The sequence below is a fragment of the Neovison vison genome, chromosome 3 (genome assembly GCF_020171115.1).
Source record: "Neovison vison isolate M4711 chromosome 3, ASM_NN_V1, whole genome shotgun sequence".
NCBI classification, from domain to species: Eukaryota; Metazoa; Chordata; class Mammalia; order Carnivora; family Mustelidae; genus Neogale; species Neogale vison.
This window is the reverse complement of record NC_058093.1, coordinates 111,163,673-111,235,469: the sequence shown is the minus strand read 5'-3', so window position 1 is coordinate 111,235,469 and position 71,797 is coordinate 111,163,673. Positions and strand designations below refer to the sequence as shown.

Genomic DNA, 71,797 nt, shown 5'->3' with positions numbered 1-71,797 from the left:
CACTTGGGTGACGTAGTTTGTTTAGACCAATCAACTGTGGCCAGTGGGTGAGTAGGGTTGAACAGGGAGGGTTCTATGTAAATTACAGAGGAGGGACTGGCGCTGGCAGGAGCCTATCCTTGAAGAAAGGAGAGGCACTGAGCAGTCAGGGTCTGGAATTCCTGATAGAAACAGGGCCTGCCTGTCATGACTTGGATGTTTGTGTCCTCCCCACATTCATATGTTAAATCCATAAGCCTCAGTGGGATGGTATCCGAAGATGGGGTCTTTGGGAGAAAATTAAGGTTAGCTGAGGTTGAAGAGGAAGGAGTTTCCCTCTTTTCTTCTTACATTTGATAGCTGGGTCTAGGAAATAAACTTGCAATAGGCAGATTAATAAGAGAAAAGGTATACAAATATATTAATTTTTACTATGTGCATGGGAGCATTACAGGAAAGAAAGTAAATACTCAAAAAAGTGGTGATACTTAAGAACTTATATAGCATCTTAATAGGGAGTGTGGGGGAGGCTGGAAGCCACCTACAGCAGAGTAAGTGATTTTGGAGAAGGATATGTCTAAGGAAGGGCCCTTAGAGGAAGAGATGGGAGGTGTGATAGTCTCTGACAAAGTCTCTCTTGTTGAGGTGTAGACTTCTAGTTTCTTCTCCTATGATAAGAGTCACAGTGCTTCCCTGGTTCATACTCCCCTCCCCACCATTCCAACCGAGTTCCTTTGGATGAGGATCTGTCCTTATATAGATAGAGTTAACAGAAAACATTTACTCTTTTTCAAATGCTTTTATCTCAAAATAATTAATACAGCAATGTGGCTTGTTTTGGGGTGACATGCCCTGAATTCCTTCAAGATTGGGAGGATGGGGCCCCTAGATGGAGTTAGTGCCCTTACAAGAAGAGATCAGAAATGGAGTTTCCATTTGTCTCTTTCCCCTCCTGCCTGATTTTCTATTTGAAATTTATAATGATTCTTAGAATCTGATAAGGTAAATCTCAATTTTTCTTCTTCAGGAATATCTTTGTTATTCATACTCCTTGCTCTTCTTTCTAAACATTAGAAATAGCAGTTCAAGACACACAAACACAACACAACACAATGAACACAAATCCTCACCACTTCTGTGTATTTTGATTGGAATGCATTGAAGATAGAAAGCTAGGATTTTTTGTTGTTGTTTGAAGAATAATTGACAGACAATATTGTATTAATTTCAGGTGCACAACTTCATACATGTTATATATATTATTGACTATTCCCTATTGTGTATATTACATCCCTGTGTTTTATGTATTTTATAACTGGAAGATTATACCTCTTAACCTCTTTCATCTATTTCATCCATAACCCACTCCTGTCTTCTCTGGCAACCACCAATTTGTTCTCTGCATCTATGAGTCTGTTTCTGTTTTGTTTGTTGTTTTGTTGTTTAGATTCCACTTTTAAGTGAACTCATGTAATGTTCAATGTAAGTGATACTAGTGGACTTTTACCTATTCCAAATCATAAGGAAACACTTTCAGCTTGTCACTGTTATATATGATGTCTTTCTTAGTCTGAATTATTTCACTTGGCAAAGTGCCCTCTAGGTCCATGCATGGTTGTCACAAATGGCAGGATTAATAATATTCCAGTGTGTGTGTGTGTGTGTGTGTGTGTGTATGCCACATCTTCTTTATTAATTCATCTATCTATGGACACTTAGGTTGCTTCCATATCTTGGTTATTGTAAATAAGGCTGTGATGAACATAGGGGTACATATCTCTTTTCAAATTAGTGTTTTCATTTCCTTTGGATAAATTCCTAGAAGTGGAGTTGCTGGACCATATAGTAGCTCTATTTTTAACTTCTAAAAGAACTTCCATACTGTTTTCTACACTGACTACACCAATTTACATTCCCAACAACAGTGCACGGGGTTCTTTTTCTCCACATTCTCACCAACACTTGTTATTTTTGCTTTTTAGATACTAGCCATTCTGACAGGTGTGAGGTGATACCTTACCATGGTTTTGATTTGCATTTCCCTGATGGTGAGTGATGCCGAGCATCTTCTCATGTGCCTGTTGACCATCTGGATGTTTTCTGTGAAAAAATGTCTATTCAGGTTCTCTGCCTATTTTTAAATAGGATTCTTTTTTTTAATATTGTTTTATAAATTATTTGTATACGTTGGATGTTAACCCCTTATTCAATATATCATTTACAAATATCTTTTCCCATTCAGTAGGTTGCCTTTTTGTTTTATTGGTGGTTTCCTTCACTGTGCAAAAGATTTTTAGTTTGATATAGTCCCATTTGTTTATATTTATCGTCCTTGCCAGAAGAGACAGAACCAAAACATAGAATAAAGAGCAATGTCAAAGAGCTTACTGCTTATGTTTTCTTCAAGAATTTTTATCATTTTGGGTTTTATATTTTAGTTTTTAATTCAATTTGAGTTTATTTTTGTATATGGCATAAGAAAGTGGTCCAGTTTCATTCTTTTGCGTGTAGCTGACCAGTTTTCCCAGCATCATTTATTGAAGAGACTGTCTTTCCCCCATTGTGTATTCTTACCTCTTATATCATAGATTAATTGAACATATAAGTGAGGGTTTGTTTCTGGGCTCTCTATTCTGTTCAACTGATCTGTGGGTCTATTTTGTACCAGCAGCATATTGTTTTGATTACAATAGTTTTCCTCTAGTATCTTTTAAAATCCAGGAGGGTGATATCTCCAACTTTGTTCTTTCTCAATATTGCTTTGGCTATTTGAGACAGTCTCTTCAATAAATGATGCTGGGAAAACTGGTCAGCTACACACAAAAGAATGAAACTGGACCACTTTCTTATACCATATACAAAAATAAACTCAAATTGAATTAAAAACTAAAATATAAAACCCAAAATGATAAAACTTCTTGAAGAAAACATAAGCAGTTCCAAACAAATTTTAAGATTATTTGTTCTAGTTATGTGAAAAGTGCCATTGTTATTTTGGTAGACATTGCACTGAATCTATAAATTGCTTTAAGTAGTAAGGACATTTTGACATTAGTTCTTTTGGTCCATGAGCACAATATATATAACTGTGATTCTTTAATGTCTTTTAATGACGTTTCTAATTTATTCCTCTGAACTTTATACTCTTGAGATAATTTTGAATGATATTTACGAAAGTGATATTTAAAAACATTTGTTGGTAGTGCATAGAAATGCAATTAAAAAAACTGAGTATTTAGTAATCTTGCTTAACTCTCTTACTAATGCAATAACTTGGGTTTTGTATATGTACAGTAAAATTATCTCCAAGTAATGACTGTTTTGGTTCTTTTTGGCCAATCTTTATAACATTTATTTCCTTGTCTTTCTGTGCCACCTGGGAGCTCCAGTGTGGTGTTCAATGTAAGTGATGCTAGTGGGACCTTTACCTATTCCTAATGTTAAGAAAACACTTTAAAAATTATTTAAATCCCATTTAATTAACATATACTGTACTATTAGTTTCAGAGTGAATAGAATTCAGTGATTCATCAGATGCGTACAACACTCAGTGCTCATTACATCAAGTGCCCTCCTCAATGCCCATCACCCAGTTACTCCATTCTTCCACCCACCTCCCCTCCAGCAACCCTCAGTGTGTTCCCTATCATTAAGAGTCTCTTATGGTTTGCCTCTCTCTGTTTTCCTCTTATTTTATTTTTACTTCTTTTCCTAGGTTCATCTGTTTTGTTTCTTAAATTCCAGCTTGTCACTGTTATGTATGATGTTTACATATCAGGTTGAGGAATTTCCTTCTATTTATAGCTGGCTGAAGGTTTTTATAATAAATATATGCTAAACATTATCAAATGATTTTTTGTGTGTGTCTAACAGATAAGTCCATGATGTTTTCCTTTTGATATGTTAATGGATTATTTCTATTCATTGATTTTTAAAGTTAAAGTAACCACACATTCCTATAATAAATTCCTATAATAAATCCAATGTTGTCGTGACATATAAGTTTTCTTATATATTGCTGGACTCAGGTTGTTAATACATTTTTAAGGATTTTTCACACCTATATTCATAAAAAAACAAATGGCTTATAATTTTATTTTTTTATACTGTTGTGGTTGGATTTTGGTGTTCAGTTTATGCTGGCCTCAAAATGAGTCCATTGCACTTTCTCTGGAAAAGTCTGAGTAAAATTAGAATTGTGTATCTTTTAGATATTTGGGATAGTGCTTCGTGAAACTTCCTGTATCAGGTGGTCTCTCTATGGGGCAGTTTTAACTATTGGTCAGATTTTTTTAAGGATCACAGGACTACTCAGAATATCTGTATTTTAATTTTCCTGAATTAGTTAGTTGTATTTTTCATGACTTGCACATTTTATCTAAGTTTTCAGTTTTACTGGTATAATGTTTCTCATAATGTTCTTGTACTGCCGTTTTAATATCTGGCAGATTTAGAGTCATGCTTTCTGTTTTATTCCTAAATTATTTATTTATGCCTTCTCTCATGTTTTTCTCGACTACTTGTGCCTAAAGTTTTTAAAATTGGTCTTTTCAAAGAAATGCCAATCTTTGGCATTCTTTTTCTCTTTATTGTATGTGCTTATTTTTTTTTATTAATTTTTTTTCAATAAGCAGAAAGTGTTTTTATTTATTCATTCTTTTTAAGTTTTTATTTTATTATTCCAGTTAGTTAACATACACTGTAACATTAGTCTCAGGTGTGTAATACAGTGATTCATCACTTATGTACAACACCTGGTGCTCATCATGACAAGTGTGCTCCCCAATCCCCAGCACCTATTTCACCCATCCCCCACCCACCTCCTCTCTGGTAATCATCAGATTGTTTTTTTGTAATTAACAGTCTGTTTCTTGGCTTGTCATTCTCCTTTTTTCCCCTATGCTAATTTATTTTGTTTCTTAGATTCTACATATGAGTGAAATCATATGGTATTTGCCTTTCTCTGACTGATCTATTTCACTTAGCATAATATTCTGTAGCTCCATTATTGCAAATGGCAAGATTCCGTTCTTTTTTATGACTGAATAATATTTTGTTGTATATTTATATAACACTTCTTTATCCGTTCATATATTGATGGACACTAGGGTGTTTCTGCAATCTGGCTATTGTAGATAATGTTGCTATAAATATACAGGTGCATGTATCCCTTTGGATTAGTATATATGTATCTTTTGAGTAAATACTTAGTAGTGCAATTCCTGGATCATAGGGTAGTTCCATTTTTAACTTTTTGAAGAAACTACATACTGTTTTCTAGAATGGCTGCATCATTTTGCATTCCCACAAACAGTGAAACAGAGTTCTCCTTTCTCCACATTGCGTTGTCGCCAATGTGTGTTATTTCTTGTGTTTTTGATTTTAGCCATTCTGACAGGTGTGAGGTGATATCTCATTATAGATTTGATTTGCATTTCCCTGATGATCAGTGATATTGAGCATCTTTTCATATATCTACTGGCCATCTGTATGTCTTCTTTGAAAAAAATGTCTATTCATATCTTCTGCCCATTTTTTAAGTGGACTATTTGTTTTTTGGGTGTTGAGTTTGATAAGTTCTTTATAAATTTTGGATACTATATATTATTACATAGTATATATAGTATTATATAGTATATACGACAGTATTATATTTCATAATATTATATTTTGGATACTAACTTTATATATTTTGGATAACTAGCCCTTTATTAGATATGTCATTTGCAAATATCTTCTCCCATTCTGTAGGTTGTCTTTTAGTTCTGTTGTTTCCTTCAGTGTGTGGAAGCTTTAAGTCCCAACAGTTTATTTTTGCTTGTGTTTCTCTGCCTTAGGAGACATATCTAGAAAGAAGTTGCAGTTGATGTCAAAGAAGTTAATGCTTGTGCTCTCTTCTAGAATTTTTATGGATTCAGGTCTTACCTTTAGGTTTGTAATCCATTTTCAACTTATTTTTGTGTATAGTGTAAGAAAGTGTTTCAATTTCATTCTTTTCCATGTTACTGTCCAGTTTCCCCAATGCAATTTGTTGAAAAGACTGCCTTTTTCTCATTGGATACGCTTACCTGCTTTGTCCAATATTAATTGACCATATAGTTGTGGGTTCATTTCATTTCTATTCTTTTCCTTTGATCTATGTGTCTGTTTTTGTGCCAGTACTATACTTTCTTATTTTACATTAATTTCTGGGTTTATTTTTAGTATACTCTTTTTTTTTTGCATTTTCTTTAGGTATGTTTCATTGTTCTTTTAAGTCATATGTTTATTTAATTAAATTAATATCTTTCTTGTTCTTAATATGAATCTTTAAGACTATAGATTTCTATCTATATATCAAATTAGTATTCCATTACATTTTGATGTGCAGTCTTTTATTATCTTCCAGTTTTAAATGTTTCATGATATTCATTGTGATTTCTTCTTTGACTTGTGCTATTCAGAAATATGTCATTGAATTTACATACAGTAATATCTTTGTTTTTACTTTCTTTTAAAATTTTTTTTATTATGTTCAGTTAGCCGAGATAAAATACACCATTAGTTTTTTTATGTAGTGTTCAATGATTCATTTGTTATTCATTTCTAACTTAATTACATGGTAGTCAGAGAATCTGGTTTGAAGATACCATGCTACCAGCCCTTTACAAGTATTTGAGACATTTATTTTTTTGTTTTGGTCTTAATATGTGGATAACTTTATAAATATTCTACATACACTTGAATAGAATGTGTATTTCTTAACTGTTGAATGCTATGAGTATTATTTGTCTATCTATCTATCATCTATCTATTATCTGTCTAGCTCTGTTATATCAAGATTTATGTGTTTTTCAAATCTTTTATGTCTTTGCTTTTTTGTTTTTATATTTTGCTTGATTAAGCTATTCCTAAGACAGTTGTGTCAATATCTGCTAAAATAATGCTGAATTTGTCTGTCTTCTTGTAGTTCCATCAGCTTTTGCCTTATATATTTAGAGACTATTTTTACATGCATACAAGTTTTTAAGTGTTATATTAGCTTTTGTGGGAATCAGATATTTTCATGTCTTTTTTTTTTTTACTGTTTTATCTTGTGTGTTGTTTATAGTGGTTTTCCTTTTCTATTTTGACAATCTTTTTTTTAGTGGAAAATTTAGCAAATTTACATTTATTGTATTTCTGATAGAATCAGATTGATTTCCAATAACTTCCTTTGTGTTTCCTAATTTTTTCTGTGTTTTTCTTGCTTTCTTTTGAATTGATTGCATATTTTTTCTCATTCCATTTTTTTGCTTTCAGCTTAGAATTTATACATTTTTATGTAATGTTATTTAATATGTATATTTAACTTATCAAAGTCAAAGTTTAATTAATGTCATTGTCATTTTCCCAAGCAATGCAAGACCCGAGAACATTTTAACTTCCCTTTCTAAATATGGTGTTGATATCCAGTATTTTAGTCAAACCATATTTTTAACGTCATAAGACATTATTATTGTTTTATAAAGTATGCATTTATTTAGGTTTACTTATACATTTTTCACATATTTTGCTTATTACTTTATTTTGCATCTTCTAGTTTTCATCTGAGATTCTGTCCTCTGCCTGAATTTTTTTAGTGGAGGTAGGGTAGAGAGAGGAGAGAAAGAATCCAAAGAAGGCTTCCCTCTGAGATGGGAACTGAATCTCACCACCCTGATATCATGACATTAGCTAAAATCAAGTGTTGGACATTTAATCAACTGAGCTACCCAGTCTGCTGAATTATTTTAGAATATCTTTTAGTGAGAGTTTCTTGTCTTTTTGCAAGAAAATGTCTTTCTCTCATCATGTTCTTGAAGGTAGTTTTGATAAATATACAATTTTGACAGTTTTATCTACTTTTTCTTTGAAAGTATTATTTTAGCTTTTATGGCTGCCTTTTTTTCTGTTGAGAGAGTGTCCGTCAAAATAATTGTTGGGATCATTTTGAATTTAATCCATTTTTAATCATTATTTATAGTACATTCTTTTTATCTTCACTGTTTAGCAGTTTCACTTTGATGTGCCTAATTGTGGGTTCCTTCCATTTTCCTTCTTGAGAATCCTTGGGATTCTTATATTCTGAAGATTGGTGTCTTTTAATAATTCTGAAAAATTGCCTCTCTCTGTTTCCTCTCTTTATAGAAATCTGATTAGATGTATATTAGATCTCCTTACTGAATCCTTTATATATCTTTCATCTCTTAACCTCTTTTTCTATTTTTTTTGGGGGGGTAATCTATTTTTCATTTCTTAGATAATTTTCACTCAGTACATTGTAGACAATCCATTGCTTTCTGATTTTCTCAGCTGTTGTTAAGATGTTATCTGCTAGCCCAATTGTTATTCTGTTGGAGGCAATCTCTTTTTCCCATTCTCTGTGATTTTATTAGGATGTGTCAGGGTGTGAACTTACTTTTGCTTATCCTTCTTGGTTCTGAGGACCAGTTGTCTCTGAAAGGCTTTCTAAACTCTGTGTCTCTCTTTCTAGGTGAATGCTTTTATTCTTTATTACTTGGCCAGATTTCTATTACTTGGCCAGATTTTCCGTTACTCGGCCAGACCAAGTGTACACAACAAGCTGGTGCCTCTCTCTACCTCTGTTCCTTTTCTGACGCCACAGAAACATCTTCCTTGCTTCTGAGGCTGGTTTCTCTCTTTTGGGCTTTACTTTATATTACTATATGATGGATCTAAGGAGGGAATTAACTTGTACCATCTTGATTGGACCATGACTTCTAAAAGTACATAAAAATAATATTAAAAATAAATTAAATGAATTTTCTATGCTGCATGATCTTGGGGCCTTGATTTCCTTTGTCACTTAATCTGAAAAAGGGGTCCGGGCTTATGTGCTATAGGTGTTTTTGTGTTGGTGGATGCTAATGTGTTAGTAGGTGAATGTTAAGAAATTATCCAGGAAGATATGGTGAAACACCCAGGGAACATATTTACATGCTGTTAACTTCTTCTCTGGAGATAAAGTATTCTTCTCAATCCAGGATTTTTAAAAAGTGGTGGGAATTGCATGGAGCACTGGGTGTGGTGCAAAAATGATGAATACTGTTATGCTGAAAATAAATAAAAAATAAATTTAAAAAAAAGTGGTGGGAATTTTCATGGATTTGTCTTATGGAAGGGGAAGAGTCCATCTTGCCCATCTGTCGTGACACTAAAAGTGATATTTCTAAATTTCAAATCTGATTAGGCCTCTCCCCGCTCAGAGTCTTCCAGAGGGTCCCACTGTATTGATCAAAATGCACACTTCAGAGCTTTATCTTCAAAGCTATTAATGACTATTCTTTTAGGACTCTGCTCATCACCCTTCTCTTTCTGAGATTCTCTTTTGTTAATTCAAATGCAGATAACTCAGTAATTCCTACTTATTCTTTCAGACTAACAAGTAGAGTTCTTCCTCCAGGAACCTTTCCTGACCCATTTCTCTCTTCTTTTCTATCCCTTTCTTTGCCTTCCCCTTGCTTCTCTCTCCATCACACTCTCTTGGGTCATATGTGGAAACATCCTGGGGTCCCTTCTGTCTCTGTATTCAGTAAGCTGTGTTGACATTTTCAATTTCCTTTATATTACTGCCTACCTTTTTGACCTCCCTCATTCGTCCCTGTAGATCAAGTGTACACATAGAAGCAGGCACATAGTAGGTTCTCTGTATGTGCTTTGTGACACAGAATGAAGGCACGTTCTCCCACCATGGTATACAAGTGGTGCTCTGCCTTCGTAGGGCTCCAGGGTTTTATTTTGTCATGACCCATGAACAAAGTTCCCTGACTTGGCTCCTGGGCAACATCATTTTCAGGGTTTTCCATTATTCTGAGGATTGAGCATGGCATCCAGGTAGAGTGTTTCTGGAAGGCAGTACCCTTCCCTCCTCCAGTGCCCCAACCCCTGCAGACATCCCAGGGAAATCAGGGATGTCCTGAAGGAACAGATGTCTTGTGGGATATTTCTGAGAATCTGTTTGCCTGGCCTCTAAGAATTCGATTGGGAAAACACTTACCTCAGTTGGAATAATTGCGAGTTCTGTGGATAGAGATGCTGACTTGACTGGGTCAGGGTTGCAGATGAGCTCACTCACCTCATGCCAGACAGAGAGGGTATCTAGGCTACAGCAAATCTCCTGCAGGCTCACAAGCCCCATGTTCCCAGAAACTCCGTGCAGCTCCTTCATTTCAGAATCAATGCTTTCTAAAAAACTGTGTGGTGATTAAGTGAATGGGCTGAGGCCTGGGTTCAAATCCTGGCTCTCATGTCATGTTATGCAATCTGGATGGCCTCCTTCACGTCCTGTATCTCAGTTTCCTTACCTATAAAATGGAGTCCTACCTCAAAGGACTGTTGTGAGGATTAAACGAGTTAATGGATCATACCTAGTACATTTTCAGTGATTAGAAAACTTAGAAAGGTTAGTCATAGCTCAATATAATGTATTGTGTTTTATCCAACAAGACCTTACCTCATCTCTCCTTGGTGTTCCCATCTGTTCAGTGAGACAGCTGGACTGTATAACCTCATCTGTGCCTTCTAGCAACAGGAGCCCCCAGTTGTCTTCCATTTGCTAGTTCCGTGCCCAGTGCTTCCAAAAATGGATGGTATGTTCATAGACTAGTATGGCTAGGCATTGATGTAAATCACTTTTCACATGGCCTTGTTTCTGGTTTGGACAATACTTTTGCACTGTGTCTCTGTTTGGCTCCAAAGACTACCCTTTCTGGGGTGATAATCTTCACTAGGGAATTCATACAGGGATTTGTATCCTGAGGGCTCAGGGAGGAGGGTGTTCTGTAGAATACTCTGAATTTTATAGCAGAGCCAATTCATGGCTGAGGTTCATTTAATTTATACTGATTTTTCCCCCCTCTGATTGTATATTTTTTGAAGAGGACTTGGAAAAGCACTTGATAGGAAGGAAATAGCAGAAAATGATGACTCATACCTATTACTGTTTGCTGCAGAACCTCTGCTTCTCTGGAGGAACTGAGATCCTCTGTAGTTGCTGGGATAGAGAAGGAGACGTCTGATTTGCAGTGTCTCAGTGTGAACTCACATGCCACATTGTGGACCCCTTGACAGGAGATACACAGTGGGACAAGGGAGCCTATGAAGGTGCCATATCCTGAGGGTGAAGGGGGAACGGGCCACAGTGAAGCTCTGGTCTTGGCCTCCCTAGGGTGAGGAGTCTCAGGAAAACTTGCTTGATTCTTGTGGAAACTTCTCTCAATGGTCTTAGTACCCTGAGTGGTTACTGTTCACATGCAGGTGGGCTTTCCAATCTTGCCTATGCCTTTTTAGCCTGAGTGAGTTTGCACTGGGTATATTGTGTAATTTAGTGTTTTTCACTTAACATTATATCACAAGCATTTCCTGAACTTATTAACAATTCTCTGTAATATCATTTTATTGCTTCAGAATATCTAATTGCAAGTCCACATCATAATTTTCTTAACATTCCCCTAATGATAAACACCTAAGCAGTTTTATATTTTCCTTACTGTAAATAGAGTTATTATGGGCACTTTTTAACTGAAATCCTGGTGTGCATTTCAGGGTATTTTCTCAGAATAGACTTGTAGAGGTAGAATTTCAGGGTCAAAGAATATGAACATTTATGAGATTCTTGGCACACTGCCAAAGGGACTGCCAAGTCTGCTCCTGCCAGCGTATGCCCATTGCACCCTTGATGGCTTTGGGTAAGCTTCTTTTAGATAATCTCTGCCTTAATTAATAAAATAAAATGGACATACATATTTCTTTGCTTGGTAATTCAGCAGCACATTTTTTCCTCTTAGAATCATTTTTCAATGGCAGGTGATTAATAAAAAGTGGGATAAACAAGTTAGAGAACTTCCTTCTACGTCCCTGGGGGGAAGCTGCTGTTGGCTGCCAAGAATTCCAATTCAGCCTGGCTGTTGAAACTCTCTAGCTTTTTTATTTTGAAAAGTGAACATGTCTGTGTGTGTTGGGGGGGAACTCTCCATATAAGCAACCCAAACACATTTTTGGCATGGTACATCTCAACAGGGTATTGAAAAGGATGGGAAAAACTCATGGTGGAGGTTTTCCAAACATCACACATTAGCACCTCGGTCTCAGGACCAGCTAATTCTGACAGCTCCATGAAGAAGGAGGCTAGGACTTTTCTACTCTTTTTACTAATGAGGAAATATAGGGTCAAAGAGACAAGACTCCTGATTCTGTTCCATGTCAATTCCCAAGAACGAACTCATCTTTCTCAGCTAGTGAAAAACAACTGCAAGGTGCCAGCAATTCACTTCAATTGTCAGACCACATCTGGGTTTGGCTCAGGCTGCCGGAGTGAGGTGTGGAGGTGATGGTGAAGCCAGGCTGGCTCCGGTAGGAGAGCAATTTAATCAGTTAGCAGTACCTGCCAGGGACACAGGGAGTGGGAGGATTTCACAGGGGCCCACTACTGCCCAGGTGTCTAGTATTGCCCAGGTATCAGTATTACCTGGATGCTAGAATTGCATCGTTGCTAGTATGGCACGGGTGCTGGTATTTACCAAATATGTGGACCCCACCTCCCTTCGAGTCTCCAAGATCCCATTTTCCCTCTCTCAGGAAAATTAGAAGGTTAAACGTAAGTACACAGATTGGTTTCTGTGACCTTGTCTGGTACATGTCTACTTATTCTGCCTGACTTCGAGCATAACCTCTTTTCTGTATCACAGTCCTATGTGGGCTAGAATGGGGTTCTGACCTGGGAAAGCTCTCAGAGCTGAGCCTTATAAAGTAATGAAGGCAGAAATGTCTTTCTTATCTACCTTCCTGTCTCTGTCCCACCCTGTACTACATAAACATTCCTCAGCACTCCATTCTGCCGTCCCATCTCCAGGCTCTCATGCCTTGCTCCTCTGGCCATAGATAGGATGCACAGAGGATTAGGATTCCCTTTGTTTCCCCCGTGCCTAGAAAGATGTGCGTAACAGAGGGCATTGCAATGCTTCATCCTGAAGAATAAAATTTGAACAACGGAATTTCTGACTTACTCGGGGTTAAAAGTTTAGGTAGAATGCCTTCCCATGGTATCTCAAATGCCATATGGGCAGGCTTTAAGAGCTTTCAGGCTTCTGAATCCATTGCTTGTCCCTCTGGGCTTGTAGTCAGTTATTTTTTGTCTCAGAGGAGATACAGGTGTGACTATAGGATGCTGAAGGCTTTGGTTCATTCCATGCAGAATTTAGTGACAAAGACTGATGAACAGTCTACATCTTTAAACCCAACATATCAAAAAAACAAAACAAAACAAAAACCCAACATATCTAGTGTGAACTTCCCCTCCAGGAGCTGTAGGGTTCTATATGCATGACATCCCAGAACAAGTACGGGAGTCAGGTGAATTCACAATTGTGTTGAAAGAGGATTTGGCTTCCATCCCAAGGGATCTGTTATAAGGTGCTTTTCCCTATTCAGGCTTCAACAATTCTTAGGCTATCTTTCTCCCCAGAGTACACCTCTAATTCATCTTTAACACTGGCTACCAATATGATTTGCAAACCAGACATCTGGGTCCCATTCCCTTCAAGGGCTTTCCACCATCTACAAGGCAATATCCAGACTCCAAGCATGACAGCCAGGCTCCTTGTTACCTGGTTCTTTGCAGTCTGTGGGTCTAGCCTCACCCTTCAGGACTTCTGCAAAGACTACATGCCCCAGGAACAGCAGCACACTGAAAGTTTCTGGGCTCTCCTTTTTTTCTCTGCATTTCCCACCCCTATGACTGGTTGACTCCTTTCAAACCAGGCTAGGAGTTCCTTCTCCAAGAATGCTTCCTTGGCCTCCCTACTTTAATGGGCTTCAGTATTCTTCTACAGTGGGCTGTGTGCAACTTGAGCTGTTTTAATGCATTTCTTACTGTGATGAGTGTCCTCCAGAGCAGTGGCAGGGCCTTGCTCACCTTGTCTCTGGCATTGTACTTACCACTTGGGATAAACTCAGAAAACATTTGTGGACTGAACGAAGGTGTGTCACTGCCTAGATGCTGAGGTCTGGATGCTCACCATCATTTTGTCCTAATGTCTCCACTTGTCACCCTTAGAGGACAATATCTGATAAACGGCAGCTGTGAACGAAATGGTCCTCCCCTGGAGGAAGGAGTGGTCCGCCCCTGGGGCATCTAAGGGGGACCACAGAGGGCTTTATCGTCAGAGAGCTGAATGTAAAACTTTTTCTTACTTTTTGATGTGGAGAGAAAAAGAAGAATTTCAGCTATTTGAAAAATAAAAGATGGCCAAAGTGTTTGGTTTAAAGTTAAAGACTGGGTGGGGGGGTCCACCTCTCTTAAGCATCCTTGGAGATCTATAATGTTGTCAAGAGAGACCTCTTGATCACTGGATGACCTTAGAAATAGAAGCTGGAGAATTCCATCTAGCCTTATTGTCAGGGCACTGGATTTATGAGTTCGCCCATGAACTAAGACATTCCCATAGTGTATACCTCTATTTGTTCCTGTGACAGTAAACCAATAAAATCCAGAAAACCTGCAGCCATATCTCTCTGGGATTAGCAAAAAGATGGGGAAAAGTTTTCTCCTTTAAACTCCCTCATGTGCCTTAAGAAGCAGAATATGCTTTTTGGTTGGCTGGTGACAAGGTAGAGATACTTTAATGTTCTCCAAGCCCAGCTACTTGACACATTGCTTGGGTTTAATGTATGTACATACTTACTCAACAAATATTGAGCACTCACGGGCAGCAGGCACTGTTAGGCAGTGTCTACCTTGTTGGGGGACAATGCTCCATGGGTCTCTCAAATTTGTCACATCTTGTGAGGAGTGAACTGGTTGTTCCTGGGCTATCTTTGCAAGGATGTTTTTATAGCAAGCAGCTTTGGAGAGTGGAGATAATGCCTTTCTCCAGAGCAGAGAGGCAAGCATGCTTACTGTCCATCAGAAAGGACTCTGGTTCTCTTAGCTCAAGTCTCTTCTTCTAAAATTCAACCTACCTTGTGGGCAAGCATCTAGCAGGGACCATCCACATTGCCCACATGGGATTAGGGGACAAGAAGTGCTGACACAAGTGTGTTGATGTTCATGACCTAGCTGTTCATGACCTAGCAGTAAAGCCCTCTATCCTGTGTCTTCTGTCAACATCTGTGGAACTGTTATAGGTTTGGCTTACCTCACAAGCAAGCAAAATCTCAGCACCTTTATATTTCCTGACCAGCTTATATCCTTACTGAATTTCATATTCAAAAAACCCTAAAATTAAAATATCTTTACTTCATTTCGTGGATTAGAACTGAAGCAGAGAAGTTAACTCTTCCTAGGTCACAGAGCTAGTTAGTGGTAGAGAGGAGATTTTTGCTCAAGTCTGTCCAGTTCCAGAACCATGACTTTCCATAATATGTTGGTTCAATTGCAGATGTGAAGGTGCCTATAGTTCTATGTGTGGTACTGTCCCCCCCTATTCCCTAACCCCTTGGCCACTAAATGAGCTCTGTTGCTATAATGATAAAAAAGCTCAAGCAAGGAGTAGAAACCAATTGAGCAGCATCTTCTCCAAAGGAACATAAACAAGGTATCATCAGGAGTGGCTTCCGTGAAAGAAGTTCTCCAATATTTACATAACAGTTGGCTCAAAGTTCTACTTACTGCCCTTTCTTCTGATGCGCAGATGAGATCAATTTCCCCATGAGCAGGATGGGCTGAGTCATGTGAATTTCATACAAAATGATGTGTATCTGGAGTAATGGGCGTGCTCTAGGATGACAGATGTCTCCAGCCCCTTCGCAGGGTCCAAAACTTGATAAGCCTATAGAAGCTCCCTTGTACATTTTCACAGTGCATTTTCATCTGTGCCATTTAATTTGATCATTGCCTTATCCTTATGATAGTGACCTGCTTCTCTGGTGGCTCCATATGGTCTGTGGCACAAAACCCCATTTCTTAGACTAAGGGCCCAAGATTTTCTGTGGTCCAGCCCTAGTCTACTCTGTGGCCAAACAAAGTTTCCTTTCCCCTCGGAAGCCTTCCTAATCCATTCCATACCTTCGGTGGAACTGGCTTCTCCTTCCATGGTGCTCACAGTTATCTGTATCTCTTCACTCACAGCATCTGTAACTGTGGGCTGAATACACCGACATGTTCATCTTCTCCATCAAGCCATGGGCCCTTGAGGCAAGGCTGGCGATATCTAGAAAAACCACCCATGTCACACAGAATCTATCTCTAGGTTTGAAATTTCATCATTAAATCTTCTTATTTGGGGCTTAAACACTTTTTTAAAGCCACAAATCATCCCAGGAGTAAGTAGTACAGATGTTTTGCACATGTTTTGACATGATGTGACCTATCTGATCATTTTCTTCCTTGATAAGAGTGACCTGGGTGGTAAGATTCATGGATGTTAGTACATGAATGAGATGTGATCAACCTGAAAGTACTTACTGTCTTTATCTTGCTAATCATCCTGCAGGAGGCCAACAGTTCAGGACTCCACTTGGTCACTGACTCTCACCATTGAGAGCTGCCTCTGTCCCAGGCCAGCCCTTGCCAGGGATGGGGATGTTGGCATAAGAGTCCTGGTCATTGTTGGCAGGAGCCAGGCCTGGAGTGCTCTGACCCCAGCACTGGGTCATTTTGGGGTCCTTGAGTCCTGGTACCACCTGCTCCTCTCCCATGAAGAGCTCTTGCTGATGCTCCTCAACCTGCAGAAGGAAGGAGCCTCCTCTCTCTAACCTGCTAGTCAGACAGGCCTGGGTTCAAATGTTCCGGTGGCCATTAGAAGCTGTGTGACCTCCAGAGATCACTCCAAGCTTTCTGAGCCTCAGCTTCTAGAGGGTTGAAAGGTGGATAAGGCCACTGGCCTGCAAGGACTGTGGTGAGGACAAGAACAGCACATGCAAAGCAGCTGGCATTTCATACAGAGTGTGCTAGCTCCCCCTCCCTCTTCTTCTAGCCCTCCTCTCCACTTCTCTCCCTTTTCTCTCCCCTTTCTGCCTTTCCTCTCCACTTCCCTCTGTCCTCAAGAGCTTTTGGAGAACTGGTGCATGCATCTGTGCACATTTGCCCCCATCTGCATTTGTGGCAGACATGCTACCTTGTGACTCTATGCATCATCCTTTGGGAGAGGGATCAAAGATAAAGGAAGTGTGCTCCCTTCTCAGATGGTGCACCATTTATTTGCATACCAGTGTGTTCTAGATGCCTGAGGGAATGTGTGCATGCCTGTGCTCACTGGCCTGGTGCTCTGCAGTTAGCCTGTGACAGCTTCCTCCTCCTGGGGGCATTTGTATAGGTCACCTTGGATGAATCAGCCTGGCAGCATCCATGTCACCCCTGTGCCTGGTTCTGGCTAGGCCTGAGGGCTGAGACTAAGCTGTGCTTCAATACAGTCTTCTAGGACATTGGATGGGCACGGGTGGCAAGGACCAGGGGAAGGAGGTGCCAGTTCTCAGAGAGTAGTCAACACAGGTGGCTCTGGGGCTTTTGCAGAGGATGTGGGGAGGAGCCACCAGCATCTTTTTCTAGGACAGACATCTGTGGTGGCATCAGGGGGCCCAGGTACTCTGGGTTCATCCTTTTCCTGGAGACTTTTTTAAAGCAAGACATGCCTGTGTATGGGTTCTGGGAGTCTCCTCTGTGCCCACTGGGCAGTGATCTGTGCTTACAGCCCTTCAAGATGAGGCCATATGCCCACATTTTCTCAAAACCCTGAAGTGATGTCACAACAGGAAGAGATGTTGGTAGTTGGTTAGTTTAATGTTTCCCAAATATGTTCTGGGGACTCTTGGCCCACAAGCATGTAAAAGGTGTTTTGGGAAGAAATCGGGTCTCTGGAAAAATACATTTGAGGAATGCTGCATTCAACCTCCTACCCTCCCAGACTCCAAGAGTCACTGCACACATTGGAACACTAAGGATGCCTGAAGCTTCACACAGCTTTAACTTTGCTTAACATGTCATTTACACATTTATTTGCACAAGGGACATCCTTTTTATTTGGACTGTTTATCACTATCTTGCCAGGCTGTTCCTTTATAGATTAGAGTTTGGGACACATGGATGGTTGTAGCTAAACGCTTGATTTTATGGATGAAGTGTGGTGGGCCAGCAAGCTCAGGTTACTCAGGGGAAGGTCTCACCTTTTGGCTATCATTAACTTCTTTTCTTCTATTTCTCCCCCAACGCCCATGACAACCCTAGAACATCCAGCTATTTTGCTTGGTGGCCATTTGGGACAGAACTTGGATCCTGCTCTTCTCCTAGGGGGAATGGTGGAGGACCTTTTTGCTGACTTCCGGTAGTAGAAGGTGCAGCCTCAGGAGATCTGAGTCACAGAGGGTTCCTGGCAGCCTGGGCTGTAGTCTTAAACCTGGACTTGCTGATCTCTGAGTGACGGTTGAGTTGCTGGGAGTCTTAGAAAGACCCTTAAAAAGGACAATGGTTAGTAAGTTCATCTTCGTATCCTGTTACTCATTTTAAATGACAGTTCCTCTTCTTCTGGAAATGTTTAGAAGTGGTGCAGTAAGGAACTTCCATTATCGATACATATGTACTGTGTATCTAGCACCAATTATTGACTCTGGATGGCAGCACTGAGCGCCTGATACTCTTGTTCTTACCACCAACCCTGAAAGTTGGTACTGCAGGGGTCCAGAATGAGTCCCTCAGCATGGGCCACTTTGGCACACAGATTATTTTGAGCTGGAAAGAATCAAGACCCAAAAGACTCAGAAGAATCTCTTACCTTCCCCTTAACTGTCCAAAAGAATTGAGACAGAGGACCTGTTCCAGGAAGGGAACTATCACCATAGATAACTACATTATGATATAACCAGAGGAGGTGGACAGGGAGGAGTTTAGCAAAGTCTGTGTTAAAATTCCTCTCTGTATCCCATTGTTCCGGAGGGGTCCAGCCAACCTTTCTTTACCGAGCATTTACTCTTTTCCACATTCCTATGAATGGACCTTCCTTCCCTTCAAAATCCCATCCACCTACCCTCTTCCCCTTAGTCAGGATGGCAAATATACCTCATTTTGCCTGACTGTTTTTGGAATCCCATGTTTATGTGGATTCTCAGGAATTATGAGATTAAATTTGATTTTTCCAGTCTGTTTCATGTCAACTTGATTCTTAGACCAGCCAGAAGGATCTTGAAGAGCAGAATAAAATCTTTCCTTCTCAACACTACCATGGAATCATGTCCATTTGAGGGATAAGAACACGGAAGCCAGAAAGGTCAAGTGAGTTGCCCAAGTTCCCAGGACCAGAAAAGGGGATCCAGGGCCCAAACCCAGAGGGATGGCACTCTGCAGCCTATGCTTTAGCCACTGTTATTAAGGGAAGGATTGGTTCACTCATAGTTATTTAACAGGTGTAGTTTTCCTAATATCGCACATTAAAAACATCAATGCTTCAGCCAGTGTCCTGGCAGCTGGTAAGCCCATTATTTCTAGGGTAACATTCCACTCTTACATTTGTTTCATGAAGCTGGTGCCTGCAGAGGGAGAAAAAGAAATCTTGTCACTGGGTCCTCCTTCCCTCAGGGCCTCAGGAACCCTCTCCACTGTCTATGTTGAGGACAGGAGAATGGGGCTGGAAGTGGATGGTTCCAGCCCCACACATGCAGACTTAGCGGATAACACAAAGTCGCACCTGTGAAATGCAAGGCCTGCGTGGTGGTTATCTTTCCCTAGACAATTACAGTAATGCTGTTTGATTCTGAATGCTTGGTTACATATCAAATTTATTTCCAATCATTTAGAGCTGGATCAATGGGAGACAAAGGTGCCTTTTAGCTCTGGCACTGCTGTTCCCCCCAAATGTCAAGGACTGACATTTGATGCCATTATCCCCAGTAAGCTTACAGATGACTCACTTCCTTGCTTCCCCAGCCCTCAGGCCCACCTGCCCAGCAAGGACTTTCACACCATGCTGATAACAAACTGCACTGTCCAGGAGAACCCAGACTTTCTCCCTCTGGCAGAGCAAAGGCAGGCCTCCTGGGTGGCCACTGCATCCCTGGGTGCCTGGGAGAGGCCTCTTGTGGCTCAGTTCCTTCTTCCCTCTCTCTCCCCAGGCTAGCACCTAGTGTTCCCAGGCCAGGTGCATATCTTGGGATGAGGTGGGCACTCTCATGATCTGTCTGGTGGTACAGATAGCAGGTGGGGTTGTGGGGTGCATCTTCTCTCATGGAGTTGAAGGAGGCACTGGGGGAGGTGAGGCCTGGTGCTCCTCAGATGAAGTACTCCTTTCTGCTGTTGTCACCTGTGTCCTGGAGGGAGGGGTCGTCCTGCAGGGCTGCGTCTGCACTCTCAGCAAACTCTGTGCCCTTGGCCTCATTGGTGTGGTACGTCCCCTTGTGTCTGTACATGTAGCGTAGCATGATGATGAGGAGGCAGATCAGGACGATGGCTACAGCAGCGATCACGCCTGCAGGAGGGAAGCAGTGCATGGCTCTGTCTGAGACAGGCTTGTGGGAGGGGGTCAGGACACACAGGGCTTGTGGCAGAACAGACACTCTGCTGCAATAAACACCACCCCCAGACAGGCTGGCTCATCCTGCCCAGTGTGCATTCACCCTTATCTGTTCCCATTGAGTTACCCCTCTCTCCCTTCCTGCTCCCCCTCCCTCCACTCACTGTGGTGCAGACTGAGGCTGGAAGAGGATTCCAGAACTGACCCTCACTCAGGGACGCTCAGTCTACAGAGGAAGACAGACCTCTGTGCATAACTTGCAGAATGAACTATGTGAGTTTATCTAAAACTGAGGGGCTCATGAACCTCAGGACTTTCAGTTTTAAAACCAGAACAATCCCCCTGGGGCATGAGACTTGGTGCTGAAACCAGGAGAGTGGCCAGAAGGCTGGGACCCGGTGGCTACCCCCTGTGCACTACTGGGGGTACAGAACAGGGCCATGGGAAACCCTTGAGACAGGTTGGACAGAGTGGGGCTCACTGCTTATCACCCTACCTGAGCTCCAGCACATTCTCCAGAGGTGAGGGCTGCATGAGTCTGGCTGGGGAGCAGTGACCAGGCAAGCAAAGGACTAAAGAGGGAAAGGATTCTGGAGGATGCCAATGTAAAGGCATCCTTGTAGGGCATCCATGTAAAGGGTGGAAGTCAGCCCTTCATTTCTGTTGGGGCTCATGTGCAGTTGGGAGAAGAGACTTGAAATCTGGGCAGTAGGGCCCAGGTCACTCAGAGCCTGGGAGTGCTGGGGAGAGGAGGACGCTGGCAAGCTTTAGAGGGGCTTAGGCCCCTCATGCAGCCTCACCCTCATTCAGGCATTTGCTCTGAAGCCTCAGGTGGGTTCTCCCTGGGGAGTTCCCTCTAACCCTCCTGCCTTGGAGTCCCAGAACAGCTCACCTGCAATGATGGCGATGTTCGCCCCCAGAGAGGGGAAAAATGGGCCAGGGTCGAGTTCTGCGAACAGAAGAGAAAAGCCTTAGTGGGGAGAGAAAATCTTCCCATACTTGGCAGCACCCCAGCCTTGCCTGCACCCCCTGCTCACAGGTGCACAGCTCTTGAGCAGGCCGAGTGGACAGAAGGCAGCGTGTGCCTGGCCAGGCTTCTGGCTCTGCCTGGTCACTGGCAGGTCTGGAGAGAACGTGTGAACCGCAGTGGAAAGGACCCAGTTCTGGCGTCTCTGCAACCATGTGAGTGGGATGAGGGATGGGCTCCTGCACTGGGCAGACCCTGGGTAGACATGCCTGGTGGTGGGCATGAAGGTGGGCAGTAATATGCCTGGTGCCAGCACCACCGGACTTTGGGCCTCAGCTTTTCTCACCATAATGGCAAAAACAGACCATTTGTGAAGTGTCCCCACATGTGGAGGGTCTGTACACTCCAGGTGTTGGTTTAGTTGCGTTTCACCCATCCCATCATGTGGTCTTCGCAGCCGTCCCATGAGGTGTGTGGTATTACTAGCCATTTCACAGGTGTGACCCTGAGCATCAGAGAACGACATGCCCAGAGTCACACAGCTCGCCAAGTGGTGGGCCTGGACTTAGCTCACACTTTCACCTCTGGGGTGTACTTTCTCTTTTCTCTCTTGAAGATGCCCCTCCAAGGAGGGCTCCTGTCTGGAGGCTTCTCCCAGAGTCCCCTCTGTGGTCTCTGATCGGCTCTTCTGTGGGAAGGGCCACCTGGGGTGCTACCAAATTATTGAGTGTGTTTTTCCATAGGGCTCTGGTCTGGCCGCAGGGCTAGCATCTCAAGGACAGCAGGCACCTGCACATCACCTCCAGCGGCTTCACAGAGTATCTCCTCTCTCCTCTGGGAGAAGAGTGAGAGGAAGGATTTATTAGACCACAGAAATATCAATGTTAACATGGAAATCCCATGTTCCCATTACAACGGCTATGCATATTAAAACAGAGAAGGCTACTTCATAATAGTCCTTTCCGCTCAGATAATCACTTTAATTATAGTCGGATGAGGTCATTCTCCCCAGCGCAGCTTCCAGATGCCTTTTTCTGATAAGAAACCAGCTGTGGTGCCAGAAAGGACAGTGCGGGGAGCCAAGCAAAGGCTCCAGGCTGGAGACAGAGGAGGAGAAGAACAGCCTGGGGGGTGGAAAGAGGCTAAAAGAGGTCCTCAGGTCAGCAAGGATTGCAGGCACAAGCAGGAGTCAGGGCAGCAGGGGGAGGGGAAGGCAAGAGGAGCAGTCAGGTCAGCTTCTAAGTGCTTCATCGCAGTGAGAACTGAGGCTGTAGGGGCAGGAAGTTCAAGTAGCATCGGGCGCTGAGATCTAGGGTGGACAGGAGCAAGCTAGAATTTAGTATGAAGTCCACAGAAGGGGCTCCATGGACACGCACTGAATGATACCACAGAAAGAAATGCCTGTACCTGTGTATACACCCACACAAGTGAGCGGATTCAGACGCTAGCCTTGTAGACCTTCCTCAATCATGAAGCACTTCATGCTTCAGCAAGAAGAAAGAGTGGCCCCTTCCTTAAGTCTGTGTGGACGGTCACAGAAGTTCAAATACCCAGAATTGCCACTTGAAATGTTCCAGGCCAAGACCAGCATTTCTTATGCCAGTTTATCCAACCCAGTCAGGGATAGAAGGGACTCCTGTTCCGTTTTCTTTTAAAAACAGTTCGCAGTTGATCACCACGTGCCAGGTACTGTCCTCAGCATTTACCAGATTTTAACTCATTTTGTCCCCACGGCAGTCCCATTCAGAAGAAGTGACTATTTTTCCCATTGTACAGATCTGGAAGCTGAGCCCCAGAAAAGCGTTACTGTTTTTTCCTGGATCATACAGCTAAGAGAGTTAGGAGTCCACCAACTCAGGCCGAGGCTGCTCGGAGTCAGTGTGCTTACCCCTGCAGGCACTGCCCAGGGAGGGGGTCCGGGTTGGCTGCTTAAGGAATAGATGAGGTATTTGGCTTGAATCCCTTGGGGTGAACTTCTTAGCTTGTGTTTGGAACCCTGTACCCAAACCCATATACCAGAACACCGGAAGCCCTCCCAGCAGGCCAGTGGGCTGGGGGCAGGAGGGACCTCCGACCTTTGAGGGGTCATTAGTGGAGCCCCTAGCAGGGCTCCCTCTGAACTCATGCACACTCAGGAGCACAGTGGGCAGGGACACCTGATCTCCATGTCCCAGCCCTCCAGCTGTGTGGAGCTGAATTTGCACACTGTGAGCACCCCCAGACACTTCAGCATGACAGGAACGGCCACAGAGGTCAGAATCGACACAGAAGAGGCAGCTCAGGCCTGTCTGGGAAGATGGGGATGGTATAAGAAGCGGTTCTCAAAGTGTGGTCCTGGGACCAGCAGCATTTCCTAGGAGTCTGCTAGAAAGGCAAATTCTTGGGCCCCATCTTAGACCTGTGGAATCAGGGGAGGGTGCCCCGCAATCTGTGGTCACAGGCCTCTAGGTGGTTTGATGAGTGCTCCGTGTTGAGAACTGCGGCTGGTGAGAAAGCTCCCAGAGGGAAGTCCTTACGATTGGCCCTTGAAGGATGAATGAGAGTTTCTGCACAGACAGGAGTGTAAGCATTCCGAGCAGAGACCGCAGCACCCAGAACAGCGCTCATCTCTCCCGAGCCCTCACTTTCTCCCTGAATGTCCGCTCACCATCCACGGTGCTGAGGCTCTGGAAGCCTGTGCTTTGATCTCTCACCTCTGGAGATGGTGGGGTGAGGACCGTCATTGACTCTGCTCCCTTGTCCTGCTTCCTTTTAGCTAGCAGCAATGATAAGGGACATTTGAAAAGGCTAGCTGGAGGAAGCTCCATTCTGTCCAGGAAAGTGACAGGTTAGTGTGCAAGCAGATTGCAACCCTGGAATGAAAGCCCACCTCTAGCTGGGGTTGAAGGGTGAGTATGTGATAGGAGTTAGCATCATTCTGAGCCCAGGAACTGGGGTAAGGAGTTAATGGGCAGCCTTAGTGGGTGCATTTATGGAAGAGCAAGGTGTTACTTACGTCTAGGCATGGGACTGAGATCAGAAGTAAGCCACTGTGTAGCCCTCAGATTGGACAGGCATGGGAGCCCTCCACCCTTCTGTAGAGATCCAGGGTATGCTGTGATTTTCCTTCTTGGCTCCCCTCAAGGTTGTAACGCTCCCCACCAGAGAGAATACTCTACAAGCCCCAGAAGCACAGTGACCCCAGTGTGCACAAGCCCCAGAGACACAATGGCTACAGCTCTATGCTCCACATCGGGCTATGCTCCTGGGACCCGAGAACAGTTGTTGAATGGTATTTGTAAGCCTGGTCCCTTCGGGGGAACAGAGAGTCAAACTGCACTTTGCATTGTCCACCTTATTGTGAGGACAGCTTTTGGTTCAAGTCTTGGCGTGAGTTTCACAGCAGTGTATCCAGCAAAGTACTTGATATTGACTGGCTTTAGCTTCTTTGTATGTAAAACAAGATTAGCAATACCCACCCTGTGGTAGGGATTAGAAATGACATGCCCACACATGATAAATATTATATATGTTTACTGAGTTGTAGTCACTTTTTTTTTTTTTTTTTTTTTTTTTTTTAAAGAAAGGCAGGCTGCCACATGTGGCACCTCATTTTGACGTGTCTGGAGTCTTGGAAGCTTGACCACCCTACATTCCCATTAAAATAGTCCTTGAGAGCTTGACTGAAGGTTCTAGCAGGGGAACTCAGCTACTCATATACCTTCAACTGAAGAATCGCCCTCCTCTATCAGGGAAGGTCGTCCTCTTCTACCAAGGGCGTGGCTTTGGGAGGAAAGCACAGGGAGCCTTGAGGAAGGAAGGGGACACCGCCTAGATAGCCAGATCCACTGAATCAACCCTGGTGATCAGCAGGGCGACAGATGTTGCAGCGAGATCGCCCTCACATCCTGTCACCACTAGTTTGATCTCATTCTTATTATTACTCTGCTTTGCACATAATTCAGGGCCAGTGAACTAAGCAACCTGCTAACAGATGCTGTGAGTCCAGGCAGAGGATGGATGCTGGTCATGGATTCCCAGTGCAGTCTTGGCTGACAGTCAATCACCATCTGGGTGCTGAGTGTCTCTGTGTTCCCAGCAATACCATAGGGACGGAGGAGGTTCCAGGAAACAGAATGAGTCTCGAACCTCAGGGGGCTTATGGTCTCCCTGGGAGATTTGACTGCGACATACAACTTATTTAAGTTAGTGTTGTCAAACAGTAAATCCCAACCCACTGGTGGTCCCAACTAGAGGGAGTAGGGTGGGGAGAGAGAGAGAAGTAGAGGAAGAGAGAGAGAGAGAAAGAAGGAATGGGTGGGTGGGTGGAGAGAGAGAAGAGAGAGAGGGAGAGAGAGAGGGAGAGAGAGAGATGTTCAGAAACCATCAGGCCTATCAGAGGCAGCCAGGGGAAATACTGTTTGGTGGGGCTTTGATTTCATTTGTGCGCATACAACAAAAGCATCCACCATACTGTTTGGAGGCCATGACTTAAACCACAGCACTATAAGAGAGAATAAAACAAATCCCTAGTCCTGCAGTGCTGGTTCAAGTAAGCCCAACTACAAACAGGCAGATAGCCAAGAAAGCACGGCTTCACCCTGACAAAAGCTGGTATGGTTACGGCAGTAAGGTGGCTATGTTGTGTGACAGCTCTGGGCTTCTGAACCCCTGATATGGCCAGCCACAGTCCTCACCACAAGGCTAGGGCCTGGTCATGTGCCAAGTGCAGGGATAACAGATGCTTCCTGTGATCTGAGCTAGTAAATCTTCAGAGGGAGAGGAAAGGGAAGGGCTGTTACAGCCCCAAACTCCTGTTCAGGGAAGCTGCGCTCCCACGGGGGAAGGGGTAGCATGGTGAGTGGGAGAAATGCTCCCTGATTATGGAGATGAGACCACATAGCCTGAGGTTCAGCCCTGTGAGCCTCTGGAGGAGGAGAAACACTCTGCAGGTTCTCTGTGCATAGAAACTCTGGGCAAAGTTTCTGTGGAAGCTCCCTCATTTAATCCTGCAGCAAGCCTGCAAAAGGGGAGTTTCCTCCCTCTTTTAATTCACAGATAATCAACGCATGCCTAAAGAAGTCAAATAACATGTCAAAAATCTCACTGCCAACAAAGAGCAGAACCTGTGTTCAAACCCAGGATTCCGTAGTCCCAGAATGTGTGCCCTTCAAAGCACTGGCACTGGCTTTTCTCCTGTGAAATCTACAACCTGGCTGTGGCCACACACGTGCTGATTCTACATGTGGTCCACAGGGTGGCCAGCTGCCTCTCCTCTGGTCGAGGGCAGCAGGGAACACAGGTGCTGCCCCTTGTTAAAGGTGACATTCCCAGTTCCAGCTGGCAGTTGGGCACAGCCAACAGGGTGCAGGACATTAGTGGCAGCTGGACCCTGGAGGTTCTCAGATGTTGACAGAGAGCAGTGGTCAGGTGCTGGCTCCAGAGACACAGGTCGACCCTCTGGGACCACCAAGAATTTCCCTACTTCTGTGTTTTCTGATGAAGCTGTGCCAGGAGTTCTCTTCTTTTGTGCAAGGTTTTGTCTTTACACCTCTTGCCTACCTCTAATGGATTTTCCTTGTGCCTCAGGAGTTATGGAGGAAGAGCCTGTTCCCAGCTTCCCATGTCCGCCTGGGCCAACAAAATCACAAGAATTCTGGCCAGGGCAGAGCCCTCTGGGGAAGTCAGTTACTTAGAGTCAAGAGGGAGAATGCCTTTGAACCAGGATGCCTAAGTGTTGTGCGAAGAGGAATATTATTTCAGCTTTAAAACCATGAAGAGGAATAGAGGTTTGTCGTGTAGTCCTCGGAGAGATCCCACCATGACAACCATGTGGATGACAGCAACACAAAGGGGTCCACACCATTGCCTGATGATTTGCCAAGCTCCAGGCTGCTTACCCAGAGCATTCCATTTCAAAGAAACTGCAGATCTGGTTAGAAAAGTCACTCTCCAGTGGCCATGACTTTGCGTGAGTCTGATTTGGGTTCAGGAGGAGGACAGCTATTGGGGGAGGGAGAGGAAACTACATGGCCACAGAAATTTCTCCTTGGCTCCCACTGGAGTTTCTTCTTCTTCCTGTGCTAGATTCTTGCCTCCAAGTTCTTATGCCGGTCAAGCAGAAAGCAGCTGACAACTGAAGTTTATTAACTGACTTTTTGGGTAGGAAAAAGGTCAACCACGTTTCCTTTTCTTTGATGGTTTGTTGTTATCAGACTCTGAAAGGATATAGCATTTAAGCTACACCTGGGGAAGAATTGGTCTCAGGATAGCAGTGCTACAAAATAATAAATGGATAGCTTATTATTCACTGTCTATCCATCTCTCTTGCAAGCCATCAATGTTGGCTGAGCAGGTAGCATTTACCTAGCCTGGGATGTGGAGAAGATGGGGTGTGCCCCCAGGGAGCTTATGACTTGGCTGAGGAGATTTAATATATTTATGTGAAAAGAGACTGCCAACACTGTCTGTGTGGTAAAGTGTCAAAATGAGCAATAAAGATACGCCTAGGGGTGTGGCAGAGGGGACTCAACCATCAGTCTCAGCCCCAGGATTCCCAGGCTCTCTGAAAATGCGGATGGTCATGATTCTGTTTGTTTATTTTTGTGTCCTCGGCCACATTTCTCTAGCACCTACTGTTTTGCAGCAATGTGCTCTCTACTTAAGCCAGGGACCTTACCTGGAAGGAGCTTACTGTGTAATAGAGACAAAGGCATGCTCATAAGTTTAGAAAGATTAGCTCTCTGATGTTTTCAGGAATGGGTTCCTGGAGGAAGAGGGCGCTCCCAAGAGGGACCTACTGAGACGGTGTACTGGACAATGCCAGTAGGGGGAGCTGGGCGCAGTGGTGAGAGGATGCGGGGTGCAAGTCCATAGCAGAGTGGTCATGACTTCTAGGTGGGGCAGGAGGACCTCTGTGTGGGCCCAACTGCTGTGGTGTCTGGTCATTGTATGTCAGATACAAAGCCCCATGACATAGAACTACACCTAGGCTGGAGGGCAGAACTTCTCTGGCAAGTTAGCTCACTTCTTGGAGCTTCCTTCTACTTCCTTTAGAGAGTAAAACCTCTTCCCAATAGGGCTAGAGGGGGCTGATAGCTAAGGCGTGGGTTCTCAGTCTGAGTGTGCGTCAGTATTTCCTGGGGGATTTGTGACACCACAGATCACTGCACCCACCCCGGATACTGACTCAGCACACCAAGAGTGGGCCGAGAATTTGCATTGTTGATTATGTTCCCAGGTGCTGCTGATGCTGCTGGTCCAAGGAGCCTGTCTTTGAGAACCACTGAGCTTGTGACAGTGAGAGTGGCTTACAGATTGCGTGCTCAGTTCCAATGCTTTCACACACCTCCTCTTTGCAAGGAGGTGATATAAGGCTTCAGTAAATGGAAGTTGTGGGGGGACGGTCCTCTCTTAGCAATGAAAATAAGAAGTCACACTCTCAGCTGCCTGGCCTCTGAGCGACTCTGAGCTTAGTGTCTTTTCTTTCAGGAGCCAGCTGATGTAGTTTCAGACCTGGCATAGTGGTTACTGTGAGAATTTGTCACCTGTGCTGGCTTCCTTGCCTGCCCCCATGACTGGAGCTGGGTGAGAGGACAGAGGGCCCCATGCCATCATCTGGTAGGTGCACTTGGCCTCTGATCAATGCCAGATCAGAAGACTAGTCTCCTGTGCCTTGTTCTTTGTTAACTTTGAAAAGTCTCAACTGCCTGTTGGATGTCCATCTGTATACTGAGTGCCTGCAGTGAGACCTATGGAATACAAATAACCTCTGTCGATATTTTTCAGTATCCCTGGGCTATGATGATGCAGCAAGGAAGTGGTTCTCCAAAGAAAGGTGTTTGGGGCACCAAAGTGGCAAAGGGAATAGATGCTTGCGGGAATTTTGAGAAGCCAAGAGGCGACAGTATATCCCAATCAGCATTTGCCTGACTTCCTAGCTCTGAGCTTGGGCAGAAGTGACTGGAGCACAGAAGGCCCTGGATACACTGATTCCAGCCCCAGCTCCATCCAGACTGGGGGAGAGTGAGGGCACAGGAAGCCTCCGCCTGCCAGGATTGTGGCTGGGTGCCTGCTTCCCTGCATACCTGTGAGGTGTGCACCTTGGCTGTGTCAGCCAGGCTTGGGAGTGAACAGGTGAAGGAGTGAGGTCCAGAGGCAAGAAGCAGTCCCTCAGCACGACTGAGCTCCTGCCTAGACCACACCTGGACTGTCCTGGGGAGTGCTATGGCCTTTCTAACTTCACCTTCCTCACACATGAAATGTGATGGCACAGCTATGTAGGCTTCTTGTCAGCTAGTGTGTGGTGAGCACCTGGGGCAGTGGCCAGCACAGGCTGGCTGTTGGATTATTACCATTGTCACCAGGATCACCACTGTCAACAATGTCAAAAGAGCCCCCAAGTGAGATTTTCAAAAATGGTCACCTTTAATTCTCTTGTATACTGTTCGGCAAATGTGTCATCCTGAGAATCAAAAATTCCATTTCTAGTATGATCCTAGTGAAATAATCTGAAAAGGGAGCAAAAATTCATGCTTAGGAAAGTATACTGCAATTTGGTTTAAAATAGAAAATAAAAGAGAGAGAACAATCTAAATGTTCTACATTAGGGAATTGGTTATGTAAATTCAGATATGCTTATATCATAGAATATTATGCAGCTATTGAAGTAATGCATGGAAATCCTCAGTGACAGGAGGAAAATGCTTACAGTATGATTTAAGGGGGGAAAAAGGACGCTGTAATATAAATTACATTAAATATTTTAAGAAAAACTATGAAAAAGGAATCAAAGTAAATAGCATGTAGGGGTAGTGGCTTTTGGGTGATTGGTGGGGTTTAGGGATGGTATTATTTTCTCCTAATATACAGTTTTCTACATTTTCCAAATCATCTATGATAAACATGTTACTTTTAAGGTCAGGAATTGGAAGTGGATCTACAGAACCAGCTATCATCACAGAATCTTCAAAGGCTCGGACTATAACGTCCACAGAGTTCCCTCCAACTCTCCCCATCTGCCTGCCCCACCCTAAACCCCATGGGATGTCTGCATCCTTTCTCAGTGTTCCCCACAAAAGCCACTGTGGGCCATCACTGGACAGTGGGACTATGACTGAGCTTTCTCAATGATCTAAGTCTTGTGTCCACATATCCTTTGCTTGACCTGGTAGACATTTTCCCTTCCAATAAAGAGGTGCATGCTGGGGAAAGCTGCAAGTGTATTCAATGCCCCCAGCTCATCTTGCCTTTTCCACGGGCTGTAGATGTGGATGGAGGAGTTCCAGGTGTGGCTTGAGTCCGAAAGTCCTCACAGACACCCTTGCTTCTGCAGGTGGAAACAAAAGTACTGACTCTCTCCAGAAATGAATCAGAGCCTGGATATGGGAAATTCGGTCAGCTTCTAGACTTCAGGTTTTGCTTTTGTCTAAAGGAGTGCTATCCAGAGCAAGGGGCAGTCCCGCAGCACAACTGAGCTCCTGCCTAGACCACACCAGGACCGTCCTGGGGAGTGCTATGGCCTTTTAAACCTCAGCTTCCTCACATGTGAAATGTGATGGCACAGGTGCATAGCTTCTGCTTGGCTTCCTCTGAGAAGCTGCATAACTTCTCTTGAGTCATTGTGGGTGTTCTACTCAGCTGAGCTCTGAAGGACTCCTGGATTTGAGCATCTTCCCAAAGACACTGAAGGGGTCCCTCTCACTTCCTAGACTGGTTGAGAGCCCTCTGGGCAGGATTCTTTGAAGGGAGACCCCAGTTATCCTTCTAATCTCAGTCTCAGGGGAAGCAACCTTATAATGGAATGCACAGACTCAGTTTCGCCTCTTGGCTTCATCTCCCTCCATCTCTTCCTTTTTTCCTTATCGCTGTGACCATATTCAGTCACTTCATGCTCATCCATATTTCTTGCTTCTTTTTTTTTTTCCCCAAGTACAGTGAATTTTCCATCAATGATTTTACCCCTTCACTTTTGGAGTCTGTATCTATCCTTCTATTTATAAAGAAGTAGTGGGGTTTAGCGCCTGGAGGCGACGACTTCTAGTTTGCCTTGCAGAAAGGCACCCTTAGTTGTGTGGGTGGCAGAGAGCTCAATTGGGGAAGATCCTTGTAGTCCCTGAAAACCAACCATTGTAACCTCAGGAGAGCTGGTATTATACCTCAAGGTCACAGAATGTCTCATCTTTCAAAATGTCTGTGGGAAGGATGTTGGAGGAGTTCGTGTCATCTCCTATAGACATTGTAGTGAGCATGTACTTATCAGTTGCTTGGTTCCCAGCAGCTTTGGGTTGGAAATGACCCTGAATGCTCATCCTGGTCAGCTTTGGGTTAGAAATGACCTTGAATGCTCCTCCTGGTCAGCTTTTGGGTAGAAATAGCCTTGAATGCTCCTCCTGGCCACCACTGTCTGGTTCTTCATTGGTCTAAAGCCTTTTTGACCACAACACCTACACTGCATCCACAGCTTCCTGGGGTTATCCACCCAGCCCTGGAGTCTACCTCTTTCCACCTGAGCTAAGTGGTCAGCTAGCCCCAAGACAAGCTTTCCACCTGGGCTTGTCTTGTTACCTGATCTGTTCAGGAGAGCTCCGTGAGCTGGCATTGGGTTGCCATCACTACTTCATGTTGTTTTGTGGGGGAATAAGATACACATGGACAATGGCCATGCTTTGTCAGCAAGTTTATACATTCTCTTATCCACTTAAGCCCATGGATATTCAACGCAACTACTCAGTCACAATGTAAATTTCTTTCTGGTCTCCTATAGGTAATGCCTGCGGGCAGGCCCTGAGTTGAACAGGTGTGGGAGGAGGGCACTGTGGTGTAGGAGAGGCAGGCAGGGGAAGGATCGGGCTGTACAATGGGGACACAGCTTCTGTCCCCCCTCTAAGCTGTCAGAACATGCTCTGTGTAGCTGCTCTTGGCTGGGAACTATATCGTGGGTCGATTCTTTAACTTTCCAGTCCCTCCCGGGGGAGTCCAGTCCACAACAAAAGCTTTGGTCTCATATCCATTTTAAAAGTCCTAAGTGAAATAAGCTAGTCCTAGAAACACAGATACTGCATGATTCCACTTACATGAGGAAACTAAAATAGTCAAATTCATAGAATCCAAGCATGGAATGGTGGTTTCTAGGGGCTGGGGGTAAATGGGGACTTGCTAATCAATGAACATAGTTTCAGAAAAGGAAGGTGGAAAGCTCTAGAGCTGTGTCATATGATACTGTGTCCACAGTCAACTGCTTGGTACCCTGGAACATTGGTTAAGTGTGTAGGTCTCATAGTAAGTGTTCATACCATAATAAGATAAAATGTTTTTTTAAAAAGTTCTCACTGTGCTCAGCTTGCCCAGCAGGGGAAAGGGGGCCTGGCCTTCTCTCCTTAATTCCTCTCTCCTCACCAGTTCTGAGTTCGGCCCCTCCAGAGCTGCAGTGGGAAGGAGATACGAGGCCAGGAGGAACCATCTTTCTACCTAATGGGCGACATGGGCTGTTTGGTGTTGGTGGGGGAGCTCTGGACTGGGAAGGCTCTTTCTGAGGGTAGAGTGATGGCCTCTGGGACGAACTGAGGAAGGTGTGTCCACCCCTGACCCTGGTGGGCCTTGAGCTGACGGACCCTTCAGCAGGCCCCTGTCCAGACTGGATGGAGCTCTTGTGAGTGGGCTGCTTTGAGGATGGTTCACACCCAACTCCTCTGGGCCTCGTCCTGCAGAGCAGGGGAGATTTAGGATGTGCTGCCGCTGCCCCTACTGCACAGATGGACGCAGAGCCAGCTTCTCTGTGGCATCAGCTCTGCATGCTCTGGGGACTCTCTCAGCTTCTCTTTACTTGGCCACAGGTGGAGAGATGCTGAAGGCCACTTAGAGAGATAAGGACAATGCAGTGTTGTATTCTCCCACAACTGCCCTCAGGGATGCTCTGGGTGGCTATCTAGCTTCTCTGAGACCACAGTTTACGGGTGACCATGCTTGTCCCAGTGTGAACTCCACTTAGGAAATGTCTAGTGTCTATTTAGAATGTAAGTGTTCTACTGTTCCCTTTCCTCGGCTTTGACTCTTTATGGAAATTCCTGTATTATTTTTATTAAATATTTTATTTATTTATTTGAGAGGGGGAGAGAGAGAGAGAGTACACACATGAGCAGGGAGAGGGAGAAGCAGATTCCTTGCTGAGCAGGAAGCTCAATATGGGGCTCGATCCCAGGACCCTGGGATCATGATCTGAGATGAGGGCAGACGCTTAATCGACTGAACCACCCAGGCACCCAAAATTCCTGTATTATATTACACACAAGTGCACAGACACACACACAGCTCTTCAGGATGTGCAGTCTTATAGGGCCCCTCTTCGAGCTGATGCAGCTGCTTCTCTAAGGCATGGGCCCTACCACTGATGGTGGGTTGTGAGTTTCCCAGCTATATCTGTTCTAGCCCAAGGTCAAGCACATGGATGGTAAGCAAGATCCATAATGGGGAAAATAATTCTGTAAGGAGCTCTCAGTGAGGCATGAGGCATGAGGCTCAGAATGATAAGTCTTCCCAATCCTGATTTCAGGCACAGGGACCTAGGGAGGACCTCATCTTTTCAGCTTAGGAAAGAACAGAGGCTGGTGTTATAAAGCCTTTCTCTGCACTCACCCTGGGCATCTGGCTGCCTCTGAAGCTTTTCTGAAGACAAGGTCACCTTCTCAGACTTCCCCAAACCTTCATGGGTCAGCATGGCCTTTGTGTGCTCTCTCTTTCACACCTGAGGCCTAGGTTTCCTGTCTTGCCTCCACATCCTCTACTTTCCCAGGAATCCTGATTGCCCAAGGCTCTCTTTTCCTGATTGAAACTCTCCTTTCTTGATGTGGATAATGATGCCATTGCCACCACTTGGGGCTCATTTTATAATTGCATGTGTTGTTCCTATTTCTCAGAAGAATCATTGAGACGGATGTTATAATGCCTATTACTTCACAGTTAAGGAAACTGAGGCTCAGAGATGTTGGGTAACTTGCCCGAGTTTAAATAATGGATAAGTTCTGGGATTGGAATCCAGGTCTAATTCCAAAGCTCATTCCAGAATCATTCATCCAACAAAAGTCTCTGAATGGCTACTGTGTTCCTGTTCTAGAGCCTGAGGATTTCACAGTGCATAGCACAAAACCTGTCCTTAGCGTCTTCCATTCTAGAGGAGGGAGCAACCAATAGCTCATGAAAGATGTGGATCCATGCTACAAGGCCTGCTGGTGAAAGATGCTATGAGACATAAAGAACGGAGAAGAGAGAGAGAGTGAACAGGGAGGCCTTTCAGAGGAAATGCTTTTGGGTTGTGCTAGAGACCGAATGTTTGCATCCTCCCAAAATTCATATGTTGAATGCCCTCACTGGGATGGCATTAGGAGGTCAGGCCTTTGGGAGGTGGAGCCATCATAAATGGGGTTAGTGCCTTAATAAAAAGACTCTGAGAGCTCCCTCACCCCTCCTGCCATGTGACGACCCATAGAGAAGATGGTCACCTATGAACGGGGAAGCAGGCAGGCTCTCACCAGATACAGGATCTGTCAGTGCCTTGATCTTGGGTTCCCAGTCTCCAGAACCCTGAGTAAATGTCTGCTGTTGAAGTCTTCCAGGCTATAGCACAGTGCTCTGTGGTAGCAGCCCGATCCCATTAATACAGTGTGAAGCACGGAGAGAATGAGCCTTGCTCATTCTGAGTCTGAAAGAGGAGTGTTCCAGCTGGACATTGGCCAGTGTGAAGGCCGGGGGCAGGCTGGCTTGGTGAGCTCTGGGGTGAGCCAGAGACTGTGGGCCTAGAAGGTGTGGCACGCTACTGTAGAAAGAAGTATGGCTTCCATCTGTGAGGGGTGGGAAGCCAGGGAGGGTCTCCCGCAGGACTGTTTGCGAAGTTTCTATCTGAGCAGTGTCACCATGGCTGCTGTGCTGAGGAGAGATGTTGGGGTGAGGATGGGACCGCTACAGTTGTGGTCCAGGGAAGGGCTTAGGCCTGCACAGTGGTGGTGCTGGTGAGAAAGAATGGAGGTATTTTGGACACGTCTGGAATTGGAGTCAATAGGAGTTGCTGCTGGATTAGATGTAAGATGAACAAATTAAAGAAGGAAGGAAGGAAGGAAAGAAAGAGAAACTAAGAAAGAAAGAAAGAGAGAAAAAAAAAAAAACAGAGAGGAGGAAGAGTCAAGGGTTTGGCCCCAGCAAGAAGACTGGGCTGCATTCACTATGGGCGGGGGGTGAGAGGGGGATCACTGGGGTTGGGGGGGTGTTGCTATGCCCAGAGAGACTTCAGGTTGCAGCATAGGCACAAGGTAGGCCACTGTGCACAGGGTCTGGGTTCAGGGGAGAGGTAAGGGCTGAAGCCCCAGCTGGGGCTTCCAGGGCCTTGATGGCATTAACAGCCAAGGGCAGGGAGAAGAGGAGAAGAGCTGAGCCAGGGGATTTCCACAGGGCATCTTGGGATAGCACAAAACCTGTCCTCAGCGTCTTCCATTCTAGAGGAGGGAGCAACAGGGCATCTTGGGAGGGAGCAGGAGAGGACTAGGAGGAAAGCAGGGAGCACCGTATCAGGAACATCTCAGCTTTCCCTCTGATGCTGTCCAGGGCTGTCTGGGCTCCCTACCACTGCACCTTTGTGTGTGTACTAGACCCATCTCTTACTGGACTCTGCTGAGATCCTCCCTTCTCCCCTGCATCACTGAATCAGTCCCTCCACCCGATCACTTCTGGCAGCATGATCATCCCAAATTTAAGAGAAGGAAAACCTTCCCTGATACCCTGTCTCCCTCTTGCTCCTGGCCCCTTTCTCTGTGCCCTTTGTGGCAAAGCTCCACTAAAACATTCCTATACAGGCTTTTGGTATTTGAAGTGTTTTTTTCTTTTTTGTTCCCCAGTGAGATAAACTGAAACAGAACCTTCTACAGAATGTGGGAAGCTTGGAGAGCGTGGAGGCAGGGAGAGGGGATGGATTGCCGGGCAGCACACTGGGGCTCTGGTTGAAGCGCTGAGGCAGGGCTGGTCAGTGTGAGTGTGTGTGAGTGTGAAAGTGTGTAAGCATGTGTTTGTGTGTGAGTTAGTAGGGTGTGCTTGCAGCCATGGGCATGTTTGGATGCAGGCATGCAGCACGAAGGAGATGGATCATCTAGACTGAGCCAACAGGAGAGAATGAGAAAAGACGAGAAGAGCATTCGGCCCGAACCAGCTGGGTGACAGCAGTGGACAAACAGCTCAGAGATCTGGTCCTCCTGGAGTTCATGTTCTACGAAAGAAATGCAGATGATGCAAAGGAGAAATTCATAAGCTCTATAGTGTGCTAGATGGTGCTAAGAGAAACAATGAAGCAGAAAAAAGGGTGGGGCTCCGGGGGAGGGGTGGGCTGCAAGTTTAAACAGTGCAGCTGGGAGGGCATCAGGAAACAGGTGGCATGTGGCTGAGGTCTGACCCAGGCTATGAAGGGAGGATGAGGGTATCTGGGAAACAGTGCTGTACACAGAGGGAGCAGCTCTGCATATTTCAGGAACACCCAGATGGCCAGTGTGGCCGTGGTGAAATGAGCTGTAGAAGACAGGGTTGGAGCGTGAGCTGGGGCCAGGTAGGGCCTTGAGATCCCTGGATGGCCACCAGGTCTCACCCTGAGGTAGATGGGAGCCATGGGAGGATTCTGAGAAAAGGAATGACATGAACTGAGACGTTGACAGGATTACACTGTGCAGGAGAAGGGGACCATGGTGGGCTGTAGTAAAACCCAGGGTGGAGAGAATGGTGGCTTGGACCCTCGTGGAAGAGGTGAGAAGTAGTGGGCTTGAACATACTTCCTAGCAATTACTGGCAGGAGTTGAGGACATACAACAAAGGCCAGAGCAATGGGCCGCAGAATCTGAGCTGCGGAAGGGAGGTGAGAAAGGAAGGGAGGTGGCCAGGCTGCAGGGCCCGGGGAGCTTCTGGGCTGAGGAATTGCCTGAGTGGAGATATGGAATGGACATGGGCAGGAGCTAGGAGTGCCGAGGGCTTTGGAGGGCAGGGTGACTGAAATGGAGACTGGGGTCATTCTTAGTATCCCCTGTCAGTGAGTGACTGTAGGAGCTAGTGGCTGATGCCAGTTGCAGCTGAGGTAAGTCACCTTTGAGGGCGAATGGCATTAAGAATGACAGTAGCCATGTGTATGAGAGAGGCAGCAGAGGCAATGGCTTCAGAGAACAGGATGTGTGCTTTTTAGAAGCAAGGAAGTAACAGTACCTTGGAAGTAACCTCTGTTTCCACACTGCCCAGTGGCACAAGAACGTGGGAGAGAAACACAGTGTCCTCCGGAAGCCAGGCTGATCTTCCCCCAAGGGAGAAGAAGCTGAGGGAAGGGGGCTTGGTGATGCAGTCTGGAGGCTTAGGAACAGAGATGCCAGGCGGCGCTGAGGGCCTGGTCAAGGGGAAAGCCCTGAGCCACAGAGGAGAGGGCTAGGAAACTTTGTGCCTTGGCGTCTGTGTGTGGGAGTTCAGGGGCCCTCGTAGAGCTGTGTGTCTGTGTGTGTCTCTCTCTTCCATCCAGCTGCTCTTCTCTCCCCAGTCATTCAGTCTCCAGAGGGACCCTGTGATGATTCAGAGCTAAGTCTATGGCCTCTAGGCTAGAAGGGGCCTGAGAAGCTGAGTCATCTGTCCCTTCCCTCTGACTGATGTTGGGGCATGTTAGTGTGTCTGGGCAAATGCCTGTTGGTTCTTCTGCTGAAGATCCAGTCCACGTTCTACTGTCTGACATTTCAGAACTTCTGGATGCTTACAGCCCTTATTTCAGGTAGAAATCCTCTCGATTTGTCCTTAATCTTTGTTTTTCGTGTTCCAGCCACCAGGCTGGAAGGAAGCTCCTGGGAGGCCTGAGTGCTGCGCCGAGTCTCAGGGCCTTTCCAAACTCCTGTTCTGCAAACAGGTTTAGATCATGTCACCTTCTCTGGGAAGCCTTTTCTGACTTCTGCAAAGAGCTGTGTGCTCCTTCCTCTATCCCTGCAGAAGGTAGAAACTTTCTCATAAATATTTTAGGCTATACATAGACCACATATATTCTTCTTTGTTTGTTCTATTCATTGGTTTGTTTGTCTGCTTGTTTACAATATTTTAAAAATGTAAAAACCACGACTCTATCAAAACAGGCCAGAGGCTGGGTTTAGCCTGAAGGCTGCAGTTTGCTGAACAACTTGTTCAAATCACCATTAACCTGCTTTGCAGTTGTCTGTCTCCACACTGATTTTTAACTACTAGAGGGCAAGGACTGTATTTTATATACCTCAATGTCTGACACAAATCTACGTGAACGAGTAAGTGATGTTGCGTAAAATATCCTCTGACATGTCCCAGCTGACTCTTTTATCATTTTTCTGCACACCTGCTTCTCACATGTTAAATAAATAACCTCCTTAAGAGTCTCCAAGTCAGTCATTAAACAATCCCTCCACAGATGCACACTAAGCTTTCAATGATATTAATGGATGTCATTTATTAAGCTCCTGGTATGCAGCAGGCCAGTGGAGAGTCCTGGGAACACAGAGGTGAAGCCAACAGACTGTGTGTGTGTGTGTGTGTGTGTGTGCTCACACAAGTGACTCAGGTACGGGTCACTCAGTCTCTGCACAGCCCAGGGTCACACTGACGTGCTCTCTACTGTCCCTGCTCTCTAGCTGGATCATGTGCACTAATCCTTACTACTTCTCTGGAGGAGTTAATTCACTTAAAAAAATCATATAATTGCATTTTCAGCATAATTAGGTACCTAATTACATGACTAAATGTCCTCGATCAGGCTGCATGTGTAAATAATGATGATTTAGTTAGCCATGCTTTGTTATTGGCTTTCCAGAAGGCTCATCAGTTGGCGAACAGGATGGAGAAAATGTTTTTCTCCTTCCTTCACCAGGTTTGACAGGCAGGAGCAGCAGAGCTCTTTCCTATTAGGAGAGGAGCTGGGTGGTGAGGAGAATAGGAGGTGGAGGGGACTCCTGCTGCTCGGGGATCTTGGTTCAAAGCCTCAGGGAAATCCTGTCAGATGAGGGCATGAGTGCCCACATTCTAAAGACAGACAAGACCACTTGCCCCCAAGAACTGCCATGGGAGGCCCAAAGTGGCCCCGAGACAGTGGAACCTCCAGATTCCAGACCAGAAGGGTAGAGCTGTGGTGAGGATTCTAGAAGGAAGGAAAGCCACAGGATTAAGAGGCATGCATGGCTCCTCTTCCATTCCCTGGAATAGTTCTCCTCCTCTTAAGTTATTGAGGGCATCTACACCAAAGGATGCAGCTTTCTCTCGATCCTGAGCTGAGGTGTGCTGAGGCTCACTGTTCCTACATATGCAGTGGATCATGAGAGAACTTACCTCAGAGGAAAGTTGTGAGAATGACATGAGATGGTGCATATAGATGGCACAGTATGATTTAATATGTAACACCTGTTAGCTAGTATTGTGAATGATACTGTGGTGGTTCGTTTTTTTAAGCTGGACTATTGTTTGAAAGGGAAGGTACATTTTGACCTAGATATTGGGCATATATTGCTTGGGGGCAGTGACGAAGAGAAGGGCAAACGTACATCAACACAGTGCTCGATAGAAGTTATCTTAAAGTGATTGAAGGGGGCGTTGTTGATGCACAGCACAGGGAGTGTGGATTGTGGCACCAGAAAGGTACGGCTATAGGTACCTGAGTCCCACCTGCATATAACTGTCTCTAATGCTCAGCTAAGGTGCCTCCTTAGTGCAGTAGGCAGCGCGTCAGTCTCATAATCTAATGCTCAGCTAACTCAACAATACAGAAGGATGTACCTTCATGACACCAAGAGAGGCACTTCCCAATACAAGCAAGCTCTTCTTATCATTCCCATTTATTTGAGTATAGCTCCTGCACATGTGTGTTCACACATATGGCCCTGGATGCAGGGCCCCTGTGGGGGAAGCAGAGCGATACAGTGCTTATGACTTGAGGAGAAGGGAGTCCTTGTTTATCTCCTGGGATAGCTGGGCTTCCAGATGCTTCCCACAATGCTGTTAGCCCTCCTTTGTCCTCTGGGTATTAGAGCAGAAAGGGGGCTTCAGGAAGTCACCAGTTCACCTCATTTTGTACCCACAGCCAGGAGGCTGGCTGCCCCCAGTCAAGCCCCTGTGCTGTGTTTGTACTCGGGGAGAAAAACTATTTCTCTTCACCACACGTGACCCACCACCCCTCCACCCCATCCTCCCACTGTATTTCTGGCTGATGAAGACACTCTATAATACGTCTCAATCCATCACCCTGGCACGCTCCTGTTCTATCTTCCCAGCCCCCCGTTCAGGTCTTGTGATTTATATTTCCCCAACATTAATCTTTTAAAAGCAAAGAAGCCATAAACACATACATAATTCTTCCTCCTGTCAGTTGAAATCCCATGACACAAATCAACTGCCATCTAAATTAAATGTTTCTTTCACAGAAAGTGATAAATGCCCTGGAGACCAATCAAGAAAGCCAACAAACTTAGACTTTGTTTCACTTGGGAACTTTGCAGGTAGCATGGCTAAAGTCCGATAACTGGTTATCTCTCATAACCAACAGGAGTGGTGAATTGGATGTTTTAATACAGCTGTATGGACAGGAGACATTGTGCATCTTTCCTCATTAGGGATCTTAGCTTATCAATTGCAGGGTTGAAATCTAACACATAATCTTAGGGCAAAAGGGTAAATACAGACAAAATATACTATTCTATCAGACCAAGTGACAGAATGAAAACAGAGTTACCAAAAGAGACATCAGCCTGTTACAGAGTTGGATCTGTTTAACTAGTTAGGATTCGGGCTCCCAGATATGTCAGATGGTCTAAGAGCAGATTTCAAATAATTTTGTCTTTTTTAGCAGAGATGGTTTCATATTTTTAAAAATGCAATTTTTAATTCTACACCTTTCAAATACCTATTTTGGGGGGAAATATAGAAGCTATGTTTTTAGGAGAAGGAAGGAGAGATGAATGGCTAAATCTGGTACATATCTTGGGTTTATTTTCCTCTCTTTCTTTTCCGTGTCTTATTACTTCTTCCACAATCACTACTGGATTCAATATCATTAATAAACTTCATTATTCATCTCATTATAGGAAGAAAAGAGTCCTTTTTTTCCCCCTTTTTGAGACAGAGAGCAGAGAGCATGAGTGGGGGTGGAGGGGTAGAGGGAGAGGGAAAGAGAGACAATGATGGAGCTTGATGCTGGGCTCGATCTCAGGACCCTGAGATCATGACCTGAGCTGATATCAAGAGTTAAATGTTTAACTGCTTGAGCCACTCTGGGGCCCCAGGAAGTAGATAATCTTAAAGGTCAGGTTAAAGAAACTACACCTTCTATTGTAGGCCATGAGCAGGTGAAAGATTATGAAAAAGGAGATTCTCTAGAAATTCTGAAGTAGTACAGGGAGGGAAAGGAGAGCCTTTTCTCTTCCAAGTTTAGAAGAACACTTAGAAGCCACCAAGAAAGGATCAGCATGACACAACGAGAGGCTAGCAAGGCTGAAAGTAGTGGACATGAGCAGAGAGGTGTGAGGTGGTGTGTGGCGGGGGGGAGGTCCAGCACGTTACACTTGACAAGGCTAGGCATCTTGAGGGTTAAAGAATTTGAGGTTCTGACAGGAGTGTGATTAGAAGTTAAGTGAAGAAGACAGTGTGATAAAAGAGGTAGGAGGATTATGAACAGTGATTTATTATTTTGTACTAAAATATATACAGTTAACGAATAGCTTCCATAATTATATAATATAATTATGTAAAATAAATGCTTACAAAATACATAAATCTCTTAGAGTATTAAATATCAGGATGTGTTTCAGATCTTCAACTTTATGTAAAAAATAGGTTTTTGACCATTGTGGGAAGCATCCATGTGTGGCTGGGATGAATGAGTAAGAAGGGGATCTTGAAAATGTTTGAAATAAGGATAGTTTTTAAGACTAGGAGTGCTCCATTTACCCAGAGGGTTTTGCACCCAGGCACCTGGCCTGGGAGTTGAGGCACTGAGTATGTGGGTTCTTCCCTCAAAGCAAGAACTTCTTGTTTATGGTTCTCAACTCTGGCTGCACATCAGAATCACATGGAACTCTTTAAAAAACACCCATGCCCAGGTCCCATCCTCCTAGGGTTGCCAGATAAAATGCAGAACACAGTTAAATTTGAATGTTAGAAAAACAACAACAAATTTCTTGGTGAAAGTATGTCCTACATATTGCAAGACGGCTCCAGAGACTATATGGTTCTTTGTCAGCTCACAATAGACTGGCAGGGGAATGCACCCGGGGGAGAGCTCAGAGCTCAGAGCCACAGACACAAGCCAGCCTGAATTTTCACATTATTATTTCATGTGTTCATTTCATGCAGGGTAGTTCATTTCATGCAGGGTAGTAGCAGAGCCCACTGTATGTGGGCCCACGGTATGTCACATGGATTCTAATTCCACTTCATACCTCCTGACTTTGGGCTTATGCTGTTCCCTCTGCCTGAAGTTCAGTCCACCTGGGGCCTACCTTGTGAATGAATGTCTACACATCAAGGAGGATGTCTCTCCTGACCTCCCAGTGGAAGTGACCTCCTGTTACTATGCACAGACTCATCAAGTGTGTGAAAACTACCCTGGGGGTAGGAAGGGCCATGGCATCTTTGTCTCAGTATCCTGGCATTTTGCAAGGTGGCTTTCACATAGTAAGTCAGGTCATCAAAAGCTTACTGAGTGAGAGAGAGGTCTTCTCAGTAGACTGGATTGAAATGTAGCAGGAAAAAAATCATATAAAAGAGAGCTTCTGAAAGCAGGAGTGGATAGTGATTGCTAAAACAATTGCTGAGCACCTACTAGGTGCAGGTGTAAAACCATCTTTTGCATTTATCTCTCCACATTGCACAGAAATTTTATATATACTAATCCTTCCGCTAATCATTAGAGAATGATTACAGTGATGGTTTGGTTGGTTCCAGGGAAGAGATTGGAGGAGGCCTCCTTTGTGTCCCCCCAACCCTGGCTACCCTACTGCCCTTTCCCTTGATCTCTAGCTCTTCAGACTTTGTCAGCCTTGGTGTCTGAGAGCTGCTCCTATCTTGATATTCTAGTGATAATCTCCTTGAGCTCAGTCTCCAGGTGAGGGCGCACCACCAGCACAGTCCCAGTTTGGGTATCTGTCAGGAGCTGCAACTTGCCCACGAGTCTGCTTTGATGGAGCCATCCTGGCAGGTCGTCTGAAGGCTCAGGTCTCAGGCCTCCCAGAGGACTCGGAGTTGGCTCAATCCATAGATGTAGTCCTGATATCTCCATGGGAGGCACCAGGTCCATTGTCATGTCCACGTCCCCCCAAAATCTCTACCATCTCCTTCTCCATCAACCCTCCTTGCCAAACATTTACCCCCAGTTGCTCCTCATTGGGTCCTGCTGCCTGTGGCCACCAGGAGTCTATCTGGTGCTTAAGAATGGAGAGAAGCTTCCTGGGTCTCACTGTTCCTGTTTCTGAGGGGTTGGGCCCTGGGGATGGGTCTGAGAAAGCAGGTGGTGAACGGCTGGGCCCAGACCCACTTTATCAGCCCCAGGCCCACCAGGCAGGCACCAGATCTCCCTGCAACTCCCTGATAAGAGGCTCAGCTCAGAGCCTCGAGTCTCTTATCAGAGGCAGGCCTGGGTGAAGGTTCCATTTCCTTCAGTGTGAATAAAGGGGAAGGAAAAAGCCGGGGAAGAAATAGAATGTCCTTGCACTCAGACACAGTCAAGCTGGCTACCTGCCTGTGAGTCTGGGCCTTACTGGTACAAATGGAGAGGGGCTCAGGACAAGGAACCCCAGCCTTCCCTATGTAAGAGTGAGTGGGGAACCTTATGCCCACTGGGTCTGAAGCTTACAAAGACCTGAGTCCAGTAAGGGTGCGTGCTGCCTTGCAGCTCTCCTGACTTGGATGTCTGTGTGTATGTGCATGTGTATTGGGGGGAGCAGGGAGTATGTAAGCTTGAAGCATTTTCCCCCTTAGAACTGTGGCACATAAAACACATGGTGTCATAGACAGGGGTGCACTGCCTGCCTACCCATGAACCTGGCGAGTTGCAGAGGTTGTGTGATCAAGTTATACCTGAATCCTAGTGCGGACTCCACCATGTGCTATGGGTGTGCCCTTGAGACAGACTTTACATCTACCCCAGGAACACTCAGGATACTGAGCTGTGTGAGAATCCTAAGTTCCTCATCTAGGCAGGTGTGTAATAGTGCCGTCCTTCCCGGTGGGCACATGAACAGCCTCCCTGGCACCCAGGCACAGAGAGAGTTCGATAAATGCTAATGTCCTGTCCACCCCTCCCTCCTCCACTGTACCAGGCTGGGTGAGGACAGAGTGAGATAGGAAGTGTGAATGGCTTTGCTCTGTGCCAGTGATTCCAAGCACAAACGGTTGCTCAGGGGGCGTGATTTCCAACAGGGCCCTCAGGTGGAGGTGAGAAGCCAGTCACTCCTGTAGAAACTGGATTCTCGTGCTGGGATCATATTCTCTGAGTGGAGGAGGCACACAGGATGAATTTGTGTGTATGTGTTTAAGTGGCTTTGGTCACTTAACTGAATTGCTGTTTGGACTGCTTATCAGACTAAACAGAAAAGTGTGCAAATATAAAGCAGGTGCAAAAACCTCTTAACATCTTTCCCATGCTTATGACCCTGACTATTAGTGTGGTTGGCCTACGGAGAGAATTGCATCAATTTCTATCTTGCATATGAGTGGTGGGGTGGTGGGGGGAGAGCCTGAGGTGGTGGAATCCTGGGCTCTAACCTAAGCTGTCTGAGCCTGAGCTGGTCTTTCAGTTCTCTGATTTCTAGGAGAAGGAGCCTGCATTTCTGGTCTGTGCTTTCATTCTGCCAGTGAAAACGAGGTGAGGCTGAATATGGCATGAGGACCTCCTTCCCCAGCAAGGTGGCAGCTTGAACATCAGGAACAGCAGGGTGGACCTCCTTTGTCCACACTCTTTCATGTTCTCTCTTCACCCCCTTCTAGGCCAGACCCTCCACCGCAGGGGAGAAGGTTGCTGCTCTGTGCTCTCTGCCGGGTCGGTACCCACAGAGCTTCCATGTACCCAGAGCTGCAGGTGAGGGGCTGATTCACATCCTTTTGCTCCCAGCTTCCCTGTGAACTGCAGGTACTTGGGGCTCTGGGCCCTGCACTCACACTTAGTCCTTGCAGAAAACCTTCAGACCCAGAAGATGCAACTAGCAATATCAGAAAGGCTTCTGGAATCTGGCCTCTGTGTGTACACACACCTGTGCACCCAACTAAAGCATCTCTCAGGACAGCTGAGGACAAATGGGGGGTCTTGGTAGTACAGTACCCCACGTCTCCCATTCCCCTGCATTTCAGGCACTCCTCCGGAATTCCCTAGCTTCTTCTCCCCTCCCACTCATTCTCACCGGATGCCGTGGCTCCAGGTCTTCGCTCTTAGTCTTTTGCTGGAGCATTAGCTGAATGCTCAAGGGTTCCTCTCTCAAGGGCAGAAGTGTTCTACCAGGAGGTTTGGAGGTCCCCAAACTTGGGAGGATTGTGGAATTCCACAACAGGTGCTGGGAGATAGTCCCATTGTCTTTCTGCTATCTCCCCTGTTGGTCTTTGTCTCTTTCTTACTATTTTCCACCATTCTCTTCTAGTCACACTGCCTCCTCAGTGTTCCTTGATCAGGCCAGGTCTCCTCCTACCTCAGGGCCTTTGTACCTGCTATGCTCTCTGCTTATTTTGTACTCTCTCAGATATTCCTTTTTGACTCCCTGGCTTCCTTTAGGTCATTCTCAAACATTATCTCTCCCAATGAAGACTTCTTTGGCCATGCTCTCTAAAATGATATCTCCCTCATCTCCCTCACATCTCTGGGTTCAGACCTAGTTTGCTGCAACATGGCTAAACCTTCCAAGACTGTCGGAATCGTGGGTAAACATAGGACCCTTTATGGAGCTTCCCTCAGGAAAAAGAAGACTGAAATGAGCTGGTATGCCATGTACACTTACTCTTTCTGTGGCAAGGTGTCACCTTGATGAAAAGGCAAGCTGTGGGTTCTGGCATTGTGGCTCCTGCATGGAATCTATGGCTGGTGGTGCCTGGACCTATAATCCCATTTCTGCTGTCACAGTAAAGTCTGCCATCAGGACTGAAGAAGTGGGGTGCCTGGGTAGCTCAGTTGGTTAAATCTTCAGTTGGGGTTGTGATCCTGGGGTCCTGGGATCAAGCCCCACATCAAGTTCCCTGCTCAGTGGGGAGCCTGTTCTCTCTCTCTCTCTCTCTCGCCTGCTTGTGCTCTCCCCTTCTCACTCTCTCTCAAATAAATAAATAATTATCTTAAAAACAAAACAAAACAAAACAAAGAAAGAAGATGAAAGAGTTGAAAGACCAGTAGAAGTTCCACCATTTGAAACACTGCTGGCCTACAATAAAGGAGTTAGTTTATGTAACAAAACAAAACAAAATTAAATAAAATGGTACCTCCCTCATCCCTGGCCTTCCTTATCTCCTTTTTTGACTTGATTGTCTTCTCTAGCACTTGGCACTATCTGATGTATTGAGCATTATCCCCATACGTCTAGTATCTATCTGTCCAAACCCCACAGAATTTAAGTTCCTTTTTGTGATCACTGCTAGTTTGTTCATTGTCATATCCCCAAAACCTCACACAGTTGGTCCTCAATTTATGGTCATGGAATGTGATTCATGGCCTACCAGCCAACTGGTGGTGGTGGCATAGGCAAAGAACATGGATGTATACTCAGGGACCCTAAGACTGAATTCAGATCCACCATTTTATAACTGGTCAAATGCAGACACACTTCTGAGTATCCAGCTCCAAATCTGAAAAGAGAGGTAATAACCTCTTGAGGGGTAAGAGGTTTCATTAAGGTCTGGGCAATGCACCTGGCCCAACACCTGTCATGTGGAGAGTTACCCCTCTTCCTTACCTGGGCAGTGGGTGAGAAGCACGGTTTTCTGAACTTGGGAGGTAAGCTGGCAGGCCTCGTAGCTGTAATCCCAGAGGGAGCCTGTGTGTTGCCTTTCCTCCCACCCCTGTCATGTTGAGATGAGGATTTTCTGCAGGGTAGTAACAGAGCCCCTAGGGCCTGTACTGACAGACGGGTGGCTAGAAGACAAGAGACAGTGAAGACTACAAGAGGAGTCCTCTCCTTGGTGGCCTGGACACTAGCAGATCAAGTGATGGGAACAAAGACACTTTGTGTATCCATAGTCTGGCCCAGGCAGGCCTCCCTGGTTGATGTCTGGTTCTTGATCTTGACTGCAAATCTTTCCTCCATGGCTTCTTATTCCTCAGGAGTGGTGGTATCCCCAGAGAGAGGCTATGGGTCCCACATGGGCTCTAGGCCTGGAAGTTGAGCCATTAGAGATTCTCCTGTTGGTTTAAGTCAGGAGTCAAGAAACTTTTTTGATAAAGGGCCACATGGTAAATAGTGTAGGCTTTGAGGGCCATATGGTCTCTGTTACAAAAACCAGTCATAGACAAATGAATGAGTGCAGCTGTGTTCCAATAAAACTTTATTTAAAAAAACAGATGGCAGACTGGATTTGAGGTGTGGGCCTCAGTTTGCAGACCCCTGGTTTAAGTCTCTATACCACTGAGTCTCTCTCTTCCTGCTCAGAATAATATTTACTAAATATTTTCCCCGTGCTAAGCCTGGACCTTTTCCTATAATCTTCTCATTTTCTCCCACAGGGAGGAAGCCACTGAATGGCCGAGCTGCACCTTGAACCCAGGTCTGTCACACTGGAGGCCTGAAATCTTACCTGTGCAATGCACAAGTGTTGGAATGCAGGCAAGCCGTCCACTCCCCTGGTCACTTTCTACAGATTACCAGTCTGGTGGCACGTGGGGCTCATTGGATCCTGGACATACTGTGGGGTGCTGAGTACACAAGCATCAGGGGCACAGAGGCCCAAAAGGGTGAGATGACTATCCTGAGGTTGTCCTCAGAGCTTAGCAGTGGAGACAACAGTAGCTGGTGAGGTAGCAAGGAGGGGTGGGGTCCTGCCTCTGAGTTAAACCTTGCATAGGGTCAAATCCATCTGTGCCAGTGAGAGCAGTGGGCTGGGCCTCGCTGTCTTGGCTCTGTGTACCTTCTCTGGCCAATTACACTGATTGTCCAGGCCCTGTCACAGAGGGACTTCCTGGGGAATCCTGAGCCCTTGGGGCCTTGGGTCCCAGAATAGGATAAATGGCCACAGCTCGTTACCGTGTAAGGGCTTGGTGCAGGGAGGCCAGAAGTGGTCTGGGAAATATGCTGCTACAGTCTAAGCATCCCTGAGGGAGGCACAAGTGGCTCAGAAGGAGATACCACAATTTGAGGTGGAGGAGAATGCCACCCTACACTCATCCCCCTTGGGGAGGACCCTCTCACGGGAGCTCAAAGGAGAACCATGGGGGACCTTGGAGGCAGGAGGCAGAATAGTGAGAGGTCAGCCTTTTATCTGCCCAGACAGTCAGACTTCTGTTCCCACAGCCCCTGGACAAGGAGGGCAAGATAAGGCCAGGAACTCAGATAATTGTGCCTCCAACGTGGTGCAACTTCAGCATTGGCTTATCCCCAAAGCACCACCCTGGAAACAGAGGGAAGAAAGAACAGTGAAAATAGGCAGGCGGAGACCAAAGCCTCAGGAAATAAATGGCCCAGAAGTGCTCTTGAATGGGAAACACAGCCTCAGGGTGTCTGAACTTTGAAGGAAAACTGTGGATTCTGTCCTCCTTTGTCCTCCAAAATGGATTTTGACTTTTTCCAGCATTGTTTGTTTTCTCAGTGAGTGACAAATATCATTTCACTCAAATAAGTCCTTTAAAAGCAGCATGTTCCAAAAGTTCTTTTCGGAAGCTCCATGATTCTTTTTTTTTTTTTTTTTAAGATTTCATTTATTTATGACAAGGAGATAGCGAGAGAGGGAACACAAACACAGGGGAGCTGGAGAGGGAGAAGCAGGCTTCCTGCGGAGCAGGGAGCCTGTATGGGGCACATTCCCAGGACCCCGGGACCATGACCCGAGCCAAAGGCAGACGTACAAGACGGTTAATGACTGAGCCACGGAGGAGCCCTGGAAGCTACATACTTCTTAAATAGGAAATGTCCTAGGGGTAATTACCAGAGCCTAATACAAGGAAATGGACTTAAAAAGCCCATTTGAACCAACATTCTTTCCCTCCTCCTGTGAAAGAAAACTTTGTTCTCCTTGGAAACTCCTTCTATTCTGCACCTATGAATGGTGGTGGTGTGCAGGGGTTAAAAGACAGCCTAGGGTTGGACACCCCCAGCTCAAATCACAGCCCTGCCACTCAAAGCAATGTCCTGTGTCCTGAAGATGGAGGTGCCACCCACAGCAACCCCCTCACAGTGAGGGACCCTGGCTACTGATAAGTATGACCAGCAAACATTGGCTCAGCTCTTCAGATAGACCAGATCACCCTGCGTACCGTGTGTACCCTGTACATTTACACAGTATTTTTCCTTTTTATGTCTTTCCATTTGTCTTTACTGAAGTCATTCCCCAAAGTTAGAGCATTCTCAACAATCGACATTGATCACTGACAGCTTATTTCTTCAAGCATAAAATCTTAATCCAAGATAAAATTATATCTAGCTAAGTAGAAATTTACCACAATTTAATATTACCTACCAATATTAGGTAATATTTGGTTATAATTTACATTTGGGGAATTATATTAAGTTATTCTTTAGATAGCTAGATATCTATTTAGCTTGTTCAGTGAATGATCGCAAGACATAGGCAATTTGATCTGCAACCTGAATTCGTGTGATAAGAAATGTCTCCTTAGGAGGATTGTTGCTTTTTTTTTTTTTTTTTTTCTGTTATGTAGTGTGTCTTGCTGCTCCAAGAAGCCCAACAATGGTTTGAGGACATAGATCTTATCTTATACTTTATTTGTCTCTTCCTTAAACCCTAGGACAGATGAGGAAGATGAATATTTCTATTGATGAATCAGGAATGTATATGGTATTGAGTAAAAATTTGTGTATAAATTGCTTTCATAATCAACTCTTCTGTGTAGTTTCCTTTCCTACTTCTCAGATTTTCTTCATGGAGTCTGAGCGTTGGGTTCTGACATGTGATAAGATATCCTCAGGGAACTAATTGGTAGAGTGATTGACACCTGGGCATACATTACAGTTTGGCTTTAGGCAAACATTTAGCCACAGTGAGAACATTTTATGGCTTCATGGAATGGAAATGTCTACAACTGAAGGATCCTGAAATCCAGGCTCCCAGGTATCATTGATAACCAACAGTGACTGGATATCAATGAACCATTCTGTCTTAAGCACCAAGCACCAGGTAGGAAGGAGTTCACAGACTGGGTTACACGAAGCCCTTGGTGTCCAGCGATAACTTAAGAGTAAACCATCACAAGGAGCCTCTGGAGTGTGGTCACCTGCCTCTCATCCTCAACTTGACTACATCAGGTAGGCTTTTATCACTTTTATATTTCCAAACTTCATCTAAGAATTTATTTTGTGGAAGTGTCATTTCTGCTGAAAATAATTGCAATGGAGATTTGTAGCTGTGACATCACTGTGTGTGTGTGTGTGTGTGTGTGTGTGTGTGTTTGTGTGTGTTTGGGGGGGAGACCCTAGATGAAAAGCCACTTCTTTTGGAGTTTCAGGGATACATGACCTTTATTCCAGAGGGGACCTGCAGAGCTGCATGCAGCTGAACCTGGCGTGGCCAGTGGCCTGAAGGGTATTTTTAATTCTTTTGCCCTCTGCAGTTCTTGGGTCTTGCTTCCCAACTAGGCTGAAGATCTTTTGAAGAGAGGTTCTGTGTCCCCTGTATCTCCTGTGTGGTCCCTTGTACACAGGTGGTGCTCATTGGATCAAAATCAAAGTGCATCAGATTGAATTATGGTAATCTGGAGGAGTGCTCTGGACTGGATTCACCAGAAGTGGATAGAAGGCCAAGGGCCCATGGCTTGTGTCACCTGCTTCCCAAGGGGTCCCTGAAGACTTGGAATTTACAAAGGGACCCCAAATGATGTAATAGGCTGGGAGTGAAGAGGGGCATGTATAGGGCTCAAATCTGGAAACCAGCCCTGAATCCGGTACATGCAGGTGCTGCATCAATAACCTGCCAGAGGGAAGGTGGATTTTATTAATGGACTGACTAATAGATTGTTGTCTTTGTTCATAGACTCTGAGTGGGCTCAAGGGGGGAAGGCATGGAAAGAGGCAATGCTGAGCCCAAACCCCAAATCACCAAAACAACTTTGTGGACTTCTTTCAACCTGTGTGTCCCATGAAGAGGGTGGTTAAGGGGATCTGGCCCGAACATTTCATTGACTTCAGATGAGATCACAGACAGAGGAGGCTTTGAGAAGCAAAGCTGCCGATAGATAGTCAGGTGTTCTGCAGAGAAACCAGACTGAGGCAAAGAGATGGGAGCTGTGTCTGAAAACTGGTAGCATAGGAAAAATTTCAAAAGGATGCCCGAGGCCAGAGATGCTGTAGGCAGCACGTCTCACATTTGTTTTCAGCTCTCTCTGTGAGGTCGGTAGGGCCCAAAGACTAAGTGTCTGTTCACCCTGCCCCAGGCCAAACTAGGACCCGAGAGCTCCTCCTTGCCTTGAACCTAGCGGTGACACCAGTCTGTTGCTGAGGGCTGAGAGCAAGTGGTAAAGGGCATTTGTGCATGCATGCTGTGCGCACCTGTGCATGGACATGTGCGTGTGTGCATGTGTGCGTGTGTGCGTGTGCGTGTGTGTGTGTGTATGTGTGTACGTGTATGGGAAGGTACAGGAGAATGTAGCGCCAGTGTCGGTTTCTTTTTTTTGGTGACCCTACAGGCCCAGCATCAGCATCTCAGCATCACCCTCATCCTGTCCCCGACTTAAGAACCTGAAGAATGAGTTTCTGTGGGACAAAGAGTGCACTCCCAGAGGAATCAGAGACCTGTGTCCCAATCTTGCTCTACCTACTACCCCTGGCTGCTTGAATTCTTATGAAGTCACGTAGCTTCTCTGAGCTTTACTTTATTTTCTCTCAAAGAGGGAGAGTAGTCTCTCTTGAATGAAGATGGGAAATGGATTTGAAAGGACCTAGCAAACTGTAACACACAATGCAGTAATGGTCCTGTGGCTTGAAATCTCTGAACAAAAGACAAAGCTGCTAGCCCAGGGGTGGTTGTGTGGTGGAGGCATTCCAGCAATTGTCTGGGAATTGGTGGGGTCTTTATTGTCTCCAGTGTCCTTGCAGTGAACCTGAGAGGCAGCTGCCCACTGCTTCCCCAGGGGAAAGCGAGACCTGTGTGTGGGTGAGCCTTGGCAGGCAGGGCTCTCACAGGCACAACCCTGCCCTTGTGTGCCACTATGGGCATTTCATTAGCAGCTGCTGGGCCAGCAGTTGTGGGCTGGCAGAGGAGGGTAGAGCTGAGCACAAGTGGCCTGGGGTGGGTGGGTAAAGAAAGGTCTTTTCTTCCGAGGCAGGAGAGTAACCTCAGGGCTGCATAGGGCAGAGCAGAAGGGCACGGGGTCATGGGCAGCCTCCTCCCAGCATGGGGGGTGCTGCATCCCACAGGTGGAGGGATACACACCTAACTCAAAGCAGGACCGTGCCAGTGGTATACAGTGAGGGCCTGGGGACACCATCTCTTGAACCTCATTTTCCATATTTCTAAACTGGAATTAATAGTATCTGCACTGGTGCAACGTCTCCAGGATGAAAACCAGGTACCACGTATATCCTCAGTGAGTATGGAGTAGGACAGAATGGGCACTCACAACTGCTCTTCGCCACCCATCCCTTGTGCCTGTGTGAAGATCCACACCATCTGGAGAGATCCATGCAGCCCCAGGAGACTCCTCACGCCCCCACTCTCAGCCCCTGGCGGCCCCCCTTCCTTGGTCCTTATCTTTGCCCAGATCTCTCTACCAAACTGCCTTCCAGCTGTCACCTGGATGCCCCACGAGTGTCTCAAAGTCGCCTCTGCTCTAGAGAGAATCTTCCTACCCCTTTCCTCTTGGTCTTGTACATATAATTTGATAGTGAACACAAATTGTTTCTATAATAATGAAACAGGACAAAGAAAACCTGTTTTCTTTTTAATTTTTTTTTTCTTAATAGATCTCATTTATCTATTTGACAGAGATCACAAGTAGGCAGAGAGGCAGGCAGAAAGAGAGGGGGAAGCAGGCTCCCCTCCGAGCACAGAGCCCGATGCTCAATCCCAGGACGCCGAGACCATGACCCTAGCTGAAAGCAGAGGCTTTAACCTACTGGGCCACCCAGGCGCCTCCTCCCACCTTTTTTTTTTTTAAATTTTAAATGAAGATCAACTTAATTACATGGCTTAAAAAAAGCCAAGAGAGTAAGAGAAAGAGAGAGAGAGGGAGAGAGAGCGTGAATGAGTGAGTCCTGGCTCCCCACAAGCATTTACTTTGATGGAATCTCCTGAGGCCAGAGGTAAAGGGCAGGCTCAAAAACAGCCCTGGCAGCTGGCCACCCCAGGGGGCTTGGCAGGATTATGCAGGACTGCTGGGGGAGTGTGAGGATTCCAGGTAGGGCAGCCATGAAAGGTGGTCAGTGTGCTGGCAACAGAACAGAGTCCAGTAGGGAGAATGGCCATGCAGGGACCAGCAGGTACCCAGCCTCTTGGCCTCTGGTGCACTGAGCCAGGCAGGGATGCTGTGTGACCTTCCTGGGCCTGGGTGCTTCATGGATCCCTTCTCCCCCAAAATATTAAAAGTCTTATTTTATAGCGGGATTGGTCTAAAGACAAATGTAATGTTTAAAAAGTTTGAGTTTTGTTGTTGTTGTTGTTGTTCCTTTTGATTTTAAAAGACACACACATTTTTTGGTATCTCTAAGAGCACGATGGGTCCTAACTACTTGCCTACCGTGCAAGTTAGACCTGGCTGAGCCCTTCCTAGAAAAACCCCAGTACCCATGAGCATGCGTGTGAGGGGCCGGCTGTGGCTCTCTGCAAGTCACGTTGGTTGCCTCTAGGGTTTTGGTATCATCATATGCAAAACAGAGATAAAAATACCTCCCATAGGGCAGCTAGAGGGTAAAATGAGATAACTTATGGGACATGAAGCCTACTTTCTACCCTTTGAGTCAGGGAGATAGTCACCACAAGGGAGAGTGGGTCAGGTTAATTTACAGAATTTGTACAAAAGGAAAAGAAAAGAGATTATGAAATTTAAAAAAAAAAAGATTACTCAGGATTTTCAGCCATAGATGAAATTAATTCACTAAAATGAGAATTTTGGTAGAAGCTGAAGGAGAGCAATTTACATGACAAGTCAGTCTCAGGGTGTGACTGGAGGAAGCAAAGTCCACATTTTCAGCAGGAGTTCAGGCATGGGGTGTAGGCTGGAAAAGAGGGGTAGAGGGAGTCCTTCCAGGAGAGAGGGGACTCCAAGCTTTGAGAAGCACCTGGCAGAGTCTATGCTGTCAACCTGGATGAACAGGAACATGAGGAAAGGAAAGAAGTGACCCAGGAAGGAAGGCACTGAAAGGTGCTGGGTGAACCAGGTAGGGGGCTCCATGCGTACACAGGTCAGCGTGAACAAGGAGTGCGGGGTAGGATGGGGACAGGCCCGTGCGATGAGCCAAGAGGGGCTCTGAGGCCACTGGGTGGTGTGGGGTAGGTAGGGGATGTGAATATGGAGACCCATAGTACTCTGTGCAGACAGGCTTGGCTTGCATTAGTTGGACCTCCACATTCACTCATTCTTTCATGCATTCCTTCACTCACTCATTCAGTGTTTTTAAAGAGCCTGAGCTTCCCCATGGAGAACAAGACAGCTGAGCCCCCAGTGTTCAGATGAGGCTGGTGTTCAGATAAGTCTAGGGGAACAAGGATGTCCCCCCAAGTACCATGTAAGGAAACTCACTGCAAAGGGTAAAAAGTTTGCTGGAGCCACGGCTGGTGTGAGAAGTTACAGTGGCCTTTGTGTGTTCTCTGGGCTGTCTCCTTGCCCCCTCACCGTACCCTAGAAGCATGAAGAAGCCCATGTATTAGGGACGGTGCTCACTGCTCAGAAGGGAGCAGCTTGCCTTGCCCTAGCTCTCCAGATCTGGGCAGACTGTGTCATCCCATCCTTGGGTGCTATGCTCAGCAAACAGGGACAGGGACTTGGCAGCGGGAGTGAGCCAGCATTCACTTCGTACTCAGTAAGTGGCAGAGATGAACATGTACCAGGCACTATACTAGGAATTTTATCTAGAATAATCCATTTTTTCCTCAGAACAAACCCCTGAGGCAGAAATGATTATTATCCCCATTTAGTGGATCAAGACTAGCTGTAGAATTTATGGGACTCAGTACAAAATTAAAACAGGGGCTCCTTTACAAAAATTAAGAATTTCAGGACAGTGATTGCAGAGCATTAACAGAGAACATGTGGGGTCCTCTGAGAGTGGGGTCCTGCATTACTACATGGGACAAAGTCAGCTCTGCCCTGGAGGATGAGCTGAGATGCAGGAGGCCTGGCACCATGTTCAAGGCCATCGGCAGGTCAGAATGGGTTCAGACCCACACCCAAATCTTTGAATTGTAAATCTCTTCATCTGATGTCTTCATCACTAGCAAATTGGTGCAAAGTGAATTTGAGCTAAATGGTTGCTTTTTTTTTTAGCTTAATTTTTTAAAAATTTTATTTATTTATTTGACAGACAGAGATCACAAGTAGGCAGAGAGGCAGGCAGAGAGAGAGGGGGAAACAGGCTCCCTGCTGAGCAGAGAGCTGGATGTGGGGCTCAATCCCAAAACCCTGAGATCATGACCTGAGTCGAAGGCAGAGGCTTTAACCCACTGAGCCACCCAGGTGCCTCAGCTCAATGGTTTTTAAAAAGTAGAAAGGGGAACCTGAATATGAAGCCTGTGGTTGTTGAAGGTGGTGTGCATGGTTTTAGCATTTGGTGAGCCTCTAAAGAAAAAGCACAATTTCATAGCCAGTGGACTTTGCTGCCGGGTGAATATAAAAATCACAGCCTGGGGCCCAAAAGAAAAGGCAGGCAGACATGACTACATTATCTGGTTTTGATTTAGCTAACCATAATGTCCTTCACCTTAAGACTCTGGTGAGATTATATATGCCCATAGCTAAGATGTGAGGTTTATCCATTCCAGGGGAGAATTTTCCCAAGGGGGAGAAATGACAGTGCTGGGGCCTGGAATTGGGTCGCAGCTACACACTTGAACCCCTCTTAAAAATGTGCACTGTCTGTAGGAGAAGAAGGAGCAAGGGGCTCTGGCTGTTTGTGCTCTCTACAAGTGATCTGCTAGCCAGAGCTTCACATTCGAAATGGAAGTAGAAGGCCTCCAGCTATGAAGTGTGCAGTAAGATGACTTGGTAGTCGTGCCCAGGGTCTGCCCCCGTGAGTACCCTGAAGGGCCGGTTTCCCCCTTAGGGACCTGGAAAGGGTCTGGAGTATGTCCACTTAGCCCCCAATAGTATGTCGCCCACAATGTTTTGACAATAATAAAAAGAAGGTGTGGATTTAACTACAGAAGGACTTTGCTAGAGAACAGAAACAATAGAGAATATAATACAGTATCTTAACTAGCTATTAATCGTAGTTATTTGAAATTTCCAGCCTGGTAATTCCCTGCCGTGGCAGGTTCTGATGCTTGCTCTGTCTCTTCAAATTGTATTTTTTGCCTTGTAGCGTGCCTCAGAATTTTGTTGACAGCTAGACATGATGTAGTGGGTAAAAGGAACTGCAGTGATGTGGCGGGGCGGGGTGGCGGGGAAGGGAGGCGGGGAGGGGAGGCGTCCCGTAACCCTATGAGCAGGTCTGTCTTTCCATGAACCTGTGCTTCTGGGCTATGAATTCATGAGGGTTTCTATTCTTTTTTTTTCACCCCTTAGGTGGGACAGGATGGACTGGAGTTGGGTAAACCCCTTCCTCCAGGTGAGACAGGTTCTGATTACACACGAACAGATTAGGCTCTGGTTAACTCAATTGACTTTGAACAATGTAGGGCGTTAGAGGTGCTAGCCCCCTTCCTCCCCAACAGCTGAAAATCCATGTGTAACTTGTGACTAATCCCAAAACTTCACTAATAGCCTGCTGTGGACCAGAAGACTTACCAGCGATATAAATAGTCTATCAACGTATTTTGTATGTTATATATATTATATGCTGTTTTCTTATAATGAAGTATGCTGAAGCAAAGAAAATGTTATTAAGAAAATCGTAAGTAAGAGAAAATACAATTACAGCACTGTGCTGTATTTATTTAAAAAAATCCACATATAGGGGCACCTGGGTGGCTCAGTGGGTTAGGGCCTCTGCCTTCGGCTCAGGTCATGATCCCAGGGTTCTGGGATAGAGCCCCGCATCAGGCTCTCTGCTCAGCGGGGAGCCTGCTTCCTCCTCTCTCTCTCTGCCTGCCTCTCCGCCAACTTGTGATTTCTGTCTGTCAAATAAATAAATAAAATCTTAAAAAAAAAAAAAATCCACACATAAGTGGACCCACAGGGTTCACAGTTGTCCAAGTGTCAACTGCAGCTTCCACTGAGGCAGGCCTGGTTCAGAACAGGTGCTCTGGTCTATTTCAAGATGCATCCATTTTCCTTCTCCTGCTGGAAGTTTGAGGGGATTTTCCTCTGATAAATACTGTGGGAACGAGGTTGAGCTCTAGGAGGTGAATCTCACAGTATCAGGGGGATCTGCTATGACCCAGTCCCCTTGGAATTTCTAACTCTCAGAGTTGTCCACACTGAGCCTCCAGCGAGTCGGTCAATCTCAGAGTCACTAATGAGAGGTGGTGAAGATGTCAGGTCAGGAGAAAGGGCAGGGCACAGTGCTAGGCAGGTGGGTCATAAGTCCTACTCTGCTCTTGTAGCCTGAGCAACAAGATGTGGGGTGTGACAACCCTGCATGTTCTCTGGGAGTCATGCAAGGGCCCTGCTGAGCCCACCAGCCTGTGATAGAACCCCATGTCTTGGACTCGGCTCCTGCTGGCACAAGAGGAAACCTGCTCTCATCAGCATGTGACATGCTATGATTTTGCTCACTATTTATACTGGAAGAATGTACAAAAACGAAAATACCTAATAATGAAGGGCAGGAGCCAGCACTCCCTCGTAAGTTCACAAGATTACATGGTGATCTCTGGGGGAGAATATGAAATAAGAATCAGTAGGGGAGTGGGAGAGAGCAAGGTAGTGAGTGGTAGGGCCAGCAGCCCTGATTTCAGAGTTTGTTTCATTTTGACTTTCTGTCCATTTTAGCTTATTATTCACTGACCTCCATGTATGTGCCAAGTTCTGGACACAGCTACTGAGTGTATGATTTTTAAAAGGGGTTTCCAGCGTATGGAATGGACACAGGCCTAGGAGCGTTCACCTCTCTGTGCCAGACCCCAAGGAGGGGGCATGTGGGGTGATGGAGTCCCTTGGGAGGTCAGAATTTCCAGGAAAGTGACAACTCCAGGAATTTGTTGGTGCTGCAGTGTCCTTAGGGCCGTGGTGAGTGGTTTTCAGGTGTGCAGGGAGGCCCAGGGAGCTTTGGGGGAATAACTCAGGTCTTAGGGGATGAGCAGGAGTGAGGCAGGCGGTGTGTGTGGGTGTGAACATGCGTGTGTACATGTGCTTGCATATGTGTGGGCAGGACCACCCAGAGAGCACTGGAGGTGAAGCTGGAGAAGCAGAGCCATCCTGGGCATCAGGAAAGGCATAAGAGAAGGTTCTAGAGGACCGCCCTAGCAGGCTGTGGAAGGCATGATGAAGGGCAGCCGATGACCTGGTATGGGTCAGGCCCAACTACAAAACCATGGGCAGTGGTACACTGAGGTCAGAACACAGGCCTGGCTGAAGAGCCGTCGGGTGGTTGTTAGTTTCTGAGGATCTGTGCCACACACAGGTCCTCTGTGTGCAAAGCTACGGTGCAGTTTCCTAGGCACAGCCCCCATGGTGTCGGGTGGCAAAATGTCCTGTCCATATGCACCCTAAGTCCCCCTCGGCTGGCCTCTGTTGGCTCTGGGGTCTGACAGCCTATGTCCACAGCCCTGTGCCCGCAGTGCCTGGGAATGCTGGGGTAAGCCATCCTCTGAGCCTCCAGTGTTTCCTATGCAAAATAGTTAAGAAAAGGCCCATGGGACCAGGCTGAGGAGAGGTGACCCACGCAAGGCCTTACTAAAGTGTTTGGCATCTAAGTATTGATATTCTTGTTATATTATCAAAAGCAAAAACAGCAGCTGTCTGTGAGGGAGACTCTAGAGATTAGGAACACCCGCAGGCCAGGTTTGCTTTGATAAATTCTGTTAACAACAACAGCCACAGATACCACTATTCCTGGGCAGGATGCCAAGCTCTTATTCTCTTGTTCGTCACATGACTCCTGGGAAGTAGCTGTTACTATTCCCACTTTCAGATGAGAAAACTGAGGCTTTGACATATTGTGTGCCTCCTCAAAGCCTGCAAGTGTTGGAGGTGAGTCCAAACTCAGCTCTGACTGTGGGGCTCAAGCCCTGCTCTGCCTCCAGGTCACTATACGAGAGAGGACACCTCATAAACTTCTTCCCTGGCGGTGGGGAGGCCTTGGAGGAAAGGCCAAGAACAGGTACTTCTCAGAAGAAGAAATACAATACGTTGTGGAGGTATAAAAACATGCCCAACCTCCTCTCTCTCTCAGATAAATAAATACAATCTTTAAAAAGGTGGGGAAGCACTTGGGTGGCTCCGTCAGTTAAGCGTCTGACGCTTGATTTCAGCTCAGGTCATGATCTCAGGATCCTAAGATGGAGCCCCAGTCCCCAGTGTGGAGCTTGCTTGTCCCTCTCCCTCTCCTCCTCCTCCTGCTTGTGCTCTTTCTCTCTCAAACAGATAAATAATATCTTTAAAAAACAAACAAACAAGCAAAAACCATGCACAACCTCACTTATAATTACAGAGGCACATTCAGAAGTGACAACATGTTTTACTTACCCGATTTGCTAAGATGTAAACTGCACAATGTGATGAGGGTGTAAAGAAAGAATGACTTCCATTGGCTACCGGTGGGTGTTAGAGATTCATGTGACCTTTTAGAGGGCAGTTTTTTAGTAGCTACCAACATTTTAAATGTTCACACTCTTTGGCCCAGAAATTAAATCTGTGTGTGTATATTTATCCTAATCATATACAAACACATATATTTACACATATATATGTAAATACATAAACCCTACTTAAAGGGTTATAATGACAGCACTGTGTCTGGTTAAAAAAACAAAACAAAACAAAACAACAACAACAAATAATGACTGTCCACAATCTAAATGTCCATTGGTGAAGGAACTGCTTAAATGAAATAATTAATTCATTTATTTATTCATGCAATTCATATGCATACAGCCCTGAGAAGAATGAGTTAGTCTATATATGATGAAAAATTCTGATCTTCAGCATATATTCTTATGAAAAAAGGAAGTTGAAGTAGAATATATAAAAGAAGCTTCATTTTGTAAAACAAAAAATAATTGTACATACATACAATAGTTCTAGAAGGCTTCTCATAAATCCATAAATTGATCTCAAAGTGGGATGGTATCATTTTCTTTCCTATTATTAACTCTTGATTCATTGTACAGATTTGTTTTTAGTTTGTACTTGTTGGGTCCATTGTACTCACACAGTCTCTGGAAGGTGTTTTGGATGTGGCTGCAAAAGGCCATTTGAAATATGTACCTATATCTGCCATCCAAAAGAGGAAAACTGATATGGCTTGCCACCTCCCTCTGCTATCTCTTCCTTCTCATTGTAGATGGGTTGATGTGCTTCCACTGCAAACACAGAATGCCTCTTATCCTATACCCCTCTGTTTCCCAAGGTGCACTGCAAGTCCCCAGAAATTATTGCCCAACCATGGGCACCCTTGGAAAGGTCCAGCTGCTGATGGTGCCAATGCCATGTGACTCCTACTGCTGTGGATATCTGGAGGGGTTGAGCAATGGTTGAGATGGAATTTCATTTGGCACTTAATGTAATCCTTTCAGCTTCTGCCAGACGCAGTGAAATCTATATAAAGTTGACAAACCTGACTATCTCCTCACTGAGCGTTGACCCCTTCCATCCAAGGGCAAGGCAGTAGATTTCTGCACATGACTCATTTGCAGTACCTGGGGCATTCAGACTTACGGGAGTTGGCTGAGACCAGAGGGGTAGGGCAGGACTGATTGGGCAGGAGCAGAGGGTCTTCTCTATTCCAACCTCTGCTTCTGAGAAGCAGTGATAGAAACTGAGACCGGATATAGACACATCCTGCCTGAATTAGCATAGAGCCTGCTGTAAATCAAATCCTTATAGCATAGAGCCTGCTGTAAATCAAATCCTAAGGGTAATCTAGAATGGTATGCAAGTAAGGGCCGCATCCCTGTGAGCTCTGGAAGGGAAGTGTCTGCAGCCATTGGTCAAGGTCTGAAACTTGAATCCTAGAGAACTGCTAGAGAGAGGGGGCAGGGGTAGTGTTCCTGGTGAACAAGCCTGTCCTCTCCAGCCAGGGTAATGGCCGCAGGCCTGCACTTCCTCAGCGCCTCTACCGGAATGATTACAGTGGCTTTGCCTTTCAACCTGGCCCAGACACACACATACTAAGTACACAGGTGTCTGACTCCCACACACTCACAGAAACATACATGCAAGCACTAATGCACCTGAGCTTCCGGACCCAGTCTAGTGTAAAATGAAAAGAAAAATGCCTGACATTTCTCGAGCTCTTAGTATGTGTCAATCTCTATGCTGAACTATTTACAAGCTCTTAATTCTTACAACCCAAGGAAGAATACCCTATTATTCCCATTTTGCAGATGATCAAGCTGGAGCTAAGAGAGGCTAGCTTGCCACAGGCACCTGGCTAATGGGTGGCACATCTGATCCCACAGCAGGCAGTGGGGCCCTCACTCCAGGACTCTCGTCCTCCCGCAGCACCCAGACTCTCTGAGTACCCTCACCGGCACAAGCGTGGGCAAGCAAACACATGCACCTAGCCACAGTCCACTATGCTCAAGGTCCCCTGGTGAGGCCACACAACCACCTAGATTTAAAAGACTTGTAAACGAGTGTCTCTAGTACCCATATTATTATTATATTAATTACCTAACGTGATTACACTATAGACTCAGAATGTCTCCCCTCTGACAGTTTCTAAGGACCAGATCTAGCCAGGGTGGGGATAGAAGGGATAAACATTCACTGTTTTAAAAAGGAAATTTTAGTTGGTTTTTTTTTTTTTTTTTTTGATTGCAGAAGCCCACTGGCCGAGGAGGGCGTGGGGAGGCCTGACAAAGTTTCCCAACATCCTCACAAAGAAGCTCAGGGTATAGGATTTCCCGTCAGCAGGAAAGCATGTGCCGTCTTAAAAAGAAAGAGGAATTACAACCCCCCAAAAGGTCAAGGCGAGCTGATGCCTCCGCCATGTGTGCGTCCCTCGCCGCGCCCAGAGAGTGAGTCAGGGCATCGGCGGAGTTTACTGAAGTTTACTCCGAATCCGCCCCCGCGTCCTGGGCCGCAGAGCAAAGAGCATACGACGTCCTCTCCCTCCCAGAAGGTCCTTCACTTACTAGTCTAGGGGCCAGTTCCTGCGGCACAGACTCGGCGGCCACCGCGCAAAGACATAGAGAGCCGGCGGCGCGCCGGGCGGGGTGGCCGGGCGGCCTCTCCAGGCCCCAGGGCGCGCAGAGCCGGGCCGGGCTCGGGGGCTCGGGGCGCTACCCGGCGATTCCCGGGGTCAGGCTGCGGCCCCGTCTCTGAGCCCGAGCTCCTGGCCCCCGTGGGCCCGGCCAGGAGTGGGGTCCCGGGGACCCCGCGAAGCAGCGGACCCCCACGGGCGGCGGGTACTCACCAGGGCTGGGCCGCGACGTGCCATTGACGCTGTTCATCGCCGACGGGTGCGGGGCGCCGGCGGGACCAGGGGCCGAAGTGACAGCGGAGTGGTGGCGAGGGTCGCGCCGGCCGGCTCCTGACCCTCAGCGGCGGGGAGGAAGCGGCACCTGTGTCACGCTCCTCTGGCGCGGGCCGAGGGGAGGGGCTCCGGCCCGAGATAGGCAGACTTCATTTATTTTTTTTTCTGCAGACTTGGCTGGTGGGGTTTCCACCCTTTTCTTTCTTAGTTTCTTTCTTTCTTTCTTTTTTTTTTTTTAAACACACACTCCCGCCCACGTCTGAACTCTTCTCTGTTCCAACTTTCCTGCGCAAGAATCACATTTTTCTGACTACGTTTCTGTTTCCATCTGTAGTTACCAGACTCAGAGGTTGTGGTGAATTCCCCTGTGTGTGGACTGATGAACTCCCAGATGTGACAAGAGGGCCTGTCCCAGCACTGTCAGGGCCGGTGACTAAATAGGGGCAGACTTATTTGAATCTTGGCTGGCTGCTCGGCCACTCCAGAACAGGGTGGTCTCTCATCGCTGAGGGTCCTTAAGTGGCCTGGGAAATCCCTGCATGGCTAGCCCCTGAAGGGTGCTGTCCCAGTCCCTGGGCTAGTGTTTGAAAACGATTCCTAGAAAAAGGGATTGCTTGGACAAAGACCATGTGATTTATTTGGATCACTTCTGTCTGAGGCTTCCAGACATAGTAGAGTTTGTAAAGTCTTCACTTAGGCAAATAAAAATTTGAAGCCGATTTTGACACTCTGGTCAGTTAAATGGAGTCTACCTACATCACCCAGAAAGAATGCTATGTTATATGTAGCATTTTATCTCTTCCCTCTCCATGCCAGAAAGAAGGGCAGGGAATTTGAGACCATGGCACCCCTGTTTGAAATCTCAGACCCAAGAGACACCCTGCACTTCTCATGTCTGATGGCTGGTCCCTCCTGTGGGGCTTTTCATTGTTTACTTGACAGTCCTCCAGTGAACTGCTGACACCCTCCTGGCTTCTCCCATTAAGATTGCTCTGCTGGAGTCCCAGGGCTGCATTCCAGATGTCTGCACAAGGTGTGTGCCCTTGGGTATACCATCCAGGTTGAAGGCAATGTAAGGTTGCCCCCTGGAGGTGTGCAGCACAGACAACTTTCCCAATTCTGTGTGGGCTGGGCCAACTCCAGGCATTATTATCAGGACTGCCTGTTTGACGCAGTGGGCAAGTGTTCATAATTCTCTTTAGTTAGTTAATGAAGAAATTGACACTGCTTGTCAATATTTAGTGAAATTTCCAGGATGGACATATCCATGTTGATGTGAAGGAAACTATTCACAGAACACTCTTGACCAGGTGTGGAAACTTTTGAGTCTCCATTTCTTCGCTTAGAAAATGGGAACAAGAACACTTGAATTCCAGAGTTTTGCAGAAGCAATGTCTATAAGATAACAGTGGGACAGAGGAGGCATTTACTAGAAACTAGCAACAGTTCAGCATTTTGTTTTGTAGTACTTATAGATCCATGTTGGCTAATAGTATCTCCTATTTCAGAATTCATAAATTAAACAACTTCAATTATCTGAAATGCAACTGGGGAGCTGGAAGGAAGCCAAAAGAGCCAATAGGTAACCAAAGGACATGTCTCCGGGTTATTGCACCTCAGTTTTGGGAAGACTTCTCAAGGCTCACTGACAGGCAACTGGCTTTTAGATATAATCATAAGATGTCTACTTATGTCATTTCTCATGGTAGGTTGGGTTAAAAACGCCAGAATATAACAAGAATTCCTTACAAGGAGGAAGCCAAACAACTAACTAAGGAAAGGTAGAAAATTCCATAAACGATAAGGTCAGATACAAAAACAAAGTAGCATTTATTATACAATTAAAGTTTCTCGGATTCAGCCATAAATGGAGGATGTGCTGGATCATGGGCTGGCAAGGAACCAGGGCTTTACGACTCCATCTCGGTTTGAGTCTTCACTGCCTTCCATGGGGCTGACTGTTGGCATTTTATTTAACTTCTCTGAGCCTCAGTTTTTTTCATCTGTGAAACTGGAACAACCTGCAAAGTTAGGTTGTTGTGACTAAGACATTAGATAATAATGTGAGGAGTACCTGGGTGGCTCAGTCGGTTAAGAGTCTGCCTTCAGCTCAGGTCATGATCCGAGGGTCCTGGAATCGAGCCCCATATCGGGTTCCCTGCTCAGTGAGGAGCCTGCTTCTCCCTCTCCCGATCCCCCCCTTGCTTGTGTTCCCTCTCTCGCTATCTCTCTCTGTCATAAATAAATAAAGCCTTTAAAAAAATAATGCGATAATACAACGTCTCACTCAGCAAATAGCTCAAAGATATTAAGTTTAAGTTATTGGAGAGATTGGTCCCCTTCCCTTGATGGGCACGCTTATAGTAAGGATCCAAAGACATTCTGAAAAGAAGATAAATAGGGTTTAATGGTGAGTGGTTGTTTAGCTTGTAGGGAAACATTTGATATTTTAGAAGATTTAACCATTGAAGTGTTCAATTTTAAGGAAATGAGACACATTTTAAGAAGGCAAAATAAGTATATGAAAAATTAGATTATATGGTAAAAGGCTGATGTTAAGTCACAGAAATGCAGTGTTTCTTCCTGTGTTGGATACTTATTAATGGAGTAGCAAGAACTCAGCTATATCTTATAACAATAAAACTGTTAGCTCATTTAATTCCCATAAATACCATCAAAGAGTATATTGCCAAAGGCCCATTTTAAAACTGAGAAAATGGAGGTTGGGAGCAGTGACAAGAATTTGTCTGAGGAAGTGCAGCCAGGGCTGGGACTCAGTTCCAGCAGCCTCAGTAATATGTGCAGGATGTAGCTGGTGTAAGCTACTGAGGTCCCCACAGAGTGACAGGGTGTGATGGAGTCCCAGATGGGAATTTCTACTTCCTTCCCAGAATTTACATCCAGCAAGGGTTACCCATGAGAGGGGCATCCCTGCCCACTTTATCCACACCTAAACAAACACATACTCAGTGCTTGTTCCTTCTTGAAGGGGCCCTACTGCAATCCCTGTCTGTGAGCTCTTACACACAGAGGCAGACAGATTTTCTTTGGATCTTATAAAATCTCTAATTAAAAGTTTTGCCCTGTATCAAAGTGATAGATTTTTTTTTTTTAAGTGACGGAAATGTGAAAAAAAAAAAAATCCCAAACTCTGTCAACTGCTCATAATATCTAGAATATTCAGGTACATTTTTTTCTAGTCTCTTACACACTTGTGGACATTTGCTTTATACCTCTGAGATGTTACTGAATATGTGATTTTAAGCGCTGAGTTTTCACTACCAAACATTATACCATGACCATTTTCCCATATAAAAGTACAAAAGCTCTTTAATTTGTTTTAATTACTAAGTTGCTTCCTTTTCTTTGCTATGATAAACCATATGAACATAAATATATGCCTTTCATATTTTTACCTTAGTTTATATTCCAGTAATGGAAAAACTGGATCAAAGGTTATGAGACTATGTTTCAGGCTTCTGATACATTCATGAGTTGTGGCTGTAACAATTTATATTCTCCCCAACCAAGTGTTCATCTCAGAGCCTCTTGCCAGAATCAAGCATTAGATTTTAAATATTGATAATTCTGTAGATGGGAAATATGTAATTATTTGACTTTGTTTTTCTTGATTACTAGTGGGATTCAATGTACTGTCATATGCTTATTTAGAAATTGCATGTTCTTTTGGGTGAATATTTTGTTCATGCTGTTTCTCATTCAGAAGGGTGGTTAATGTTTTTCTTATTGATTTATTTGAGATCTTTATACACAGAAGACAACAACACTTTTTCATGTGTATTGCAAATATTTTCTCCTTGGGCCTTTTTCTGGTTCTTTCTCATTAGCGCAGAAACATGGCTTAACTTAACTGATTGGCAAGTTGGAAGCTTTTAAGAAAACCAAACTGTGGCTCTGCATATTTTAAGAGGAGAGGATAGAGGAAGCAGGGGTTTGGTTGGTTAAGGCTCCTGCAAGCTGCGAGTAATGAGGAGCATGGGGGTAGGAATGGGGAGGGTGGGGTCCTGAGAGATCAGTGAAAACAAACTGTGCAGCCATGGCCAGGAGCCTCTCCCCTTTCCCAGGGACACAGAGATCTTGAGAAGAATCCATAAATGAGGAGGTTTGAAAGCTGAGAGAGAGGAGACTCAATGCTTCCTGCTAGGACTAAGGTGCTAGGACCTCTTCTGTCTAGACTTTGCTAAAGGCTGGCTCTCAACATGCCAGGTAGAAAACAGCACCCAGGGTCAGTGAGGTTGTGGACTCAGGTTAGACCCAGAACTGCAGCCTAGGCCCCTAACTTAAAGTGGTACCTCATCTTGGGGTAGATCTTAAGGTTTCAGAATAACCTGCCTCTGGATGCTTTCTAACAGTATCTTTAAGAGAAGAGGGACAGCAGAGAAACCCAGCAAGAACACCAAGTGGTCTGGGATCGTTTGAAGTGACCATAAGCATAATCTCATGTGTTGGTGACAGGTCTGAAAGTCCAGCTGTATGGACTATGGTTAAGAAAAGTGAGAAAGCTTCAAAGTAAGGGTTGGGGCATGGGAGGAAGGAAAGGAGATAGAGAGAGAGAGAGAATAAATAGAAAACCCAGAGATGTCAGGATGGGGTTGGCTTGAATCTTGCAGAGCATGTAAGTTAGCCTGGGTGGTTCTGATGCTTTTGTAGATTTAATGACTTCCCAGAGAAACACATCCCAGCAGGCATAAGAATGTACAGGCAGTAAAAATCCTCTGAGCACCTAGAATGGGCCAGAACTGGTGCTATGTTGGGTCCTCCTATATGAGGGTATTGCTATGTCACAGCACCCTTACAGGGTGGATGGTACCTTGTTTTAGTCTTTTTTTTTTTTAAAGAATTTATTTATTTATTTGACACAGAGAGATCACAAGTAGACAGAGAGGCAGGCACAGAGAGAGGAGGAAACAGTCTCCCCACTTAGCAGAGAACCCGATGCGGGACTCGATCCCAGGACCCTGAGATCATGACCTGAGCTGAAGGCAGAGGCTTAACACACTGAGCCACCCAGGTGCCCTGTTTTAGTCTTTTCCCCCCTTTTCCTTCTTCTTCATTTTACAGAAATGGAAACTGAGGACCAGAGAGGTGAGGTAACTATTCAAGTTCACACAGGTACTCAGGGACAGCTAGAAGTTGAATGAGGACTGTCTGGCCCTCAATCTCTGCTGTGAGGGAGATGTTACTAGTTCAGTCTCTTTGGCACCCATCCTTTGTAATCCAGTGTCCCTAGAAAACCCAAGTGTCTGGTGTTACTGCTCAGCTTGATGCGGCTCTTGCTGGAGGCCCTGAGACACAAGGAAAGGGGACATGGAGTTCCTGAATGAATTTCCAACAATTCCCATCAGAACATCAGGAAATTAGTATCTCCCAGCAAGTAGAGAGTGAATTACTAATATTCAGAGAGCCCTCTTGGGGTCACAGCCCTTTCCCTTCATGTGTAAGTTGTTGGTGTGAACCTGAACTAAAAAAATTTGCATCTCCAGCTCTTCCCAGCTGAGGCCTGGGGCCCTCTAAGAGAAGAGCCAGTTTCTTCCTTAGACACTTTGTTGTGGCTTTTATTCTCTTTGACTAAGAGAAGGGAGAGATTTGGGGTATGTTGCTGTGATGAATAAGGGAGAACAAGAATGGTAATTATATTTGCCAAACTTCTGCTATGAATGCTACGTATTTCATCTCATTTAATCCCCAGAACAATTTCATGAGCAAAGAAAGAACAGGATTTGGGGACACCTGGGTGGCTCAGTCGTTAAGCATCTGCCTTTGGTTCAGGTCATGATCCCAGGGTCCTGGGATCAAGCCCCACATCAGGTTCCCTGCTCAACAGGAAGCCTGCTTCTCTCTCTCCTAATGCCCCTGCTTGCTTTCCCTCTCTTGCTGTGTCTCTCTCTGTCAAATAAATAAATAAAATCTTAAAAAAAAAAACACCAAAAAACAGGATTTGAAATGTGGCAGACATGGCTTCTCATTTCTGACTCAGCACTTGCAACTTTACTAAGTGACTTTGCCTCCAAATTTTTTCACGTCACAGTGGGGCTAATGACACTTACATCTGATGTGCTCTGATGGGTTCTTCTTGGAGGCTCACACATTTATCAAGAAGATAAAGACAGAGACTTCACAGCACTAAAGAAAAAAGTCAAAATATCATGTGTAATACACAGAGAGACATAAATATAACTTATGCTCACTTAAAAATGGAAACAGTCATGCCAAGGCCACAGGGACACAGGGGACTGTGTATCTATTTATCTCATTATAAGTTCCTTCAACTGTATAGCTCAATGACAATAGTCTTAGCATATTTTGTACTCTTTTTTTCCATTGCCACCAGCAGTGTAAGGAGCTGTCAAACACTTGGTATTTTGAGCCTTAAATTTACTTAGTTTGATATGTAGGAGTATTCCATTGTGTTCTTAACAAATAAATACATCAGATAAAACGATCAGTGAAGTTGAACGCCACAAGAAATTGGAAAGAGCCCATGGGCAGTGTGTGGGCTTCTAGAATGGTCTTGATATCTATCTTTGTCATGCTCTTTGTAACACTGCACGAGATACTTAATAACAATGCGTGAGATCTCTTTGATCTGTAGCTTTCTTGTATGTGATATGTATAACATGTATAACAACTCTTTCTTTGTAGATGTGTGGTGAGAATTACAAATGATACATATACAGTGACTGACGTGTCGTGGGTACTCCATAAATAGTTACTCTTTTTCTCATTATCTTTACTCATTGGGTGATAAAAGCCACCAAAGCATAAAAAGCAGACAGTTCCAGGAAATTATGAGGAAGCAGCAGGGGCCTCGAGACTTAACTATTTTTTTTTTTTTTTAAGATTCAATTTATTTATTTGAGAGAGAAAGGATGAACAGGGGTGGAACAGAAGGGGTGGGACAAGCACACTCCAGGCTGAGCATGGAGCACAATGTAGGGCTTGATCCCACAACACTGAGAGATCTTGACCTGAGCTGAAACCAAGAGTCTGATGCAACCGGCTGAGCCACCCAGGTATACCAAGAGTTAGCTTTGGAATGACTCCCTGTGATAGTTTGTATTATTATCCAGTAAATATTTACTTTTCTCTTCCCCAGAAAAATATACTTCCCCTGTATAGTGCCCCACCCTATGGATATTGGGTTTGGTCACAAGATTTATTTTGGCCCATGGAATATGAGTGGACATGACCTAAGCCATATCCCAGTGGAGGCTTGGAATGTGTTTGCATGGTTTGGCCTGACTTCTTGTCCTCTACCATGGGAATAGCATGTGCCTGGTAGCTGCTGCTTCTTCAGCCTGAGTCATGCTTTGGAAGCCCCACTGGCTCTTACTATGCCATTCTAACGTCTTGATTCATCTGTGAGTGATTGTGTTGAGAATTGCTGACAATGGTGACAGTCTGAATCATATCACAATTTCATTGTATATGGCAACAATAAAAAGTAATAAACATGAAATAGATTTTCTTGGCAGACAGGAATTAATATGACAGTGGACAGATACTCTAATATTCATCCCTGAAGCTGTTAGTGCTTGTTTTCTCAGAAACATGAACAATAAATACAAGGATCTTCCTGCTTTGAAAAGAGGGAAAAAAAATCTAAAGGAAGCTGCACTAATTTACTTATAGTTTTCTCTGTGCTAATGAAACTTACAGGGTGGAAATAAATTCCACAGAGTATCTTGAAGCATGGAAAAAAGATCAGAATATAGGACCATTTTCAGAACAGGACCGTTTTCAGAGCAGTAGACATTAGACATTAGATCTAGTGTGACCCTCTTATCTCTTTGTCATGAGGAAAGGTTGATACTTGGTGTGAGGAATCACTTATCCTCCCGCCTGCCCATGCACCCAACTATTCATCCACCCTCCATGGATCCAGTCTTTCACGTATTGAGCTAATTTTCCACTGTGTGCCAGACACTCTGTTAGGTATACAGGATACAGGGAGGAGTCAGACATAGAGCTGCCATTAAGAAAAGCAGAGACAAGCATTGGAGAGGGACACTTGACAGAAAACTCTTACAGAGTGCTGTAGATGCTACCAGATACCTGGGCAGGACTCCTTCTCTGGCAGGCTGGAGCAGAGTGCACAGTGTTCCCACGTTGTGTCCAGACTTTCAGAAACAGACTATGTCTTGTCATTCTTTCATAAGTCCTGAAGCAGTTGGCACAATGGAGCACACAGAGATGGCAGGTGATTGAAATTACGTGGTATGAAGGTAGTAAAACCTTCTCCCACAGTTACCAAGTTTTAGGGGTCTGGCTAGTCTACCCCTATGGCTTCGTCCTCCCCTGTGCCTTTATAACCACCTGGTTCCATGTCATTGCCCTATACACACCTGGGCACACTCTGATGGGTGCCTGATATTTTCCATTCAGCCATTCCTTTTAAAATGCTTGCCTCTTCTACTTAGTGTTTGAGGCAAAAACAAGCACTATATTTCCTTTTTAGCTTTAGTGTCCTATTGCAACTATCATTTAGACAGGGAAATATCTATTGCCTCTATGTCATCTTGAAAATT

The 71,797-nt window shown here is 45.3% G+C and overlaps 1 protein-coding gene across 1 annotated transcript; it reads right to left on the bottom strand.

The window, feature by feature from the left end:
- Window positions 1-19,684: 19,684 nt before the first annotated feature.
- On the bottom strand, window positions 19,685-63,920 carry GYPC (glycophorin C (Gerbich blood group)). Its single transcript, XM_044242677.1, has 3 exons — window positions 63,189-63,920; window positions 21,328-21,384; window positions 19,685-20,390 (listed from the first exon to the last, which is right to left on the bottom strand). Exons 1-3 carry the CDS (start codon window positions 63,223-63,225, stop codon window positions 20,194-20,196), a joined length of 291 nt encoding a protein of 96 aa, XP_044098612.1. The 5' UTR covers window positions 63,226-63,920; the 3' UTR covers window positions 19,685-20,193.
- Between the last annotated feature and the right edge of the window lie 7,877 nt (window positions 63,921-71,797).

Excerpts from the sequence above, each read along its gene's own strand:
- GYPC (XM_044242677.1), bottom strand. The coding sequence starts at position 63,225 with ATGAACAGCGTCAATGGCACGTCGCGGCCCAGCCCTG. Across the intron at positions 21,385-63,188 it reads CACGTCGCGGCCCAGCCCTG|AACTCGACCCTGGCCCATTT; the intron begins GTGAGTACCCGC and ends TTCTGTTCGCAG. Across the intron at positions 20,391-21,327 it reads GAACATCGCCATCATTGCAG|GCGTGATCGCTGCTGTAGCC; the intron begins GTGAGCTGTTCT and ends TCCCTCCTGCAG.